Source organism: Oncorhynchus keta, chromosome 18, assembly GCF_023373465.1.
Source record: "Oncorhynchus keta strain PuntledgeMale-10-30-2019 chromosome 18, Oket_V2, whole genome shotgun sequence".
NCBI lineage: Eukaryota > Metazoa > Chordata > Actinopteri > Salmoniformes > Salmonidae > Oncorhynchus > Oncorhynchus keta.
The window spans coordinates 46,849,402-46,921,490 of NC_068438.1; the positions used below are offsets into that span (position 1 = coordinate 46,849,402).

Below are 72,089 nucleotides of genomic sequence, written 5' to 3' on the forward strand. Positions count from 1 at the left end.
ACAGCAAGGATGGAGTGAAAAAGTGCGGTTCTCAAAGACACAGAGAGCAGGCAATGGCATAAACATAATCTCTAGGCCGTGCCGAGTTCAACGAGATATCCCGCTTGACCGTAGCTCGCCGGTCTGAGCGCAGCGACCATTAGAAAAGTAGGCCCAAAATGAAGCCTGCCCCACAACGTCATTTGCTTTTGGGTGACAGTGAGAGAACCGTTAGGGTGAGAAGCACAATTCGACCTCAGGTACGTTCCTAAGGTCCTTCCGATCCGTGCAAGCCTAACGTTGACCGTGTGGCATTAACCCTTAATAGTTAAAAGAAGGTGTTTACTTCAAATAGTTTGCATTGACTTCTCTCCCCATAGGAATACATTGCCTGCACCCCTAAATTCAACCTGAAGTCTATATGGGTTATGAATGCCGTATGAACCTGTCTTTGATAACAGTCCATCAGGCCAGTATGAGGTCTACCTGTGTTGATTCTAAGCTTCCTGGACCAACCGGAAGTGGTTAAAATCACCCTAAAAGTGTTTTTCCATTACCTGCCTGCAGTTTGATAGACATAGTGCATTCAACCCTGTGTAAATCAGTCAATTCTTAACGTAAGGACTTAAAACACAGGATTCTGTAAAAGCATAGCCCAGTGAGGATATGTGTTGACTTATAGCTTCCTGTGCCAACCGGAAGTGCCTTAATTGGTGTCTCAGGGGCTGTTTCGAGGGGTTAAAAAAGTCAGATCTGTCCAAAACTTCATATGTGTGATTAGGCAACCCCCATGAACTGTAAATCAGTCATTTTTCCCATAAAATTTCAAAGGAAAACTAAATCACACAGACACACAACTTGGAAGGAGGGACGTATTGGGGGTTGTAGAGACAGACAGTGCCTCCAATAGTTAGCTTTGTTCGAGCTAAAAAGAACCGTCAGACCTAGAGTTCCGAAACTTTAGAAACCTGTTCTAGACCTCGGGTCGATAGTGCGTGGTGAGTTAGGTGGCTCTAGAAGGTTCTCGGACCGAGAAATAGCCTCGTACATTTGCAATGATTTCAATTCATTTTGACCATTACGAAAATGGCGACATTTAGAAAAGTCTCAGAGACACAAGACTAGGTGCATTGGAACCGGCTCGCCCATAGAGACGGACCCCAACGTTTTGGTCCGATAGCTCATTCAAGGACCCCATAGCAAGGCATGGAAAAAAGTGGATTTTCAGCACCAATTAGGGTTTTACTCCCGGGCACCGAAGGACCTATCGAGCCGAAACTCGGGATTCGGGTCGCCTCACATAGGCCTTCACATAATGTCTGACCTGGACCCGCAGCTAGAACGTAACTATGTGTTTTACGTTTTTATTATGTTTTAAACTAAAGGCGCTGTGAATTATGGGCCTGCTCTGACATATATGATAGTTGGCTTCTAAATGAGTTGGAAAAAGTGGGTTTGGTGTCAATTGGTATCAGTTTGGTGTCAAAATGACATCTAATTGACTGATGGACACTGACTTGCTAGTTGACTTTTGTACATTAGCAATATGTTTAAACGGAGAGGGACCATCACCAAAAGTGACATTCTGAAATCAACCCTAACGAGCCATGGAGATGAACCAGAATCACTGCCCAGCTATCCCGAGTTCATCGGGCCAGTCAATTTCACATTCCTGCAGGATTTTTATAGCATGACAAATTCGTGATGGTACCTGCCCATTGAACCATATTGCAAATGCACAGTGACTTTGCAAAAGTGAGAAAACATAAACAAATGGACATGATGAAATCAACACAACGAGTGATGGAAAGGTACAACTCTCACTGCTCGGCCATCCTGTGTTCATCAGACCAGTCAATTTTGCATTTTTGAGCAAGGTCAAATTTCATATGGTAAATGCACATTGAAACATATTGCAAATGCACGTGCACTTACAATATGATTCTATAGTGAAACAACATCACCTAACGGAGATGATGAAATCAACACAACGAGTGATGGAAATGTACAACTATCACTGCTCGGCCATCCTGTGTTCATCAGACCAGTCAATTTTGCATTTTTGAGCAAGGTCAAATTTCATATGGTAAATGCACATTGAAACATATTCCAAATGCACGTGCACTTGCAATATGATTATATAGTGAAAAAACATCACAAAATGGACATGATGAAGTCAACACAACGAGTGATGGAAAGGAACAACTATCACTGCCCGGCCATCCCGAGTTCATCAGGCCAGTCAATTTTGCATTTCTGCAGGATTTTTTGAGCATGTCAAATTTCTTACGTCATTTGGCCCACAAAAATCCTTATGCACAATTTAAAAAATATATAAAAAAATATGATAATAAAATTGGACAAAAGTATATTCATACAGTTCTTACACATGTGTAATTGACAAAAAATTGAAAGAATTTCAAAAACGGTCCAGAAAGCACTTTTAAGGGTGTGTGAAGTTTTTTACAAAATTTTGACATTTTTGACTTTTGACTTTGACTTCCTATGAAATCATATTGGAATTGGACAAAACATATTCCTTATGCGCATGTAAAAAAAAAAAAAAAAAATTATGATAATAAAATTGGACAAAAGTATATTCATACAGTTCTTACACATGTGTAATTGACAAAAATCGAAAGAATTTCGAAAAACGGTCCAGAAAGCACTTTTTATGGGTGTGTGAAGTTTTTTTACAAAATTTTGACATTTTTGACTTTTGACTTTGACTTCCTATGAAATCATATTGGAATTGGACAAAACATATTCCTTATGCGCATATAAAAAAATTAAAAAAAATTATGATAATAAAATTGGACAAAAGTATATTCATACAGTTCTTACACATGTGTAATTGACAAAAAAAAATCGAAAGAATTTCGAAAAACGGTCCAGAAAGCACTTTTTAAGGGGTGATAAGTTTTTGAAAAAATTTCATTTTTTCAAAATTTTACTTTTGGACATTAATTTGGGTTACATATCCAATATGAACAACCCCGGTGGAGCGCATTTGCCCCCTGTTGAATTTTTAAAGTGTTACAACTGGCAATTACCATATGGCATTTGCAATACACTTTGGATGAATCAACGCCGAATTGGGTGGTATTGGCCAATGTGTATATGGTTTGTCCGATGCCAATGACATGCCATTCATTTTTGTCCAATACAGGGGGGTATTCCCTTACATAGCCCATCCCTAGACAGCTAATAGCATTAATATTAATTCCATCTCTCCCCCACAGCCCAGCATTCCTGCTTGGCTTCAGCCCTCTCCAGGCTATTCCCCCACAGCCCAATATTCCTGCTTGACTTCAGCCCTCTCCAGGCTATTCCCCCACAGCCCAATATTCCTGCTTGACTTCAGCCCTCTCCAGGTTATTCCCCCACAGCCCAGCATTCCTGCTTGACTTCAGCCCTCTCCAGGCTATTCCCCCATTAGAGAAAATGCAGTTGTGCTAAATGATGGTGCAGTGAAACACATCAATCGCTGGGATGATGACTTCACAGTGCAATTTAATTTTGTTAATCATTTTCACAGTGTAGCTGTCAAACAATGCTCATACCGCTTTCCTGCAGACGAAAGACCAAAGCGCCCCCTAGTGGTCTCATGAGTTAAATGTTATTAATATTTTTAGTAATTTCATAATGAATAAAATCAAATAAAATGTTTCTATGTCAAATGATTTTGTTATATTTCAGTCTTCTGTGATGTATATAAAGTGTAATATTGGGATGCAAACTCAAAATGGAATACATTTCAACTCTATATCTGACGTGGTACAGGTGTCTTCTTTTCTTTAAGCCTATAACCATGTGTGTGAGGTGTAGACTTTGGTTTCAAAGTAGATATGTTTAATACTACCACTTTGTGTGACCCTGATTTAGCCCACTGCAGTAAAAGGTTAAAGAACCACCGTGTGACCCTGATTTAGCCCACTACAGTAAAAGGTTGAAGAACCACCGTGTGACCCTGATTTAGCCCACTGCAGTAAAAGGTTAAAGAACCACCGTGTGACCCTGATTTAGCCCACTGCAGTAAAAGGTTAAAGAACCACCGTGTGACCCTGATTTAGCCCACTACAGTAAAAGGTTAAAGAACCACCGTGTGACCCTGATTTAGCCCACTACAGTAAAAGGTTAAAGAACCACCGTGTCACCCTGATTTAGCCCACTGCAGTAAAAGGTTAAAGAACCACCGTGTGACCCTGATTTAGCCCACTGCAGTAAAAGGTTGAAGAACCACCATGTGACCCTGATTTAGCCCACTGCACTAAAAGGTTAAAGAACCACTCGGTGTGACTCTGATTTAGCCCACTGCAGTAAAAGGTTAAAGAACCACCGTGTGACCCTGATTTAGCCCACTACAGTAAAAGGTTAAAGAACCACCGTGTGACCCTGATTTAGCCCACTACAGTAAAAGGTTAAAGAACCGCCGTGTGACCCTGATTTAGCCCACTGCAGTACAACGTTAACAAACAACGAGCAAACAGACAAAGAAAGCAAACAAGGTTTAGAACATTAAGAAACAGACATTCTGTAGGGTTCATTGTTATAGTTCATCTTTTACTTCAAATCAATTCTAGGTGCATGACAAAATGTCACCTCTCCCTGGTTTTATACTTCACTACCTAGCCCAACTAAATGCATCATAATGTTCTCTGATTGCATACTGACCCCCTTGACACATTCACTCAGCCCTGCCAACAACTGTCAACACAACAGCCGGTTATAGAACTGTACCAATATCCTCCCACACAGCCGTGACAAATCAATCTTCATTCACAACAACACCGTGTCTAATCATAATTTAGCTTAAAATTATCAGCCCTCCATCACCAGCAAGGTGGAAGGATGAACTCCTGTGTTATGTTGACAAAACCCCATGATGAGTTCAGTTACTGTGTCTCTTCTGGCTATGGTGATATAATCAAAGTCAGAGGGAGAGATGGAGAGTGAGACAGAACCCAGCATGGATCCTCTCTCTCATGTTAGAACTATGGGTCCTGAGGTGGAATTCATGTCCTATCCCAAGGGCTTTAAAACCTCTCCTCAGGGAACCCTGGCAATTCCATCTCCTCAGGGACCCCTGGCCGTTCCATCTCCTCAGGGACACTTGGCCGTTCCATCTCCTCAGGGACCCCTGGAAAATTCCATCTCCTCAGGGACCCCTGGCCGTTCCATCTCCTCAGGGACACCTGGCCGTTCCATCTCCTCGGGGACACCTGTCCGTTCCATCTCCTCAGGGACCCCTGGCCCTTCCATCTCCTCAGGGACACCTGGCCGTTCCATCTCCTCGGGGACACCTGTCCGTTCCATCTCCTCAGGGACCCCTGGCCCTTCCATCTCCTCGGGGACACCTGGCCGTTCCATCTCCTCGGGGACACCTAGCCGTTCCATGTATTTGAACTCTTCCTGAGATAGCACACCTGATTCAGCTTGTCAACTAATCATCAAGCCTGTGATTGGTGAATCAGGTGAACTAATTCAAAAGTCTGAAACATCTGAGGGTCCCCAGAGACAGTTCTGAAAACCATTGGACTTTCCTACACTGTCTGCTGTATGTCACCAGTCTCCTTTGCCCTGATGGTGATCTCAGCGGACCATCCACCATCTTCCTGTTCAACCCCTCCTCAGGGTCAGGAAAAAAATGACTTACTTTGACTGTGAAATTTGGCTGTCACAGGAGGCTGCTGAGGGGAGGATGGCTCATGGCAATGGCTGGAATGGAGTAAATGGAATGGTATGAAATGCATGTGTTCGGTACAATTCCATTGATTCCGTTCCAGCCATTACTATGAGTCCGGCCTCCCCAGTGACGGTGCCACCGGCCGCCTGTGGTGGTTGTCTTTCCTAGCTATCTTAAAGTTAGCTTTCTTTCAACAAAATCTCTATTCACTTCCTCATCCTCATTGTGCAGTACAGGGGGCTCTGAAAAAAACATAAACAAACGCTCCATAAACACCCCGTCCTTTTAGAAACGGAAACGCTCTCAGTATATTGATGATATTGACCTTAAGATGTTATACATATGAAATTGTGTGATTTATAACTTAATTGGCAAAATTACAGTGGGTAATTTAAAGTAGAGTCATTTTAAAGTAGAGTCATTTTAAAGTAGAGTCATACTGCAGCACAGCTTGCGAGATGTGTAATGTTATGGCATGTTTGAGTGCATGATGTCATAGTATTTTACTGTGAGCCATTGTTGCATTTAATGCTAGTTTTGACCACCAGAGGGCATCTTTGAGGGCATTCTTTATGAAGCTTGTTGGTGCTTGCTTACTTTTCCAAATAATCCTAGAGGCCAATGCAGGTCAGACGTTTTGATTGCTATATCCTATCCAAAATAGCACATTCTAAGGTTTTTAGTTAACATACTTTCAGACAGAAAACATTTTACAGATGGTCTCTCTGTCAAAATATGTTTTCCTAGAATAACCATAACTCCATGTCTACTAACGACAATAAACAAATAGCCATCTGGGGAAAAATATCCTTTCCATTGTAGTCTGTTATATTCCATCATATATTCATATTGTAAAAGGCTGGGGAATATAAGCATGTGATGTCTGCTAATGAACAAGTTATTTTCATACATGGTGTAGCCAAAGCCTCAGCTATTAAAGCACATGGTGCTTTGAGGATGAAATGCTCAGAAAATATGTGTCTTTTATGATATCTATCTTCATGTAGGCCTACTGCTAGAGTGTAAAATACAGATATTTAGGAAAAGTCAGGGACAGGTGGGTTCAATGTTTTTATTGAAATTAAATTATTGAAATGACATGGAGCTGGAAGTCTAAACTATTGAATTCACAAATGCATTTGATGGTTTTTAACATTAGCTGTACTAGAGACTATAAGGGATTTATAGTAATCTGTCTGTAAATTATTATTGTATTTGTTGTGCTGTTTGTACTGTTAGAAATTGAGCTTAATTCAATTGATTAATATTATGGTGTTTCTATTCCACTAAAAACTCAAATGCATTTTACAGTATCCTATTTAGGCCTCAGGATTTCCATTAGGGAAATATGGCGCTGTACAACGTGACCGGTCGGTAGTAGACCGAGGTGCATCACCTGAGTGGGTTGATTCACTGATTTGGTCATCTTGTCTGGGTTGGCGCCCCCCTTGGGTTGTGCCATGGAGGAGATCTTTGTGGGCTATACTCAGCCTTGTCTCAGGATGGTAAGTTGGTGGTTGAAGATATCCCTCTAGTGGTGTGGGGGCTGTGCTTTGGCAAAGTGGGTGGGGTTATATCCTTCCTGTTTGGCCCTGTCAGGGGGTGTCCTCGGTTGGGGCCACAGTGTCTCCTGACCCCTCCTGTCTCAGCCTCCAGTATTTATGCTGCAGTAGTTTATGTGGCGGGGGGCTAGGGTCAGTTTGTTATATCTGGAGTACTTTTCCTGTCCTATTCGGTGTCCTGTGTGAATCTGTGTGCGTTCTCTAATTCTCTCCTTCTCTCTTTCTTTCTCTCTCTCGGAGGACCTGAGCCCTAGGACCATGCCCCAGGACTACCTGACATGATGACCCCTTGCCGTTCCCAGTCCACCTGGCCGTGCTGCTGCTCCAGTTTCAACTGTTCTACCTTATTATTAGTCGGCTATGCTGGTCATTTATGAACATTTGAACATCTTGGCCTTGTTCTGTTATAATCTCCACCCGGCACAGCCAGAAGAGGACTGGCCACCCCACATAGCCTGGTTCCTCTCTAGGTTTCTTCCTAGGTTTTGGCCTTTCTAGGGAGTTTTTCCTAGCCACCGTGCTTCTACACCTGCATTGCTTGCTGTTTGGGGTTTTAGGCTGGGTTTCTGTACATCACTTTGAGATATCAGCTGATGTACGAAGGGCTATATACATACATTTGTTTTGATTTGATTTGATTTGACCTAGGATACTAAGCGACTGCAAGTGAACAGCAAAATAATCAAAACAGTTCCACAGCCTAATTGTAGTCTAACCATTATCCAAACGGAGATTCAGTGAAAATAAAAATCTCATTGACTTACAAAGACCAGTCCCAATGCAAAGACCAGTCCCAATGCAAAGACCAGTCCCAATGCAAAGACCAGTCCCAATGCAAAGACCAGTCCCAATGCTTGTCTCAAATCCTATTATAACAGTTGGATGACTTTGGGTGTTTCAGTAAACAACACTTGGATACCTTCAATTTTAGTAGCCTACATTATTCCAATATTTTTGTCATTCAGTGATATACAGTACAAGTCAACATTTTGGACACACCTACTCATTTGAGGGTTTGAACTATGAAATAACACATAGGGATTCATGTATTAACCCAAAAATTGTTAAACAAGTAAAAAATATGTTTTACATTTGAGATTCTTCAAAGTAGCCACCCTTTGCCTTGATGACAGATTTGCACACTCTTGCCATTCTCTCATCCAGCTTCACCTGTAATGCTTTTCCAACTGTCTTGAAGGAGTTCCCACATATGCTGAGTACATGTTGGCTGCTTTTCTTTCACTCTGCGGTCCACCTCATCCCAAACCATCTCAATTAGGTTGAAGTCGGGTGATTGTGGAGGCCAGTTCATCTGATGCAGAACTCCATCACTCTCCTGCTTCGTCAAATAGCCCTTAAACAGCCTGGAGGTGTGTTGGGTCATTGTCCTTTTGAAAAACACTGTAATGTCGCACTAAGGAAAAAACAGATGGGATGGAGTATTGCTGCAGATCGCTGTGGTACCCATGCTGGTTAGTGTGCCTTGAATTCTAAATAAATCACAGACAGTAGCTGGCCTGGTGTTATCTACAGTTTTGAGCTGCACTGTCCCACTCAGTGGTGGATAACACCCACTCTTCCTTTATGTAATGGACTGCAAGGCACAAGTATCCTATTTTTTGAAAATGGTCAGTCCACATGTCAAGTGGAATTGCTCCATTGAATTCAACCAAGTTCTCTCTCAATTCCGGGACCATCTGCCAGCTGATGTTTCGTTGTTGTTGCCTGATGGAGGACTCTAGTGCAAGAGGAAAGAGACTCTGGGACTGAAACATTCACACCTCCATTAATTTACAAATGGATAGTCTAATAGCTGGGCTCGGTGTGAAAAATCACCCAATTTGTGCCACAGTTTACATAGATCAACGTTATAACTCCCTCCTGTGATAATGTGGCACAATGACAGAATGACGCAATTTACCACCATCTGTTACCGTCTACCAACAACTTGCGGCATAAGCTCGAAACGTTTAATTCATGAACCTGTATGTTCTATTTTATACGACTCAAGCTGTTTCCCTATTCAGCTGTTCCCGTCTCAACACACTATCACAGCTCATTGTGAAATACAGTAGAAACAAACTATATATTTGACAGGCACACAAACAATAAATGTATTCATTATGCATTTCAAATAAAATCAATCAAATCAAATGTAATTTGTCGCCGAATACAACAGGCGCAGACTTTACAGTGAAATTCTTACTTGTGAGCCCTTTTCCAACAATGCAGAGTTTAAAAGTAAGAAGAAATGGGCTAAATAAAGAAAGAGCAGTCAATGACACCGCCAGGTATAGAGGACCCGGATGGCAGGTAGCTCAACCCCAGTGATGTACTGGGCTGAACGCACCTTACAGTCTGCCAAGCATTTGCCATAGCAAGCGATGATGTAGCCAGTCAAGATACTCTCGATGGTGCAGCTCTATAACCTTTTGAGGATCTGAGGACCCAGTCCAATTTCTTTCAGCCTCCAAGAGGCATTGTCCTTCCCTCTTCACGACTGGGTTGGTGTGTTTGGACCATGATAGATCCTTAGTGATGTGGACACAGAGGAACTTGAAGCTCTCTCATTTTGTGTGTATTACATGGTTTTCTATTTTCAGAACCTAGATTACACAAATTCCAATTTGGCTAATGTTAGCTAGGTGAGCTAGGTGGCTAAAGTTAGCTAGGCTAAAGGTTAAGGTTAGGCTTAGGAGTTAAGGTTAGTGTTAGGTTCGGTGTTAGAGGTTAAGGTTATAGCTAAGGTTAGGTAAGGAACCTGTGACTAAAGACCTCCCTCTCAAACTGGATCCTGGACTTCCTGATGGGCCATGCCCAGGTGGTGAGGGTAGGAAACAACACATCTGCCACGCTGATCCTCAACACTGGAGCTCCCCAGGGGTGCGTGCTCAGTCCCCTCCATTGCTCCCTGTGCACCCACGACTGCATGGCCAGGCACGACTCCAACACCATCATTAAATTTGCTGATGACACAATAGTGGTAGGCCTGATCACCAACAACGACGAGACAGCCTATAGGGAGGAGGTCAGAGACCTGGCCGGGTGGTGCCAGAATAACAACCTATCCCTCAACGTAACTAAGATCAAGGAGATGATTATGGACCACAGGAAAAGGAGCACCGTGCACGTCCCCATTCTCATCGACGGGGCTGTAGTGGAGCAGGTTGAGAGCTTCAAATTCCTTGGTGTCCACATCAACAACAAACTAGATTGGTCTAAACACACCAAGACAGTTGTGAAGAGGGCACAACAAAGCCTATTCCCCCTCAGGAAACGAAACAGATTTGGCATGGGTCCTGACATCCTCAAAAGGTTCTACAGCTGCAACATCGAGAGCATCCTGACCGGTTGCATCACTGCCTGGTACAGCAATTGCTCGGCCTCCGACCGCAAGGCACTTCAGAGAGTAGTGAGTACGGCCCAGTACATCACTGGGGCAAAGCTGCCTGCCATCCAGGACCTCTACACCAGGCCCTGAAAATTGTCAAAGATCCCAGCCACCCCAGTCAACGACCGTTCTCTCTACTACCGCATGGCAAGCGGTACCAGAGTGCCAAGTATAGGACAAAAAGGCTGCTCAACAGTTTTTAACCCCAAGCCATAGGACTCCTGAACAGGTAACCAAATGGTTACCTGGACTATTTGCATTGTGTGCGTCTTTTACGCTGCTGTTACTCTCTGTTTATCATATATGCATAGTCACTTTAACATACCTACATGTACATACTACCTCAATAAGCCGGACGAACAGGTGTCTGTATAGAGCCTCGCTACTCTTTTTTCAAATGTATTTTTAAGGTTGTTTTATTTATTTACTTACCTACACACACATGCTTTTTTTTCTCCGTAACTATTGGTTAGAGCCTGTAAGGTCACTGTAAGTTTCACCTGTTGTATTTGGTGCTTGTGACAAATAAACTTTGATTTGATTTAACATAATATCTAACATACTAATAAGTAAGTTGATAGGATTAAAGCAAAGTAGTTCAAACATAATAAGCTAAGTAGTTCAAATGCAAAAGTTGTCCATGACGTGATTCGAACAACACAATGTTTGGGCTGCTAGACGGTTACTTCATGTGACCACCCCGACCAACCTCACCCCTATTGTTTGTCTTCAGTAACCTACTGTCTTTATCTGTGATTAAAATGCACTGTCTGCATAATTGTGTACTGCACATGACAAAAGCCTTCTCAGACAAGTTTTTTCCAGACAAAGGCCATCTTTCTCCCTGTAAAAATCAATACACTGGCCTGTGTGTGTGTGTGTGTGTGTGTGTGTGTGTGTGTGTGTGTGTGTGTGTGTGTGCGTGCGTGCGTGCGTGCGTGCGTGCGTGCGTGCGTGCGTGTGTGTGTGTGTGTGTGTGTGTGTGTGTCAGTACACTGGCTGTCTATGTTGTCTATGGTTGTCTATGATTCATTCTGTGAAAATCCCGGAGTTTATCAAGTGTTTTCCAAATCACATTGCTTTCATTAACCATCCATAAAATGGGAACAATTTCAGAACAAGTTTTCTTAAGGGATTGTTGTTGATGTGCAGAAACAGAGGAAAATGTCTGGCAAAGAACTTGCGCAACACACGCACACACACACACACACACACACACACACACACACACACACACACACACACACACACACACACACACACACACACACACACACACACACACACACACACACACACACACACACACACACACACACACACACACACACACACCTACCACTGAATGGAGTAGTTTATTCCCAGCCGCTGCCCGCCGGGTCCTAGTGTTTTAGTAGTCATAGTCAGCAGGGGAAAGAACCAGGTGGACAAATTCTGTTTTGTGAAACCTTTACCTCTCCGAGGATGGAGAGAAAGTAGTCCATGCTATGCCCAGGAGGACATGGTCTAGGCTGGGCTGGGCATTTCTGGAAGTCCCCTTCGGGAGATGACCCATTTCTGTGAAAATGGAGGTCGAAGGAGACATTCCATAAAGATGACGGGCGTGGAGTAATTAATCATCATCTCTGCTGGTTGTCTGGAGCGGTTTGCTGTGATTTACAGGAAAATAGGAACACCTTGATTCTCTGGCCTGTTAATATGAATCTCAACAGGTGTTTCATTTGGTAATGCGTTCCACATTGACAAATTATTTGGCACATTATTTGACCGTTTTTCTTTTTGGCTTCTAATCAAAAATCACTATGGTTTTCACGCACACAAACACGCACGCACACACAAACACTCTCTCTCTCTCCTTCTGGCCCTCCTGCTATCTCCCTTCTGCCCTCTCTCCTTCTCTCTCTCTCCTCTCTTCTTCTCTCCCTCCTGCTTTCTTTCTCCTCTCTTCAACTTTTCTCTCTCGCCTCTCTCCTTCTCTCTGTCCTTCTCTCCCTCCTGCTTTCTCTCCTTATCTCACTCCAGCTCTCTCTCTCTCCTCTTCCTTCTCCTCTCTCACTCTCCTCTCCCTCTCTACTTCTCACCCTCCTGCTTTCTCTCCTTATCTCCCTCCAGCTCTCTCTCTCTCCTCTTCCTTCTCCTCTCTCACTCTCCTCTCCCTCTCTACTTCTCACCCTCCTGCTCTCTTTCCTTCTCTCCCTCCTGCTCTCTCTCCTTTTCACCCTCCAGCTCTCTCTCTCCTCTCCCTGACCCCATAACTACTGATCCCACAGGAAATGCTTCAGTCAAGCAGCTATGACTTCTCAGAAGCAATATCTCTCTCTCCATCTATCTCTCTCTTTCCCTCTATTCATCTCACTATCTCTTTCCCTCTCTCAATCTTTCAGGATGGTGTGACAAATCATAGTTACACACACACTCACACGCACGCACACACACACACACACACACACACACACACACACACACACACACACACACACACACACACACACACACACACACACACACACACACACACACACACACACACACACACACACACACACACACACACACACACACACACACACACTATCCAGACAGTCATTATCTGGGACAGAATGGGCAGCAGACGGTCAAATGTGGGTTCATTTTATTGTGAGAAAACATAACAAAATGATGCATGTCTTCAATTCTCTGTATTTCACATGAAAAACAACAGGCCATGATATTTACAAGGATTTGTAAGGAGAATACTGAAACAAAAATGAAATAGATTAGATTATCAGTCATCAAAGCCATCAAAACACTTTCTCAGAAAAACGCTAATCCCATGATAATGAACACTGAGCTATATTTCCCCAACAACATAACAAATCTGCAAATGGTGGTGAGGGGTGTCAGCTGAGCTGGGGAGGCTCTCTAAGGAAACATAGGGAGACCCATTGCCCCTCCCCTCCTCATGTTTGTCCTTCCATGTCACAAGGCAGGTGGATTAAGACCCAGAGAGAGAGAGAGAGAGAGAGAGAGAGAGAGAGAGAGAGAGAGAGAGAGAGAGAGAGAGAGAGAGAGAGAGAGAGAGAGAGGTGTTGGGTGGGTGGGTGGGGAGACACGTGAAGAGGCTCAGTACACCACACATGATGACTGGGCCTACAGTGCCTGTATGGGATGACAACTAAACTGAAGAACACAAGTACTCTTTACTGGTCCTCAATAATAGCATGAGTAAAAGTAAAGATACCTTACTAGAAAATGACTCAATTAAAAGTGACAGTAAAATAGTAAAGTACTCCTTGAGAAAAAGTCTAAAAGTATTTGGTTTTAAATATACTTAAGTATAAAACGTAAATTTATTGCAAAAATATACTTAGGTATCAAAAGTTAAATTATAAATCATTTTAGGAAATTTAAATGATTTATACATTTACTTTTGATACTTAAGTATATTTTAGCAATACATTTACGTTTTATACTTAAGTATATTTAAAACCAAATGCTTTTAGTCTTTTTCACTATTTTATTAAGCAAAGAAAACAACACAATTTTCTTGTCATTTTATTTATTTTATGGATAGCCAGGGGACCAATCCAATACTCAGACGTCATTTACAAACGATGCATTTGTGTTTAAGTGAATACGCCAGATCAGAAGCAGTAGGGATGACCAGGGATGTTCTCTTGATAAGTGTGTGAATTGGACCATTTTCCTGTCTTGCTAGTCATTCAAAATGTAATGAGTACTTTTGGGTGTCAGGGAAAATGTATGCAGTAAAAAGCACATTATTTTCCTTAGGAATGTAGTGAAGTAAAAGTAAAAGTTCTGAAAAAAACTACTTAGATAGTACTTTAGAGCATTTTTACTGAAGTACTTTACACAACTAAATGACAAGTGAGTATTCGTGGAAACCGGACACTGGCCACTCGGGCCAACATGTTACCTTCAAGTAGGTTTCAGTTTTTCGGACAGGGACTGCAGATTTTTTTATTTTTTTAAATTTTATATTTTACTTTTATTTAACTAGGCAAGTCAGTTAAGAACAAATTCTTATTTTCAATGACGGCCTAGGAAGAGTGGGTTAACTGCCTGTTCAGGGGCAGAACGACAGATTTTGTACCTTTTCAGCTCGGGGATTTGAACTTGCAACCTTTCGGTTACTAGTCCAACGCTCTAACCACTAGACTACCCTGCCGCCCCGATGGGCACAGGCATCTGCTTCTGATTCCAAAGGTTGCAACTTTGAATCCCATGATAGATAGTTGTTTTAGAAATGTTCGTTTTAAGCCTAAACCTTAGGAGTCAACGACCTTAAGATGTAGATTTTTTTGAATGTTATATGTTCTATTATTTTAGCAGATGCTTTTATCCAGAGCAACTTACAGTTAAGTAATAAACAGTAATGAAGTAATGAACACATACATTTTAATACTGGTCCCCCATAGTAATCAAACACACAACCCGGGTGTTGCAAGCATCACGCCACCAGGAAGTTAATGACAAAACTTAACCTTAAACACTTTGAAATGTGATGAGAATCAGCTGCGGTATCAGATGGATGTGTCAGAAATCAAATGTAGAAACACTTGGCTTCATCAAATGTCTTGTATCTGGTATCAGTTGCTTAGCCTCATGTTCTGCCTCATTGGTTGCCTTGGTGATTAGAAAATCCAGACAAACCTGTTTTTGACTGGTATCTGGTATTGTTGTTGGGACACAGTGCCATAGAGAGGAAAACCCCTCAGTTTGCAAGCATAAACAAAAACACTGTCTGTCACTGAATAAACAACCAAACAGACAAAAATCTAAGCAGCACCTAAACAACGGCTATTGAGTTGCTAGGGGAAACAGGAATGAACATTGAAAGATCGTAACTTTTCTTCTGTTTTCTACAAGTTATGCTGCAGCCATTTGATGAAGTTTTCCGTCATCGTGCGTCCAATCAGGAAGTCGGTTGGCCACACAGTGAACATGAGGGCGCCGTGGAAACCACTGGCGTAGTGTTCATGTGTCACCTCCACACCGGCACGGCGCAGGCGCGCGACATACATCACCCCGTCGTCCCGCAGCACGTCGTACTCACACGTCAGAACGTAGGCCTTGGGTAGCGAGCGTAAAGCAGCGTCTGGAACCAGAAGGGGCGAGGCCCGGGGGTCAGCGATGGAGCGCGATGGCCCGTCCGACCCTGCCCCTCCAGCCGACAACGGCACAACCGGAGCGCTGTAGTTATACTTGCCCCGGTAGGACTCTGGCAGAAAGGCACTCCAGTTGACGAATTTGAGCAGAGCAGCAGACTCTGGGCTGTTGTGAGTGTTGGTCATCATGGCCCTGAAGAAGGTCTTGTCGCTGGTGAAGTACTCGCTCCAGAAGCGCACCATTAGGGTACGGGGCAGGATAGGCATGTTCTGGTTCTGCTGGTAGGACGGGGTATTGAGGTCCAGAGCCTGCAGCACAGGGTAGAGCAGGGCCTGGACCTTCAGCTGCAGCTGCTGTTCTGGATCCTGCTGCAGCTGTAGAGACACACACACACACACACACACACACACACACACACACACACACACACACACACACACACACACACACACACACACACACACACACACACACACACACACACACACACACACACACACACACACACACAGGACCTTAAGACCTACTGTTCTGTACTGTACTGCAGTCTTGGACTGCTCGTCCTAATCTCAGCTAATTAAAACAACAGTGGATAGATAATACTGTCGCTAATATACACACACACTAACAGCTAAACTGCTGGGACACACACACACACACACACACACACACACACACACACACACACACACACACACACACACACACACACACACACACACACACACACACACACACACACACACACACACACACACACACACACACTAAGAGCTAACCTGCTGGGACACACACACACTAAGAGCTAACCTGCTGGGACACACACACACACACACACACACACACACACACACACACACACACACACACACACACACACACACACACACACACACACACACACACACACACACACACACACACTAAGAGCTAACCTGCTGGGACACGGCAGCAGCCAGGTTTCCCCCGGCGCTGTCCCCGGACACAGCGATACGTCCTGGGTCTACAGTGTACTGGGCCAGAACCACCCTCTGGAGGAAGTGCTTCACCACCCGGTACACATCCTCATATGGGACAGGGAAGTGGTGCTCTGGGGCCAGGCGGTACCTGGGTGGACACAAGAGAGGGGTCAGAGGTCAACTCAGCTAGAATTCAGGTCCTCTCACCTGCGAACTAGTGTCTGTACCAGCTGAGGTAGCTACAGTTAAATGATAACAATATGCAAATCTATAAATGTTATGTACACTATAGAAGTCAATATGTACCTAAGCCAACTGGGGGTGGAAGAATAAGGACATAGTGACTAATCTCTATACAATCTCAACAGTAAGAACATATTGACTAATCTCTATACAAACTCAACAATAAGGACATAGTGACTAATCTCTATACAAACTCAACAATAAGGACATAGTGACTAATCTCTATACAAACTCAACAATAAGGACATATTGACTAATCTCTATACAAACTCAACAATAAGGACATATTGACTAATCTCTATACAAACTCAACAATAAGGACATAGTGACTAATCTCTATACAAACTCAACAATAAGGACATATTGACTAATCTCTATACAAACTCAACAATAAGGACATAGTGACTAATCTCTATACAAACTCAACAATAAGGACATATTGACTAATCTCTATACAAACTCAACAATAAGGACATAGTGACTAATCTCTATACAAACTCAACAATAAGGACATATTGACTAATCTCTATACAAACTCAACAATAAGGACATAGTGACTAATCTCTATACAAACTCAACAATAAGGACATATTGACTAATCTCTATACAAACTCAACAATAAGGACATATTGACTAATCTCATTTCAACAATGAGGACATAGTGACTAATCTCTATACAAACTCAACAATAAGGTGACTAATCTCTATACAAACTCAACAATAAGGACATATTGAAAGGTCTATACAAACTCAACAATAGGACATATTGATGATCTCTATACAAACTGGAACAATAAGACATATTGACTAGTGCTGCTATACAAACTCAACAATAAGGACATATTGACTAATCTCTATAAAAACTCAACAATAAGGACATATTGACTAATCTCTATACAAACTCAACAATAAGGACATATTGACTAATCTCTATACAAACTCAACAAAGCATGTGACTAAGACAAAGTCAACAAAAGGACCTGAGTAATCTCTATACAAACTCCAATAAGGACATATTGACTAATCTCTATACAAACTCAACAATAAGGACATATTGACTAATCTCTATACAAAGCAACTGGACATAGTGACTAATCTCTATACAAACTCAACTAAGGACATAGTGACTAAGTACAAACTCAACAAAAGGACATAGGTGACTAATCTCTATACAAACTCAACAAAAGGACATAGTGACTAATCTCTATACAAACTCAACAATAAGGACATATTGACAGTAATATACAAACTCAACAATAAGGACATATTGACTAATCTCTATACAAACTCAACAATAAGGACATATTGACTAATCTCTATACAAACTCAACAATAAGGACATATTGACTAATCTAATACAAACTCCAATAAGGACATATTGACTAATCTCTATACAAACTCAACAATAAGGACATATTGACTAATCTCTATACAAACTCAACAATAAGACATATTGACTAAATACAAACTCAACTAAGGACATATTGACTAATCTCTATACAAACTCAACAATAAGGACATATTGACAGTAATACAAAGCCTAAGGACATATTGACTAATCTCTATACAAACTCAACAATAAGTGAGACAGTAATATACAAACTCAACAATAAGGACATATTGAAATCCTATACAAACTCAACAATAAGGACATATTGACTAATCTCTATACAAACTCAACAATAAGGACATATTGTAATCTCTATACAAACTCCAATAAGACATATTGTAATACAAACTCAACAATAAGGACATATTGACTAATACAAAAAAGCTATACAAACTCAACAATAAGGACATATTGACTAATCTCTATACAAACTCAACAATAAGGACATAGTGACTAATCTCTATACAAACTCAACAATAAGGACATATTGACTAATCTCTATACAAACTCAACAATAAGGACATAGTGACTAATCTCTATACAAACTCAACAATAAGGACATATTGACTAATCCTATACAAACTCAACAATAAGGACATATTGACTAATCTCTATACAAACTCAACAATAAGGACATAGTGCCTATACAAACTCAACAGTAAGGACATAAAAACAAACTGGTAAGACAGTATTGACTAATCTCTATACAAACTCAACAAAAGGACATAGTGACTAACTATACAAACTCAACAATAAGGACATAGTGACTAATCTCTATACAAACTCAAAAGACATATTGACTAACTAGTACAAACTCCTGGTGAGGACATAGTGAATAAAATCCTATACAAACTCAACAATAAGGCATAGTGACTAAGACAGTACAAAAACAATAAGGACATATTGACTAATCTCTATACAAACTCAAAAATAAGACATAGTAAATACAAACTCAACAATAAGGACATATTGACTAATCTCTATACAAACCAACAATAAGTGAGACAGTACAAACTCAACCTGGTGAGACATTGTAATAAGCCTGGTAAGGACATATTGTAATCTCTATACAAACTCCAATAAGACATATTGACTAATCTCTATACAAGCCTCAGTAATAAAGCATGGTGAGAATCTAATACAAACCAACAATAAGACATAGTAATCTATACAAACTCAACAATAAGGACATAGTGACTAATCTCTATACAAACTCCATAGTGACTAATCTCTATACAAACTCAACAATAAGGACATATTGAGACTATACAAACTCAACAATAAGGACATAGTGAGACTATACAAACTCAAAAAGACATATTGACTAAATACAAACTCAACAATAAGGACATAGTGACTAATACAAAGCCTGGTGAGACATACAAACTCTATACAAACTCAACAATAAGACATAGTGAGAAGTAATACAAACTCAACAATAAGGACATATTGACTAATCTCTATACAAACTCAACAATAAGGACATATTGACTAATCTCTATACAAACTCAACAATAAGGACATATTGACTAATCTCTATACAAACTCAACAATAAGGACATATTGACTAATCTCTATACAAACTCAACAATAAGGACATATTGACTAATCTCTATACAAACTCAACAATAAGGACATATATGAAAACAGTTTGGAGCCGAACACATTTTAGCATTGGAACATCGACACATTGTTGTCAGGAATTTGGCTTGCAGTTTGCACACATACAGTACCCCTACACACATGCAGCCATACTCTCACAGAGGGAATCACAGATGTAATGTGGTGTACAAAGTGCTCCTTCTCTCTCATTTAGAGAAACGAGAGAGCGAGAGAGTGAGAGAGAGGTGCTTGAAAAAGATAAAAGGGGATAGGAAAAGGTTATGAAAGAGAAATAGGGGGTAGATGAGAGCGAGATGGAGAAATAAAGATGTGACAGTGCTGCTACTGTGGGTGAAGACGTTGATTTGACAGAAAAAGCCTGGTGAGACAGTAATAAAAGCCTGAGTAACAAAAGCCTGGTGAGACAGTAACAAAAGCCCGGTGAGACAGTAATAAAAGCCTGGTGAGACAGTAATAAAAGCCTGGTGAGACAGTAATAAAAGCCTGGTGAGACCGTAATAAAAGCCTGAGTAATAAAAGCCTGGTGAGACAGTAATAAAAGCCCGGCGAGACAGTAATAAAAGCCTGGTGAGACAGTAATAAAAGCCAGAGTAATAAAAGCCTGGTGAGACAGTAATAAAAGCCTGGTGAGACAGTAATAAAAGCCTGGTGAGACAGTAATAAAAGCCTGGTGAGACAGTAATAAAAGCCTGGTAAGACAGTAATAAAAGCCTGGTGAGACAGTAATAAAAGCCTGGTGAGACAGTAATAAAAGCCAGAGTAATAAAAGCCCGGCGAGACAGTAATAAAAGCCTGGTGAGACAGTAATAAAAGCCCGGCGAGACAGTAATAAAAGCCTGGTGAGACAGTAATAAAAGCCTGGTGAGACAGTAATAAAAGCCTGGTGAGACAGTAATAAAAGCCTGGTGAGACCAGTAATAAAAGCCTGAGTAATAAAAGCCTGGTGAGACAGTAATAAAAGCCCGGCGAGACAGTAATAAAAGCCTGGTGAGACAGTAATAAAAGCCTGGTGAGACAGTAATAAAAGCCAGAGTAATAAAAGCCTGGTGAGACAGTAATAAAAGCCTGGTGAGACAGTAATAAAAGCCTGGTGAGACAGTAATAAAAGCCTGGTGAGACAGTAATAAAAGCCTGGTAAGACAGTAATAAAAGCCTGGTGAGACAGTAATAAAAGCCTGGTGAGACAGTAATAAAAGCCAGAGTAATAAAAGCCTGGTGAGACAGTAATAAAAGCCTGGTGAGACAGTAATAAAAGCCTGGTGAGACAGTAATAAAAGCCTGGTGAGACAGTAATAAAAGCCTGGTGAGACAGTAATAAAAGCCTGGTGAGACAGTAATAAAAGCCTGAGTAATAAAAGCCTGGTGAGACAGTAATAAAAGCCCGGCGAGACAGTAATAAAAGCCTGGTGAGACAGTAATAAAAGCCCGGTGAGACAGTAATAAAAGCCTGGTGAGACAGTAATAAAAGCCTGGTGAGACAGTAATAAAAGCCCAGTGAGACAGTAATAAAAGCCTGGTGAGACAGTAATAAAAGCCTGGTGAGACAGTAATAAAAGCCTGAGTAATAAAAGCCTGGTGAGACAGTAATAAAAGCCTGGTGAGACAGTAATAAAAGCCTGGTGAGACAGTAATAAAAGCCTGGTGAGACAGTAATAAAAGCCTGGTAAGACAGTAATAAAAGCCTGGTGAGACAGTAATAAAAGCCTGGTGAGACAGTAATAAAAGCCAGAGTAATAAATTTTGTGTGTAGAAAAATTATCAAAGTGTCACGCCCTTACCAGTGATCCCTTAGTTCTTTTCTGGGTAGACAGTAATAAAAGCCTGGTGAGACAGTAATAAAAGCCTGGTGAGACAGTAATAAAAGCCTGGTGAGACAGTAATAAAAGCCTGGTGAGACAGTAATAAAAGCCTGAGTAATAAAATCCTGGTGAGACAGTAATAAAAGCCCGGCGAGACAGTAATAAAAGCCTGGTGAGACAGTAATAAAAGCCTGGTGAGACAGTAATAAAAGCCTGGTGAGACAGTAATAAAAGCCAGAGTAATAAAATCCTGGTGAGACAGTAATAAAAGCCCAGTGAGACAGTAATAAAAGCCTGGTGAGACAGTAATAAAAGCCTGGTGAGACAGTAATAAAAGCCTGAGTAATAAAAGCCTGGTGAGACAGTAATAAAAGCCTGAGTAATAAAAGCCTGGTGAGACAGTAATAAAAGCCTGGTGAGACAGTAATAAAAGCCTGGTGAGACAGTATTAAAAGCCTGGTGAGACAGTATTAAAAGCCTGGTGAGACAGTAATAAAAGCCTGGTGAGACAGTAATAAAAGCCTGGTGAGACAGTAATAAAAGCCTGAGTAATACAAGCCGAGTGAGATAGTATTAAAAGCCTGAGTAATAAAAGCCTGGTGAGACAGTAATAAAAGCCTGAGTAATAAAAGCCTGGTGAGACAGTAATAAAAGCCTGGTGAGACAGTAATAAAAGCCTGGTGAGACAGTAATAAAAGCCTGGTGAGACAGTAATAAAAGCCTGAGTAATAAAAGCCGAGTGAGACAGTATTAAAAGCCTGGTGAGACAGTAATAAAAGCCTGGTGAGACAGTAATAAAAGCCCGGCGAGACAGTAATAAAAGCCTGGTGAGACAGTAATAAAAGCCTGGTGAGACAGTAATAAAAGCCTGGTGAGACAGTAATAAAAGCCTGAGTAATAAAAGCCGAGTGAGACAGTATTAAAAGCCTGAGTAATAAAAGCCTGGTGAGACAGTAATAAAAGCCTGAGTAATAAAAGCCTGGTGAGACAGTAACAAAAGCCTGGTGAGACAGTAATAAAAGCCTGGTGAGACAGTAATAAAAGCCTGGTGAGACAGTAATAAAAGCCTGGTGAGACAGTAATAAAAGCCTGGTGAGACAGTAATAAAAGCCTGGTGAGACAGTAATAAAAGCCTGGTGAGACAGTAATAAAAGCCTGGTGAGAGAGTAATAAAAGCCTGGTGAGACAGTAATAAAATATGTATATATTTTTGCATGAGTGCATTTACAGGGCCTTCACCCCTTTACGTTTTCCACATTTGTTGTGTTACAGCCTGAATTTAAAATTAATTAATTTGATATGTTGTATGTATGTTGTATCAATGATCTACACAAAATCCCCCCCAAAATCTCAAAATGGAATTTTGTGTGTAGAAAAATTATCAAAGTGTCACGCCCTTACCATGGAGATCCCTTAGTTCTCTATGGTGTAGTGGGTCAGGGCGTGACTAAGGGGTGATCTAGTATAGATATTTCTATGTGGGTGCTGATATGGTTCCCAATTAGAGGCTGCTGTTTAACGTTGCCTCTGATTGGGGATCATATTTAGGTAGGTTGCTTCCCCACCTGCACTTGTGGGATATTATTTTGTGTTTTGTGCATGTGCACCATGTCGTCACGTTTCATTGTGTTAGTTTATATGATTTATTTTTTCGCTAAGTTTCACTTCATAATAAATATGTGGAACTCAACATCCGCTGCGCCTTGGTCCGTCTCTCCTCACGTACGTGACACAAAGGCTGCAGTAAAGTACAAAATAGAAAGTAATTAAATAATTTAAAGCTGAAATGTCTTCGAATTAATAAGTATTTAACCTATTTGTTATAGCAATCCTAAATAAGTTGCATGGACTCATTCTGTGTTCAGTAATACTGGTTAACATGATGTTTTATTGACTGTACAGAAAATCGTAAGGTCCCTCAATCAAGTAGTGAATTTCAAGCACAGAATCAACCACAACGACTAGGGAAGCTTTTCAATGCTTCACAAAAAAGGGTACTGATTGTGTAAATGAAATAAAAAGCAGATGCTGAATATCCCTTTGAGGATGGTGAAGTTATTAATTATGCTTTGGATGGTGTGTCAATACACCCAGACACTACAAAGATACAGGCATCCTTCCTAACTCAGTTGCCGGAGAGGAAGGAAACCGCTCAGGCCAATGGTGATTTTAAAACAGTTACAGAGTTTAATGGTTGTGATAGGAGAAAACTGAGGATGGCGCAACAACATTGTAGTTACTCCACAATACAAACCTAATTGACAGAGTGAAAATAAGGAAACCTGTACAGAATACAAAATATTCCAAAACATGCATTCAAGGTACTTAAGCAATACTGCCAAAAGTGTGTCAAATAAATAAACTTTTGTCCTGAATACAAATCAGATCAAATTTAATTTCATCAAATCAAATTGTATTGGTCACATACACATATTTAGCAGATGTTATTGCGGATGTAGAGAAATGCTTGTGGGGTAGTGAAATGCTTGTACAAAACGTAATGTTTTGGGCCAAATCCAACACATCACTGTGTACTACTCTTCAGTGGTTAGAGCATTGGGCCAGTAATCGAAATTTGCTGGATCTAATCCCCGGGCTGACAAGGTACAAATCTGACGTTTTGCCCATGAGCAAGGCAGTTAACCCACTGTTTCCCTGGACAAGGCTGTTAACCCACTGTTCCCCTGGACAAGGCTGTTAACCCACTGTTCCCCTGGACAAGGCAGTTAACCCACTGTTTCCCTGGACAAGGCAGTTAACCCACTGTTTCCCTGGACAAGGCTGTTAACCCACTGTTCCCCTGGACAAGGCTGTTAACCCACTGTTCCCCTGGACAAGGCAGTTAACCCACTGTTTCCCTGGACAAGGCAGTTAACCCACTGTTTCCCTGGACAAGGCTGTTAACCCACTGTTCCCCTGGACAAGGCTGTTAACCCACTGTTCCCCTGGACAAGGCAGTTAACCCACTGTTTCCCTGGACAAGGCAGTTAACCCACTGTTCCCCTGGACAAGGCTGTTAACCCACTGTTTCCCTGGACAAGGCAGTTAACCCACTGTTCCCCTGGACAAGGCAGTTAACCCACTGTTCTCCTGGACAAGGCAGTTAACCCACTGTTTCCCTGGACAAGGCAGTTAACCCACTGTTCCCCTGGACAAGGCAGTTAACCCACTGTTCCCCTGGACAAGGCAGTTAACCCACTGTTCCCCTGGACAAGGCAGTTAACCCACTGTTCCCCTGGACAAGGCAGTTAACCCACTGTTCCCCTGGACAAGGCAGTTAACCCACTGTTTCCCGGGCGCCGAAGACGTGGATGTCGATTATGGCAGCCCCCCACACCTCTCTGATTCAGAGGGGTTGGGTTAAATGCAGAAGACACATTTCAGTTGAATACATTCAGTTGTATTGTTTGGGATACAGAGAAACGTCATACAGCTATAAGCACAGGCATAATCCTAGAGGAAAACCTGGTTCATTCTGCTTTCCAAAGGACAACTGGGAGACAAATTCACCTTCCAGCAGGACAATAACCTAAAACACAAGGCCAAATATACACTGGAGTTGCTTACCAAGATGACATTGAATGTTATTGAGACTTGAAAATGGCTGTCTAGCAATGATCAACAATCAACTTGACAGAGCCTGAAGAATGCTTCTAGAAAGTATGGACTCGGGATGGGAATACTTGTGTAAAATTAGATATTTCTCTATTTCATATTCAATGATTTTGCAAATATGTATAAAAACATGTTTTCACTTTTTGTCATTATGAGGTATTGTGTGTAGATGGGCGAGAAATGAAATGCATTTTGAATTCAGGCTCTAACACAACAACATGCGTAATACATTATGGAGTACGAATGCTTTCTGGAGACACTGTATTCCAAATAAAAAGAGAACTGCCTATTTCACACTTTTACAAAATGTAAACAACCAGACGTTCATCTTTTGCCTATCTGTCCTTTCACAGCAACCTGTTAGACAAGATATACAGTATATAACATACGGAACACTGATACCAGACGTATGTCAGATATACAGTACATCAAATATATACTCACTCTACAGACACGACCACAGAGTTAAGATCAATGACCATCTGCCTAGCTAGGAGGTCGTACGGTCCCATTCCTACACAGAGAGGAGAGAGAAGAGAGAGCCGTCAGAGACAATATTATCTAATAGCATCTTACATCGTCAACATAGCTACAAAGTACTCAATAGTATCTTGAGCAGTATCTTGCACATCTCATGCTCAATAGGCTTGTAGTCATGACAAGTCACACAGACACACACACAGCAGATTGCAGGCACAACATGACACTTGTCGCATGTCAAATAATTGCTTTTGGTTACCAGGGGGATACCACGGTCTCTGTGTTGAACAGCTTGAGCAGAGTGTATGTTCCTCAGGAGAGGTGGAGGGTGAACAGCGTGTATATGAATTAAACAGTAAACTGTAGTATAGTGTAGAATGCTATAGTAAATAATATCTGCAAAAAAAAACATTGTTGTAAATACTACAGTAATGTCCGCAAAAATATTTTATTTGAACTATAGTAAATAATACTAGTGTTTAAAGACGCACTATGCAGAAATCACTTTGGCATTTCCTGGTTGCTAAAATAAATGTGAATCGTTTGCCTAATTTCCGTTTATGTGACAAAACAAGCAAGTAAAGTGTAGAGAATCATTGTACCATCTATTCCACTGTGAAATAGTGTTAGAACTTATATACTGTGTGCATGATGATGATCATGATCCCACCTGGTTTGCGCTTAGTGGGACTATCATTTGTTTTTCAACAGGACAATGACCCAACACACCTTCAGGCTGTGTAAGGGCTATTTGACCAAGAAGGAGAGTGATGGAGTGCTGCATCAGATGACCTGGCCTCCACAATCACCCGACCTCAACTTAATTCAGATGGTTTGGGATGAGTTGGACCGCAGAATGAAAGAAAAGCAGCCAACAAGTGCTCAGCGTGTGTGGGAACTCCTTCAAGACTGTTGAAAAGGCATTCCAGGTGAGGCTGGTTGAGAGAATGCCAAGAGTGTACTAATAGCTATCATCAAGGCAAAGGTTGGCTATTTGAAGAATCTGTTTGTTTAACACTTTTTTTGATTACTATATTATTACATATGTGTTATTTCATAGTTTGATGTCTTCACTATTAATCTACAATGTAGAAAATAGTAAAAACGGGTGATGCAGTGATGCAACCGATCAGGATGCTCCCGATTGTGCAGCTGTAAAACTCTTTGAGGATCATGGAACCCATGCCAAATATTTTCAGTCTCCTGAGGGGGAAAAGGTGTTGTCATGCCCTCTTCATGACTGTCTTGGTGTGTTTGGACCATGATAGTTTGTTGGTGATGTGGACACCAAGGAACTTAAATCTCTCGACCCGCTCCACTACAGCCCTGTCGATGTTCGGCCCTCCTTTTCCTGTAGTCCACGATCACCTAGTTTGCCTTGCTCACTTTGAGTGAGAGGTTGTTGTCCTGGCCCCACACTGCCATGTCTCTGACCTCCTCCCTATAGGCTGTCTCATCGCTGTCTGTGATCAGGCCTACCACTGTTGTGTCGTCAGCAAACGTAATGATGGTGTTGGAGTCGTGCTTGGCCACGCAGTCGTGGGTGAACAGGGAATACAGGAGGGGACTAAGCACGCACCCCTTAGGGGCCCCCGTGTTGAGGATCAGCTTAGCAGATGTGTTGTTGCCTTCCCTCACCACCTGGGGGTGTCCCGTGAGCTTTGAGGACACTATGGTGTTGAACACTGTGCTGTAGTCAATGAACAGCATTCTCACATACAGTATGTGTTCCATTTGTCCAGGTGGGAAAGGACAGTGTGGAGTGCGATTGAGATTGCGTCATCTGTGGATCTGTTGGGGGCAGTATGCGAATTGGATTGAGTCTCCGGTTTCCGGGATGACGGTGTTGATGTGAGCCATGACCCGCCTTTCAATGCACTCCATGGCTACCGGCGTGGTGCTAATAGAGCACATAAGACAGATTTACCACTTCTTAGACTTGCTTTCCTTAAGAGTGACAGATCTAATAACTAATAACATTTCTATCTGAATTTAGTCAGGTCGCCCAAAAAGTGACATATTGCAGCTTTAATTTGCATGTACCCTATAGCCCCAGTGTGTGCAAATGAAGTAAGGAGGTAAGGCAATAAATAGGCCATAGTGGCGAAGTAATTACAATTTAGCAATTTACACTGGAGTGATAGATGTGCAGATGAGGATGTGTAAGTATAAATACTGGTTTGCAAAAAAGCAGAAAAAATACCAATATGGGGATGAGATAGATGGTTGGGATATTTACAGATGGGCTATGTACAGCTGCAGCGATTGGTAAGCTGCTCTGACAGCTGAAGCTTAAAGTTAGTGAGGGAGATATAAGTCTCCAACTTCAGTGACTTTTTCATTTCATTTCGGACTGGAAGGAAAGGCGGCCAAAGTAGGTGATGGCTTTGGGGATGACCAGTGAAATATACCTGCTGGAGCACGTGCTACGGGTGGGTGTTGCTATGGTGACCAGTGAGCTGAGATAAGGCAGAGCTTTACCTAGCAAAGACTTATAGATGACCTGGAGCCAGTGGGTTTGTGGACGAATATGTAGCGAGGACCAGCCAACAAGAGCATACAGGTCGCACTGGTGGGTAGTATTTGGGGCTTTGGTGACAAAACAGATGGCACTGTGATAGACTGAATCCAATTTGCTGAGTAGAGTGTTGGAGGCTATTTTGTAAATTACATTGCCGAGGTCAAGGATCGGTAGGATAGTCAGCTTTATGAGGGTATATTTGGCAGCATGAGTGAAGGAGGCTTAATGTGAGTCTGGAAGGAGAGTTTACAGTCTAACCAGACACCTAGGTGTTTGTAGTTGTCCACATATTCTAAGTCAGAACCGTCCAGAGTAGTGATGCTAGGCGGGCAGGTGAGCGGGTGAGGGCAGTGATTGGTTGAACAGCATGCATTTTATTTTACTAGCATTTAAGAGCAGTTGGAAGCCACAGAAGGAGAGTAGTATGGCATTGAAGCTCATCTGGAGGTTAGTCAACACAGTGTTCAAAGAAGGGCCAGTTGTATACAGAATGGTGTCTGCGTAGAGGTGGATCAAATAATTACACACAGCAATGAGTGGATGGATGAATATGGGTGAATGGATCAGTGGATGGATGGATAAATATACTGTATATGCCTTGACTAATTGCTTGCTTGGTAGATGGATTAATTACCAAGCACCTAACTGCTACTCACTGGCGCTGCCCAAGCACCATCCTCCTCCATGCAGGTATATGACTGCTCTCCTCAGCTCAGTGTCGCCGCCCTGCAGTTTGGGCTGGTACACCACCACCTCCACCCCATCAAACAGCTCCTCTGTGACGTGCACACGTTGGTCTGACACGGGCACCACCCGCTCAGCGAAAGTGATGAACATCATCACCCCCATGTAGTCCTTCAACCCCAGCAGCTCACTGAAGTCTGCCTGTAGAGAGAGATGAAGAGGCATGTTGGAGCAGAGAGGTAGAGAGAGATAAAGAGGCATGTTGGAGCAGAGAGGTAGAGAGAGATGAAGAGGCATGTTGGAGCAGAGAGGTAGAGAGGGATGAAGAGGCATGTTGGAGCAGAGAGGTAGAGAGAGATGAAGAGGCATGTTGGAGCAGAGAGGTAGAGAGAGATGTAGGGACAGAGAGAAAGGAACACAGTTATGAGGGATGTTGTGAGGGTGGACAAAAACAGAGGGAGAGCGAGAAAGAGAGATATGGGTCGATAAAAATAAAGAAAAATGAGTCTGTTTGAAATCTGAGGGAATCAGATGATCATTACGTAACGATACAATCTAAACAGGAGAGGAACAAGCAGGGGATTAAAGGGTCATGTGAGCTTCAGAGAGAATCTACAGTAGAGGGTCCCAACTGTCTACCACAGAGAATCTACAGTAGATGATCCCAGCTGTCCACCAGAGAGAATCTACAGTAGAGGGTCCCAACTGTCTACCAGAGAGAATCTACAGTAGATGGTCCCAGCTGTCCACCAGAGAGAATCTACACTAGAGGGTTCTAGCTGTCCACCAGAGAGAATCTACAGTAGAGAGTTCCAGCTGTCCACCAGAGAGAATCTACACTAGAGGGTTCCAGCTGTCCACCAGAGAGAATCTACACTAGAGGGTTCCAGCTGTCCACCAGAGAGAATCTACACTAGAGGGTTCCAGCTGTCCACCAGAGAGAATCTACACTAGAGGGTTCCAGCTGTCCACCAGAGAGAATCTACACTAGAGGGTTCCAGCTGTCCACCAGAGAGAATCTACACTAGAGGGTTCCAGCTGTCCACCAGAGAGAATCTACAGTAGAGGGTCCCAGATGTCCACCAGAGAGACTCTACAGTAGAGGGTTCTAGCTGTCCACCAGCGAGAATCTACAGTAGATGGTTCCAGCTGTCGACCAGAGGGAATCGACAGTAGAGGGCCTCAGCTGTCCACCAGAGAGAATCTACAGTAGAGGGTTCTAGGTGTCCACCAGAGAGAATCTACAGTAGAGGGTTCTAGATGTCCACCAGAGAGAATCTACAGTAGAGGAACCCAGTTGTCCACCAGAGATAATCTACAGTAGAGGGTTCCAGCTGTCCACCAGAGATAATCTACAGTAGAGGGTTCCAGCTGTCCACCAGAGATACTCTACAGTAGAGGGTTCCACTTGTCCACCAGAGAGAATCTACAGTAGAGGAACCCAGTTGTCCACCAGAGATAATCTACAGTAGAGGGTTCCAGCTGTCCACCAGAGATAATCTACAGTAGAGGGTTCCAGCTGTCCACCAGAGATACTCTACAGTAGAGGGTTCCACTTGTCCACTAGAGAGAATCTACAGTAGAGGGCCACAGTTGTCCACCAGAGATACTCTACAGTAGAGGGTTCCACTTGTCCACTAGAGAGAATCTACAGTAGAGGGCCACAGTTGTCCACCAGAGATAATCTACAGTAGAGGGCCCCAGCTGTCCACCAGAGATAATCTACAGTAGATGGCCCCAGCTGTCCACCAGAGGGCCTCAGCTGTCTACCAGAGGGTCCCAGCTGTCCACCAGAGGGAATCTACAGTAGAGGGCCCCAGCTGTCCACCAGAGGGCCTCCGCTGTCTACCAGAGGGCCCCAGCTGTCCAACAGGGGGCCTCAGCTGTCTACCAGAGGGCCCCAGCTATCCACCAGAGCGCCCCATCTGTCCACCAGAGCGTTCCAGTTGTCCAACAGAGGCCCCAGCTGTCCAACAAAATCCCCAGCTGTCCTCCAGAGGCCCAGTCATCACATGCTGTGGTGGGCCAGTTGCATAAAATGTCTTTAAACTACTGTATTCTCTTAGGTAAGGGATAATTATTACTTAAGGTTAAACCTTACGAGAAACAGTTAAGCTGTGTTATTCAACTGGGCTCAGGGCTGGGCAAGGAGTTGACTGGGGCCAATCAGCTGACTACTGAGATCTCCTCATCCACTCCCTGTGCTCTCCAGAAGTAGAATTATATCGCCCCTAAATCCACTGATCTTAAAGTGTTGTGTTACCTCCTTATGTATAAGGGTTTGGGGAGGGTAAGCTGCTAGCTCCGTGTCCAGCATAACGTTGTAACTTTCTAGCCAGAAGACGTCTCAGAGCTGACCTATTCTGCTGTAAGCTTGCAACTAGAATTATTAATCATTATTATAATTATTTAATGCTCAATATCCCCATTGAACTGGGTCCAGATAAAAATGTTGTCCAGTCTAGAAAAATCAACAAAAATATTATCTCCAAATTATTATACAGTATAAATGGATTATAAAGCAGACAATATTTCACTCTGTCCTGGTTGAGTGAGAGAATGGACCTAAATACATGTTTTATCATGTGTACAATGGGGTAAACTTCCTCAGGTATTCAGTCAGCGATTTGTATTAAATCTTCATTACCCACGGTCATTCCTGTCTCGCAAAAGGTCAAGCTTTTCTGAAACCTTTTGGCCGGTGAATATGGCACCCATATAAATATCAACAGAGAACGTTGATTGGGTTGATTTGGGAAGAAACGTTGACAATTTGTGCTTTTTGAGGTCGGGCCCGTTTCAGTTCCATTATTAAATTAAATTATTATTATGTTGAATGCTGTAACAGCACAGAATAAACCAATTAATACAAGTCCCATGATGGTAGTGTCACGTTCTGACCTTAGTTCTTTTGTTATGTCTTTGTTTTAGTATGGTCAGACAGGGCGTGAGTTGGGTGGGTTGTCTACGTTCCTTTTTCTATGTGGTGTTTTCGTGTTTGGCCTGGTATGGTTCTCAATCAGAGGCAGGTGTCGTTAGTTGTCTCTGATTGAGAATCATACTTAGGTAGCCTTTTCCCACCTGTGTAGTGTGGGTGATTATTTTCTGTTCAGTGGTTTTTTCTGCAACATACAGGACTGTTCATTTGTGATTTTATTTGTTTTTGTTCAGTGTTCATTACATTATTAAATGCTGCGCATTGGTCCTCACCTTTTTATTTATTTTACTAGGCAAGTCAGTTAAGAACAAATTATTATTTTCAATGACGGCCTAGTGGGTTAACTGCCTGTTCAGGGGCAGAACGACAGATTTGTACCTTGTCAGCTCGGGGATTTGAACTTGCAACCTTCCGGTTACTAGTCCACCGCTCTGACCACCTGCCGCACCTTCTTCCACCACAGACGAGCGTTACAGGTAGTGAATGACCATTACTGCTGATCACTTATCATTAACCATCATTACTTTACCTTAATTAAATATTTCAGTTAAATTAAATTAGTTTTATTTGATGACTTTATTATTTCATTCCAAGTCATCATCTGATCTCTATAAAGCTGCTGCCTTTGACGTCTGACAAAACCACTATTTTCGTTGTTCTTCAATGTAAATAAGGCATTTATGACTGCTGAATATCACCGATCAGTCACTTAGATCATGTATTGTCAGGTAAAGATACTTCGCGAAGCAATTCCTCTCTTTCCCTCTTGATCATGAGTTCTTATCTCCCTCGCTGGTCTACCCCATACAGACCGGACAAGTAGGCGCGTAATGGATTATGGTCATTGTAGTTAATTACCACATTTTCTGAGCTAAACTATGTAGAACATTGGCCTGTTGGAAACTACAACTCCCAACTACATTGCACAGTTCGGCCTTGATCCGATTTATCTCTAGAGAAACAGCGTACAGAGATCAAAGAAAAAAACAGAATGAAATGGAATTCAAATAACTTAACCGACATGGTCAATTAGTTGTTTAAAAAAACGAAAAATAACAGAAATGTTGGTTAATCGCTCAGCACTTGGAAAGGTAGCGCAAGAACTAACTTTTTTTTAAAAAGTCATTTGAAATCATCAACCCAAACCACGTGGCACAGACCCTTTCTCCTGTTAAAATCTCAGTGTTGAGGTAAAAAGTATTATGAGTGTCATATCTGAGTGTTGAGTCTAGTGGGGTTCACACCAGTGTCATATCTGAGTGTTGAGTCTAGTCATATCTGAGTGTTGAGTCTAGTGGGGTTCACACCAGTGTCATATCTGAGTGTTGAGTCTAGTTGGATTAACACCAGTGTCATATCTGAGTGTTGAGTCTAGTTGGATTAACACCAATTGGATAGTAATTTACACCAACTGTGGTGAATAAATGAAGTGTTATTTGAATCACAGTGGAATCACCACTGACTGGTGTTGTTGTTACTCGACTATGTTGAATTAATTTCCCGTTAACTCAAGAGTGAAAAAGACATCGGAGAGGCCTCACTATCGTATTTCTCAGCATCTTTTGTTGCAGGTTGCTTTTTACAACAGTTGGTTTTAATATAAAGGTTTCTGCATTCACATTGATTCATTGATATTATACTACACAATGATAAATAGTATACATTTTTCTAAACTGATCTTATCTGTAAGTGGTTGGACTTTTTCCACACGTTAATGAAATGATTGTTCCAGTTTAGAAGGGTAAGAAGTTTATTTATTAACATTCCCTACCTTGGCAGTCACTCTAACTGCAGTTGGGGTTGATGAAAAGTTGAAATTGTTGGCTATGCTATCTCTGGCTGGATTCCAATAAGAATTATATAACACTTTGCAAGCCAGCATATTGTGACTTGCAGATTTCAGTGTTGGGGAATTAACACCTGTGGTGTTACAGTAATTTGTTTTTCGGGGGTATTGTTTAACACCGTAGCGTGTAAAGCCTTATTAGCATATGTATTTAAAAGGGTGCCAGTACCACCATTTTCCGAGGTGCCAGTACCACCATTTTCCAGAACCACCCATGGCTGTGTTTGATAGTGACAGAGACATAATTGTTCCATTCAATGGCTTTCAGTCCTGTAGCCTTCACTAAGTGACTGCCTGCCTAAGTGAACGTTTTATCATAAAAATGTTTTTATTTTTTTAAATACATAGCTTTTTTTGTTGACAACCCCGTACTTCAACATCCTAGTTTTAGCCTAACACAGTGGTATGAGGAAGTGGAATTGCATCAACTCTAAAGGGTTCATTTAAGTTGGAATTTACGGCGTTAGGGACCCAACACTCTTGGGGGTTAGTTTATCAACACACTATCAACACTATTTCAACACGATTTGAGATGGTCACGTCAGAAAGTGTTAAATGTATCACTGTATATCGTGTCTACGTAACTAAAACATCTCTGGTGTCATGCTGGTGGATAAACAGTCGTCTAATTTGGTGGTCTTCCGTTCATAAATACAGCATCGATTTTCTTAATAGGGTCTATAATTAGAACAGATCAGCAGGATTACAATACCTGGATTACCGTTTGACATAATCTGCTGTAACTGTCATTCAGCATGTCTGCATGTACACATCAACCTCAACGGAATCAATATTAAAATAACACAATATTTGGAATGCACAGCATCTTTACATTGCCTATAACTAAATATGTTTTTAGGTACGGTAAAACAAAGATATAGACATTTATTTTAATGTAATATATAATAGTAAGCTATGCATACAAAACAAGAGAATGTCCTCCTTACCATCTTTATGGTAGGATAATAAAATCAAACTGTATTTGTCACATGCGCAAAAATACAACAAGCGTAGACCTTACCGTGAAATGCTGAATACAACAAGCGTAGACCTTACCGTGAAATGCTTTACTTACAAGAGTTAAGAAAATATTTACCAAACTAAAGTAAAATAATAACAATAACATAACAATAACAAGGCTATATAGAGGGGATACCGGTACCAAGTCAGTGTGCGGGGGTACAGGTTAGAGGTCATTTGTACATGTAGGTAGGGCCTTAGTGACTATTCATAGATAATAATCAGTGAGTAGCAGCAGTGTAGAAAACAAATGGAGTGGGGATGAATAGGGAGAGGACCAGAGAATGTTACCTTGACTCTCTTTATGTAGGGAGAGGACCAGAGAATGTTACCTTGACTCTCTTTATGTAGGGAGAGGAAAAGAGAATGTTACCTTGACTCTCTTTATGTAGGGAGAGGAGGAACAGAGAATGTTACCTTGACTCTCTTTATGTAGGGAGAGGAACAGAGAATGTTACCTTGACTCTCTTTATGTAGGGAGAGGAGGACCAGAGAATGTTACCTTGACTCTCTTTATGTAGGGAGAGGAACAGAGAATGTTACCTTGACTCTCTTTATGTAGGGAGAGGAAGAGAGAATGTTACCTTGACTCTCTTTATGTAGGGAGAGGAGGACCAGAGAATGTTACCTTGACTCTCTTTATGTAGGGAGAGGAGGACCAGAGAATGTTACCTTGACTCTCTTTATGTAGGGAGAGGAGGAACAGAGAATGTTACCTTGACTCTCTTTATGTAGGGAGAGGAAGAGAGAATGTTACCTTGACTCTCTTTATGTAGGGAGAGGAAGAGAGAATGTTACCTTGACTCTCTTTATGTAGGGAGAGGAGGACCAGAGAATGTTACCTTGACTCTCTTTATGTAGGGAGAGGAGGAACAGAGAATGTTACCTTGACTCTCTTTATGTAGGGAGAAGAGGAACAGAGAATGTTACCTTGACTCTCTTTATGTAGGGAGAAGAGGAACAGAGAATGTTACCTTGACTCTCTTTATGTAGGGAGAGGAACAGAGAATGTTACCTTGACTCTCTTTATGTAGGGAGAGGAACAGAGAATGTTACCTTGACTCTCTTTATGTAGGGAGAGGAGGAACAGAGAATGTTACATTGACTCTCTTTATGTAGGGAGAGGAGGAACAGAGAATGTTACCTTGACTCTCTTTATGTAGGGAGAAGAGGAACAGAGAATGTTACCTTGACTCTCTTTATGTAGGGAGAGTAGGAACAGAGAATGTTACCTTGACTCTCTTTATGTAGGGAGAGGAACAGAGAATGTTACCTTGACTCTCTTTATGTAGGGAGAGGAAGAGAGAATGTTACCTTGACTCTCTTTATGTAGGGAGAGGAAGAGAGAATGTTACCTTGACTCTCTTTATGTAGGGAGAGGAGGACCAGAGAATGTTACCTTGACTCTCTTTATGTAGGGAGAGGAGGACCAGAGAATGTTACCTTGACTCTCTTTATGTAGGAAGAGGAGGAACAGAGAATGTTACCTTGACTCTCTTTATGTAGGGAGAGGAAGAGAGAATGTTACCTTGACTCTCTTTATGTAGGGAGAGGAAGAGAGAATGTTACCTTGACTCTCTTTATGTAGGGAGAGGAACAGAGAATGTTACCTTGACTCTCTTTATGTAGGGAGAGGAGGAACAGAGAATGTTACCTTGACTCTCTTTATGTAGGGAGAGGAGGACCAGAGAATGTTACCTTGACTCTCTTTATGTAGGGAGAGGAGGAACAGAGAATGTTACCTTGACTCTCTTTATGTAGGGAGAAGAGGAACAGAGAATGTTACCTTGACTCTCTTTATGTAGGGAGAGGAACAGAGAATGTTACCTTGACTCTCTTTATGTAGGGAGAGGAACAGAGAATGTTACCTTGACTCTCTTTATGTAGGGAGAGGAGGAACAGAGAATGTTACATTGACTCTCTTTATGTAGGGAGAGGAGGAACAGAGAATGTTACCTTGACTCTCTTTATGTAGGGAGAGGAGGAACAGAGAATGTTACCTTGACTCTCTTTATGTAGGGAGAGGAGGAACAGAGAATGTTACCTTGACTCTCTTTATGTAGGGAGAGTAGAAACAGAGAATGTTACCTTGACTCTCTTTATGTAGGGAGAGGAACAGAGAATGTTACCTTGACTCTCTTTATGCAGGGAGAGGAGGAACAGAGAATGTTACCTTGACTCTCTTTATGTAGGGAGAGGAGGACCAGAGAATGTTACCTTGACTCTCTTTATGTAGGGAGAGGAACAGAGAATGTTACCTTGACTCTCTTTATGTAGGGAGAGGAGGACCAGAGAATGTTACCTTGACTCTCTTTATGTAGGGAGAGGAGGAACAGAGAATGTTACCTTGACTCTCTTTATGTAGGGAGAAGAGGAACAGAGAATGTTACCTTGACTCTCTTTATGTAGGGAGAGGAACAGAGAATGTTACCTTGACTCTCTTTATGTAGGGAGAGGAACAGAGAATGTTACCTTGACTCTCTTTATGTAGGGAGAGGAGGAACAGAGAATGTTACATTGACTCTCTTGATGTAGGGAGAGGAGGAACAGAGAATGTTACCTTGACTCTCTTTATGTAGGGAGAGGAGGAACAGAGAATGTTACATTGACTCTCTTTATGTAGGGAGAGGAGGAACAGAGAATGTTACCTTGACTCTCTTTATGTAGGGAGAGGAGGAACAGAGAATGTTACCTTGACTCTCTTTATGTAGGGAGAGTAGGAACAGAGAATGTTACCTTGACTCTCTTTATGTAGGGAGAGGAACAGAGAATGTTACCTTGACTCTCTTTATGTAGGGAGAGGAACAGAGAATGTTACCTTGACTCTCTTTATGTAGGGAGAGGAAGAGAGAATGTTACCTTGACTCTCTTTATGTAGGGAGAGGAGGACCAGAGAATGTTACCTTGACTCTCTTTATGTAGGGAGAGGAGGACCAGAGAATGTTACCTTGACTCTCTTTATGTAGGGAGAGGAGGAACAGAGAATGTTACCTTGACTCTCTTTATGTAGGGAGAGGAAGAGAGAATGTTACCTTGACTCTCTTTATGTAGGGAGAGGAAGAGAGAATGTTACCTTGACTCTCTTTATGTAGGGAGAGGAACAGAGAATGTTACCTTGACTCTCTTTATGTAGGGAGAGGAGGAACAGAGAATGTTACATTGACTCTCTTGATGTAGGGAGAGGAGGAACAGAGAATGTTACCTTGACTCTCTTTATGTAGGGAGAGGAGGAACAGAGAATGTTACATTGACTCTCTTTATGTAGGGAGAGGAGGACCAGAGAATGTTACCTTGACTCTCTTTATGTAGGGAGAGGAGGAACAGAGAATGTTACCTTGACTCTCTTTATGTAGGGAGAAGAGGAACAGAGAATGTTACCTTGACTCTCTTTATGTAGGGAGAGGAACAGAGAATGTTACCTTGACTCTCTTTATGTAGGGAGAGGAACAGAGAATGTTACCTTGACTCTCTTTATGTAGGGAGAGGAGGAACAGAGAATGTTACATTGACTCTCTTTATGTAGGGAGAGGAGGAACAGAGAATGTTACCTTGACTCTCTTTATGTAGGGAGAGGAGGAACAGAGAATGTTACCTTGACTCTCTTTATGTAGGGAGAAGAGGAACAGAGAATGTTACATTGACTCTCTTGATGTAGGGAGAGGAGGAACAGAGAATGTTACCTTGACTCTCTTTATGTAGGGAGAGGAGGAACAGAGAATGTTACATTGACTCTCTTTATGTAGGGAGAGGAGGAACAGAGAATGTTACCTTGACTCTCTTTATGTAGGGAGAGGAGGAACAGAGAATGTTACCTTGACTCTCTTTATGTAGGGAGAGTAGGAACAGAGAATGTTACCTTGACTCTCTTTATGTAGGGAGAGGAACAGAGAATGTTACCTTGACTCTCTTTATGTAGGGAGAGGAACAGAGAATGTTACCTTGACTCTCTTTATGTAGGGAGAGGAAGAGAGAATGTTACCTTGACTCTCTTTATGTAGGGAGAGGAGGACCAGAGAATGTTACCTTGACTCTCTTTATGTAGGGAGAGGAGGACCAGAGAATGTTACCTTGACTCTCTTTATGTAGGGAGAGGAGGAACAGAGAATGTTACCTTGACTCTCTTTATGTAGGGAGAGGAAGAGAGAATGTTACCTTGACTCTCTTTATGTAGGGAGAGGAAGAGAGAATGTTACCTTGACTCTCTTTATGTAGGGAGAGGAACAGAGAATGTTACCTTGACTCTCTTTATGTAGGGAGAGGAGGAACAGAGAATGTTACATTGACTCTCTTGATGTAGGGAGAGGAGGAACAGAGAATGTTACCTTGACTCTGTTTATGTAGGGAGAGGAGGAACAGAGAATGTTACATTGACTCTCTTTATGTAGGGAGAGGAGGACCAGAGAATGTTACCTTGACTCTCTTTATGTAGGGAGAGGAGGAACAGAGAATGTTACCTTGACTCTCTTTATGTAGGGAGAGGAGGACCAGAGAATGTTACCTTGACTCTCTTTATGTAGGGAGAGGAGGAACAGAGAATGTTACCTTGACTCTCTTTATGTAGGGAGAAGAGGAACAGAGAATGTTACCTTGACTCTCTTTATGTAGGGAGAGGAACAGAGAATGTTACCTTGACTCTCTTTATGTAGGGAGAGGAACAGAGAATGTTACCTTGACTCTCTTTATGTAGGGAGAGGAGGAACAGAGAATGTTACATTGACTCTCTTTATGTAGGGAGAGGAGGAACAGAGAATGTTACCTTGACTCTCTTTATGTAGGGAGAGGAGGAACAGAGAATGTTACCTTGACTCTCTTTATGTAGGGAGAGTAGGAACAGAGAATGTTACCTTGACTCTCTTTATGTAGGGAGAGGAACAGAGAATGTTACCTTGACTCTCTTTATGTAGGGAGAGGAACAGAGAATGTTACCTTGACTCTCTTTATGTAGGGAGAGGAAGAGAGAATGTTACCTTGACTCTCTTTATGTAGGGAGAGGAGGACCAGAGAATGTTACCTTGACTCTCTTTATGTAGGGAGAGGAGGAACAGAGAATGTTACCTTGACTCTCTTTATGTAGGGAGAGGAGGAACAGAGAATGTTACCTTGACTCTCTTTATGTAGGAGAGGAAGAGAGAATGTTACCTTGACTCTCTTTATGTAGGGGAGAGGAAGAGAGAATGTTACATTGACTCTCTTTATGTAGGGAGAGGAACAGAGAATGTTACCTTGACTCTCTTTATGTAGGGAGAGGAGGAACAGAGAATGTTACCTTGACTCTCTTTATGTAGGGAGAGGAGGACCAGAGAATGTTACCTTGACTCTCTTTATGTAGGGAGAGGAGGAACAGAGAATGTTACCTTGACTCTCTTTATGTAGGGAGAAGAGGAACAGAGAATGTTACCTTGACTCTCTTTATGTAGGGAGAGGAACAGAGAATGTTACCTTGACTCTCTTTATGTAGGGAGAGGAACAGAGAATGTTACCTTGACTCTCTTTATGTAGGGAGAGGAGGAACAGAGAATGTTACATTGACTCTCTTTATGTAGGGAGAGGAGGAACAGAGAATGTTACCTTGACTCTCTTTATGTAGGGAGAGGAGGAACAGAGAATGTTACCTTGACTCTCTTTATGTAGGGAGAGGAGGAACAGAGAATGTTACCTTGACTCTCTTTATGTAGGGAGAGTAGAAACAGAGAATGTTACCTTGACTCTCTTTATGTAGGGAGAGGAACAGAGAATGTTACCTTGACTCTCTTTATGCAGGGAGAGGAGGAACAGAGAATGTTACCTTGACTCTCTTTATGTAGGGAGAGGAGGACCAGAGAATGTTACCTTGACTCTCTTTATGTAGGGAGAGGAACAGAGAATGTTACCTTGACTCTCTTTATGTAGGGAGAGGAGGACCAGAGAATGTTACCTTGACTCTCTTTATGTAGGGAGAGGAGGAACAGAGAATGTTACCTTGACTCTCTTTATGTAGGGAGAAGAGGAACAGAGAATGTTACCTTGACTCTCTTTATGTAGGGAGAGGAACAGAGAATGTTACCTTGACTCTCTTTATGTAGGGAGAGGAACAGAGAATGTTACCTTGACTCTCTTTATGTAGGGAGAGGAGGAACAGAGAATGTTACATTGACTCTCTTGATGTAGGGAGAGGAGGAACAGAGAATGTTACCTTGACTCTCTTTATGTAGGGAGAGGAGGAACAGAGAATGTTACATTGACTCTCTTTATGTAGGGAGAGGAGGAACAGAGAATGTTACCTTGACTCTCTTTATGTAGGGAGAGGAGGAACAGAGAATGTTACCTTGACTCTCTTTATGTAGGGAGAGTAGGAACAGAGAATGTTACCTTGACTCTCTTTATGTAGGGAGAGGAACAGAGAATGTTACCTTGACTCTCTTTATGTAGGGAGAGGAACAGAGAATGTTACCTTGACTCTCTTTATGTAGGGAGAGGAAGAGAGAATGTTACCTTGACTCTCTTTATGTAGGGAGAGGAGGACCAGAGAATGTTACCTTGACTCTCTTTATGTAGGGAGAGGAGGACCAGAGAATGTTACCTTGACTCTCTTTATGTAGGGAGAGGAGGAACAGAGAATGTTACCTTGACTCTCTTTATGTAGGGAGAGGAAGAGAGAATGTTACCTTGACTCTCTTTATGTAGGGAGAGGAAGAGAGAATGTTACCTTGACTCTCTTTATGTAGGGAGAGGAACAGAGAATGTTACCTTGACTCTCTTTATGTAGGGAGAGGAGGAACAGAGAATGTTACATTGACTCTCTTGATGTAGGGAGAGGAGGAACAGAGAATGTTACCTTGACTCTCTTTATGTAGGGAGAGGAGGAACAGAGAATGTTACATTGACTCTCTTTATGTAGGGAGAGGAGGACCAGAGAATGTTACCTTGACTCTCTTTATGTAGGGAGAGGAGGAACAGAGAATGTTACCTTGACTCTCTTTATGTAGGGAGAAGAGGAACAGAGAATGTTACCTTGACTCTCTTTATGTAGGGAGAGGAACAGAGAATGTTACCTTGACTCTCTTTATGTAGGGAGAGGAACAGAGAATGTTACCTTGACTCTCTTTATGTAGGGAGAGGAGGAACAGAGAATGTTACATTGACTCTCTTTATGTAGGGAGAGGAGGAACAGAGAATGTTACCTTGACTCTCTTTATGTAGGGAGAGGAGGAACAGAGAATGTTACCTTGACTCTCTTTATGTAGGGAGAAGAGGAACAGAGAATGTTACATTGACTCTCTTGATGTAGGGAGAGGAGGAACAGAGAATGTTACCTTGACTCTCTTTATGTAGGGAGAGGAGGAACAGAGAATGTTACATTGACTCTCTTTATGTAGGGAGAGGAGGAACAGAGAATGTTACCTTGACTCTCTTTATGTAGGGAGAGGAGGAACAGAGAATGTTACCTTGACTCTCTTTATGTAGGGAGAGTAGGAACAGAGAATGTTACCTTGACTCTCTTTATGTAGGGAGAGGAACAGAGAATGTTACCTTGACTCTCTTTATGTAGGGAGAGGAACAGAGAATGTTACCTTGACTCTCTTTATGTAGGGAGAGGAAGAGAGAATGTTACCTTGACTCTCTTTATGTAGGGAGAGGAGGACCAGAGAATGTTACCTTGACTCTCTTTATGTAGGGAGAGGAGGACCAGAGAATGTTACCTTGACTCTCTTTATGTAGGGAGAGGAGGAACAGAGAATGTTACCTTGACTCTCTTTATGTAGGGAGAGGAAGAGAGAATGTTACCTTGACTCTCTTTATGTAGGGAGAGGAAGAGAGAATGTTACCTTGACTCTCTTTATGTAGGGAGAGGAACAGAGAATGTTACCTTGACTCTCTTTATGTAGGGAGAGGAGGAACAGAGAATGTTACATTGACTCTCTTGATGTAGGGAGAGGAGGAACAGAGAATGTTACCTTGACTCTCTTTATGTAGGGAGAGGAGGAACAGAGAATGTTACATTGACTCTCTTTATGTAGGAGAGGACGACCAGAGAATGTTACCTTGACTCTCTTTATGTAGGGAGAGGAGGAACAGAGAATGTTACCTTGACTCTCTTTATGTAGGGAGAAGAGGAACAGAGAATGTTACCTTGACTCTCTTTATGTAGGGAGAGGAACAGAGAATGTTACCTTGACTCTCTTTATGTAGGGAGAGGAACAGAGAATGTTACCTTGACTCTCTTTATGTAGGGAGAGGAGGAACAGAGAATGTTACATTGACTCTCTTTATGTAGGGAGAGGAGGAACAGAGAATGTTACCTTGACTCTCTTTATGTAGGGAGAGGAGGAACAGAGAATGTTACCTTGACTCTCTTTATGTAGGGAGAGGAGGAACAGAGAATGTTACCTTGACTCTCTTTATGTAGGGAGAGTAGGAACAGAGAATGTTACCTTGACTCTCTTTATGTAGGGAGAGGAACAGAGAATGTTACCTTGACTCTCTTTATGCAGGGAGAGGAGGAACAGAGAATGTTACCTTGACTCTCTTTATGTAGGGAGAGGAGGACCAGAGAATGTTACCTTGACTCTCTTTATGTAGGGAGAGGAACAGAGAATGTTACCTTGACTCTCTTTATGTAGGGAGAGGAACAGAGAATGTTACCTTGACTCTCTTTATGTAGGGAGAGGAGGAACAGAGAATGTTACCTTGACTCTCTTTATGTAGGGAGAGGAGGACCAGAGAATGTTACCTTGACTCTCTTTATGTAGGGAGAGGAGGAACAGAGAATGTTACCTTGACTCTCTTTATGTAGGGAGAGGAGGAACAGAGAATGTTACCTTGACTCCTTCATACCCAGGATTGTACCATCCCGTCTCCCGCCCTACCCGCCTCCTCCCCATCCGTCCCCCACTCCCTTCCTCCCTTCCAGGATTGTACCATCCCGTCTGCCGCCCTACCCGCCTCCTCCCCACCCGTCCCCCACTCCCTTCCTCCCTTCCAGGATTGTACCATCCCGTCTCCCGCCCTACCTGCCTCCTCCCCATCCGTCCCCCACTCCCTTCCTCCCTTCCAGGATTGTACCACCCCGTCTCCCTCCCCACCTGCCTCCACTCTGGACCTTGGGGGGATGGTAGAGGGGACATTGCCGGCGGCTCCCCACTAATATGGTCACCATCACAAGTGGCAAGGGAGGCAGTACAATATTGGTTGCTTATGATGTTATTATAGTTCAAGTTTCACCTTCATAAATAATTGTCTAAGAGGTTTGGAGGGTGGGTTCTTCATATTTTAAGCAGCCAAGTTAACTATAATGTATAGCCAAGTTTAGAAGATAAATCCTTTAGAATATAATGTAAATATCTATACGATTCCCATTGACAACGTTAATAGAAATCCTATAGGAGAAAAAAACGATTGACATCTGATAGGAACCTATAGGATTACGAAACAAAAATCCAATTTGATTACAAATAGAATCCAGATTTTGGAACCAGTCCCATTGGACTCTATGAGATTCTATCCTTTATGGTTGTGTCTTATAGGATCCTTTATGATTCCAATACCAATAGAGAAATGGCCAGGGGTTGACTGGGGCCAATCAGCTGACTACTGAGATCTCCTCATCCACTCCCTGTGCTCTCCAGAAGTAGAATTATATCGCCCCTAAATCCACTGATCTTAAAGTGTTGTGTTACCTCCTTATGTATAAGGGTTTGGGGAGGGTAAGCTGCTAGCTCCGTGTCCAGCATAACGTTGTAACTTTCTAGCCAGAAGACATCTCAGAGCTGACCTATTCTGCTCTGAGCTTGTATAGGAGGTGAAAGGGTCTTGCGTGTCTATCCATCTAACCAGGTCCCAGTAAACCTGGGTAGATGATTTAAATTGACGTTGGCCTGTTCTCAGTTTTTACACTACTTTTCCTCATAAATCCATTCAATAAATGTTCCCTGTTGGCAGTGGCGGTTCTAGCTTGTATGGCTCCCTGGGCAAACCCCCACCTTCAGCGCCCCCTCCACCAAAAACAAAAACACCATTCTGCACTAACTGTCATTTTTAATCAGACATTTGGAACAACAGAAATAAATGATCATATCATTTTAAACTATATAAACATAAATATCAAAAAGAAGTAAAAAAGACAAATAGAAACTAATTCGTGTTGATTTGGTATTCCAGCATCAATACATTACCCATCCCCCAATACTGTCAACCAAGAGTCAAGACTAAACCAATTCACCTTGGTGGTGGGCAGACTGGTTTTATATTATTCTTAATGATTTAGCACAAACCAGAAAAAAATGCAACAATATATCTGTGAAACTATATATTCACAGTATTATGAATGAATTGTGGTTCATTTGGTAGCATTTTGTAGTGTGACTGATTTGACTAATTGCATTTGTACTGTATAAAGTTAGAGGTGCGCTATTTGATAGATTCCCCCACTCCCCCTACCTCGGGATTCCAGTGGGGAGACCCAAGGTCAACCTACCCCCGCGCCCATCCCCATCTCATACTTCTGAGTTCCGGGAGACCTTCCCAGGCAGTAGCCTGCCTAGCTCACAAACTGGAATCAGGACGCCCACTCCGACAAGGTTAATTGACCCACAATCCCACACGGTGACATGATATCATTGACCTGACGTGCAAATAAGTGATAGAGAACCGATCACATAAATATCACCATTCCGATTTTTTTTTTGTGCGGGCGCCCCATGCTGTCCCCGGCAAGATGCCGCCCTGGGTGCCCCATGCTGTCCCCGGCAAGATGCCGCCCTGGGTGCCCCATGCTGTCCCCGGCAAGATGCCGCCCTGGGTGCCCCATGCTGTCCCCGGCAAGATGCCGCCGTGGGTGGCTGCCCATGTCGCCTATACCTAAATCCGTCACTGCCTGTTGGTACTGTATTTATATGCGTGCCATGCACCGGACAAATATGCGCCAGAAAAGGCATGGTCCTTGCTCTTGGACAGAGCCAAGGCATGACCGTGGATAATTAAGTTGTCAAAAGTTAATAACAATAGGTGACTGAATACCAGGTGAAGTTCACCCCTTGACCCCCATGATCAAAATACATTTGTTTCACTTCTCTCACTTAACTCGGACTGAGTGAAATATTGTCTGCTTTATAAGCAGTTACAATGGGGACATTGAGCAATTATAATGAACAATAATAATGAATAATTCTACTTAGAAGGAATTTAGCCTGGTTTAACACATTTTTTTATATTTTATCATCTGAAATAATAAATACGATGTTGAATTATATCATATCTAAATCGATAAACACCTCTGGTGTCATGAATGCTGGGGTTTAAACAGTCTGGTGTTCTTCCGTTCATAAATACACCATCGCTTTTCTTAATAGGGTCTATAATTAGAACAGGTGAGCAAGACTACAATACCTGGATTACCGTTTGACATAATCTGCTGTAACTGTCATTCAGCATGTCTGCATGTACACATCAATCTCAGCGGAATCCATTTCTAGGCTATAGCCTACTAGGCTATTTACCAAGTATATTTACCGTGCCAAAGGACTGGCCAATAACCACGTCATTCTAGTCAAAAAATAACATCTTAAAACCATACATGTAATTATGCCAATAAATATATATTTAGGCATGACTCCCACGCACACCCGAGATGCGCAGTTTAATAGTAACTTCACAACAATATTTAAAACACATCAACAGGATAAGTCTGCATCAAATATTTTCTGAATCAAAAACTAATATTCTAGCCCATTGTAAAATCCATTCTTGCATTATTCTTACCAGGTGGCTGAGACTTCTGAAGAAGCAGTCGGTCAACATGAGTTTCCATCTCTCCTCTATCTTGTCTGGAATGGGCTGGTAAACATAATAAGAGGTGAACGCTCCTAAAGACAGGAGTAAAAATATGCCTTTCAGCTGCATTTTACGAGGAGTCCGCAACTATTGATGGCAAAACTATACTATGTCAGTTGTGTTTATGATCAAGTCACTTAAGTCTGAGCAAAGCGTAATCTTGTATTAATTCTGGAACTGAGACAGCCAGATATGAAAGCACGTGCAAGAGTTATCTGATCATTAAAAGCGAGCATGATCATAGCTTTTCACCGTGACTATCACTGCCTGCGCGCAGCAGGCGGTTGTGTCGTATGATTCCCTGTCCTTCACACCCATGGAAATAGAACAATGTGTTAACGCGCGCCGGTAGGTTGAAACGATAGAACTGAAGGGTTATAGCACCCCCCTCCCTCACTCCACTTGGTCCCCAGCCGGGTGAGAAACATGAGCCAGAAAACTTGCTGCGACGGCGCAACTTTCACCACTGCGGCGCCCTCTATATTTGTTCGCAGGTTGCAGGTTATTATATCGGCGTAGATTGCAAAGTGTTAAGGATTCCGACTGGTGGACAATAATTTCACAATTATTCATATTCTTCAACCCGAAGCACAAGATGTGGTGTCAGCACTCTCCACCCAGGCGAGATGGACGCAGCCAACAATTTATGTACGCTAGGTGAGTTGCACGGGACGCTGTTTTGAAGCCGCCGCGCCTCCATCTTGGCCCTCCCCCACATCATAAAACATATTTTGGAAGCTATGGAAATGCATTTATTAATGTCTACATTTGTTTTTTTCCATGTTTATTCTATTACTGACAACTTAATATAATTTTAAAGTATGCATTATGTGAGCTAAACAAAGAAAAAAAGATGTGTATATAATTATAAATATTTTCCTTAAACGCCCACACAAGTAGAAATCCTATTTTTTGAGCTGAAAGACGAGGGCCAGAACCAGGACGTTTTACAACAATGTATTGCAATACATTTCAGTCTAAACCGTTCAACATTCTGTCTATGTATACGGTGAATTTGCAATTTAGATAATGCATTAATATATGACTGGACGTTTTAGATAATGCATTAATATATGACTGAACGTTTTAGATAATGCATGAATATATTACTGAACACTTTAGATAATGCATTAATATATGACTGAACGTTTTAGATAATGCATTAATATATCACTGAACACTTTAGATAATGCATTAATATATTACTGAACATTTTAGATAATGCATTAATATATCACTGAACACTTTAGATAATGCATTAATATATTACTGAACACTTTAGATAATGCATTAATATATCACTGAACACTTTACATAATGCATTAATATATCACTGAACACTTTAGATAATGCATTAATATATCACTGAACACTTTAGATAATGCATTAATATATCACTGAACACTTTAGATAATGCATTAATATATCACTGAACACTTTAGATAATGCATTAATATATCACTGAACACTTTAGATAATGCATTAATATATCACTGAACACTTTAGATAATGCATTAATATATGACTGAACGTTTTAGATAATGCATTAATATATGACTGAACGTTTTAGATAATGCATGAATATATTACTGAACACTTTAGATAATGCATTAATATATGACTGAACGTTTTAGATAATGCATGAATATATTACTGAACACTTTAGATAATGCATTAATATATGACTGAACGTTTTAGATAATGCATTAATATATCACTGAACACTTTAGATAATGCATGAATATATTACTGAACACTTTAGATAATGCATTAATATATCACTGAACACTTTACATAATGCATTAATATATCACTGAACACTTTAGATAATGCATTAATATATCACTGAACACTTTAGATAATGCATTAATATATCACTGAACACTTTAGATAATGCATTAATATATCTCTGAACACTTTAGATAATGCATTAATATATCACTGAACAATTTAGATAATGCATTAATATATCTCTGTGTAATCTATGTAATCTATGCAGTGATGTATATAACAGAGAGAACAAAAAATATAGCCATTTGATAATGTCCGTGTGCATGTCCAAATATGAATTATGTCTGGAATCCGACACGGTTTCACTGGAATTATCAAATGGCAAGAGTCAGACAAACATCAACCCTCAACAAGACAACAGCTAGTACAGACAGGGTTCAGCTGAGGTATTCTTTTTCTGAAATAAAAATGTGTCCTAACTGAAATGGTGCTGAAATAACTTTCATTAGCTGGCTACGGTTAACTTAGCATGCTAAATAGTTACACTGACAGCTGTCAGTCAGTGATCAATTTGTTATTATTTTTCTGATGCCCTTGGAAATCACCACATCATTCCCACCCCCAATTCCTGAATATATATTAGCAGTCTGCTTCAGTCTTCGGCGGTGGAACCTAAAATGAGAATTTCCTATCTAGGACAGGAATAACTTTAAATAGGTGCTGCAACTTCCTCTGAGGTGGGTCTTTAATGACCCAGAAAGAGAGATCCAAACCTCTCTGCCAATAACAGGTATTTTTCAGTTTGCCCCTCCCAACTCGGACCACTACCAGACTGTGCTAGAAAAAATCATTACTTGAGAAATAGTCATTTTTGTTTATTCTTTACCATTTGAATTGAAACAACCTAATTGTTACCCAGAAATAATTTGATATTGAGAAAAGAAAACAGCTGTATTGGACTTTAAAGTATACCACAATAAAAAAAGTTGCTTCCCCGATGGCGCAATGCCACCAGAGACTCTGGCTCTGTCACAACCGGCCGCGACCGGAAGGTCCGTGGGGCAACACACAATTGGCCTAGCGTCGTCTGGGTTAGGGAGGGTTTGGCTTGTCTCATCACGCACCAGTGACTCCTCTGGCGGGCCGGGCGCAGTGCACGCTAACCAAGGTCGCCAGGTGCACAGTGTTTCCTCTGGCACATTGGTGCGGCTGACTTCCGGGTTGGATGCGCACGGTGTTAAGAAGCAGTGCGGCTTGGTTGGGTTGTGTTTCGGAGGACGCATGACTTTCGACCTTCGTCTCTCCTGAGCCCGTACGGGAGTTGTAGCGATGAGACAAGATAGTAACTACTAACAATTGGATACCACGAAATTGGGGAGAAAAAGGGGATAAAATTTTAATTTAAATTTAAAATAAAAATTTAAAAATTTAAAAAAGTGAAATACATGTAATTTTATACTAACATTTAACAGGATTCAATTCATCCTACAGAGGACTGCTTCTTCTGGGTAGTGCCAATATGGCCGACTGGTGGTTTCAAAGACTCTCATCGGCCAATGCATAGCATCAGCAATTCAGGGTTTATATACATCATTGGGAGCAGCACATCAGCATTTCTTTGCTGCAGCACTCAGGGAAGAGTGGTCTGCCGGGGTGACATCTTATATATAAGAACCTCGGGATAACCCCTAACACCAGTGTGTCGATGGAGCACGGCATGAGAAAGTGTTGTCACTGAACTGTCTCTGAACTGAGACTGGCAGTAGGACGAGGCATACCAATGACTGGGTTACATTTGTGGAGTTGCTCAGTCGTCACATAAGTTGTAAACACATTTGATCTACATTCGGAAAGTTCAGACCCGTTTCAACATGTTGTTATGTTACAGACTTATTCTAAAATGGATGCCATTCAATGTTTTCCTCGTCAATCTACACACAATAACCCAATATGACAAAGATTTAAGACATTTTAGCAAATGTTTTAAAATAAAAAACAAATGTCTTATTTATATTAGTATTCAGACCCTTTTCCATGAGACTCGAAATTGAGCTCATGTGCATCCTGTTTCCATTGATCATCCTTAAGAATGTTTCTACAAATTGATTGGAGTCCAACTGTGGTATATTCAACTGATTGGCCATGATTTGGAAAGTCACACACCTGTCTATATAAAGTCCCACAGTTGATAGAGCATGTCAGTGCCAAATCCAAGCCATGAGGTTGAATGAATTACCCATGGAGACCCCCAAGACAAGATTGTGTCGAGGCACAGATCTGGGGAAGGGTACCAAAACATTTCTGCAGCATTGAAGGTCCCCAAGAACACAGTGGCTTCCGTCATTCTTAAATAGAAGAAGTTTGGAACCACCAAGACTCTTCCTAGAGCTGGCTGCCTGGCCAAACTGAACAATCAGGGGAGAAAAGCTTTGGGGCGATTCCCTGATCCACCTCTACGCAGACGACACCATTCTATATACTTTCGGCCCGTCATTGGACACATTGGACACTGTGCTATCTAACCTCCAAACGAGCTTCAATGCCATACAACACTCCTTCTGTGGCCTCCAACTGCTCTTAAACGCTAGTAAAACCAAATGCATGCTTTTCAACCGATCGCTGCCTGCACCCGCATGCCCGACTAGCATCACCACACTGGATGGTTCTGACCTTGAATATGTGGACACCTATAAGTACCTAGGTGTCTGGCTTGACTGCAAACTCTCCTTCCAGACCCATATCAAACATCTCCAATCGAAAATCAAATCAAGAGTCGGCTTTCTATTCCGCAACAAAGCCTCCTTCACTCACGCTGCCAAGCTTACCCTAGTAAAACTGACTATCCTACCGATCCTCGACTTCGGCGATGTCATCTACAAAATTGCTTCCAACACTCTACTCAGCAAACTGGATGCAGTTTATCACAGTGCCATCCGTTTTGTCACTAAAGCACCTTACACTACCCACCACTGCGACTTGTATGCTCTAGTCGGCTGGCCCTCGCTACATATTCGTCGCCAGACCCACTGGCTCCAGGTCATCTACAAGGCCATGCTAGGTAAAGCTCCGCCTTATCTCAGTTCACTGGTCACGATGGCAACACCCATCCGTAGCACGCGCTCCAGCAGGTGTATCTCACTGATCATCCCTAAAGCCAACACCTCATTTGGCCGCCTTTCGTTCCAGTACTCTGCTGCCTGTGACTGGAACGAATTGCAAAAATCGCTGAAGTTGGAGACTTTTATCTTCCTCACCAACTTCAAACATCAGCTATCCGAGCAGCTAACCGATCGCTGCAGCTGTACATAATCTATTGGTAAATAGCCCACCCATTTTCACCTACCTCATCCCCACAGTTTTTATTTATTTACTATTCTGCTCTTTTGCACACCAATATCTCTACCTGTACATGATCATCTGATCATTTATCACTCCAGTGTTAATCTGCAATATTGTAATTATTCGCCTATCTCCTCATGCCTTTTGCACACATTGTATATAGACTCCCCTTTTTTCTACTGTGTTATTGACTTGTTAATTGTTTACTGTGTAACTCTGTGTTGTCTGTTCACACTGCTATGCTTTATCTTGGCCAGGTCGCAGTTGCAAATGAGAACTTGTTCTCAACTAGCCTACCTGGTTAAATAAAGGTGAAATAAAATAAAATAAAAAATAAATAACGAAGAAGCTCCGGAGTTCCTCTGTGGAGGTGAGAGAACCTTCCAGAAGGACAATCATCTCTGCAGCACTCCACTAATCAGGCCTTTATGGTAGAGTGGCCAAACAGAAGCCACTCCTCAGTTACTGGATTGGTGTCCTCCCCCGTGGGACGGTTGAGCTAATGTGCGCTAATGTGATTAGCATGAGGTTGTAAGTAACAAGAACATTTCGCAGGACATAGACATATAATATGGGCAGAAAGCTTAAATTCTTGTTAATCTAACTGCACTGTCCAATTTACAGTAGCTATTACAATGAAAGAATACCATGCTATTGTTTGTGGAGAGTGCATATTTATGAACTTGAACATGTATTAATGAACCAATTAGGCACATTTGGTCAGACTTGATGCAACATTTTGAACAGAAATGCAATGGTTCATTGGATAAGTCTAAAACTTTGCACATACACTGCTGGCCAAAATCTGAATTGCGCCTATTCATGTTTTTTCTTTGCATTAATCTATTACCAGATCTAATGTGTTATATTCTCCTACATTAGTTTCACATTTACACAAACTTCAATGTGTTTCCTTTCAAATGGAATCAAAAATATGCATATCCTTGCTTCAGGTCCTGAGCTACAGGCACTTAGATTTGGGTAAATCATTTTTGGCGTAAAAAAAAAAAAATGGGTCTGATCCTTAAGAGGTTTTAAAGGCTCATGACAGCCAGCTTGGAGTTTGCCAAAAAGCACCTAAAGGACTCTCAGACCATGGTAAACAAGATTCCCTGGTCTGATAAAACCAGTATTGAACTCTTTGGCCTGAATGCCAAGCGTCACGTCTGGAGGAAACCTTGCACCATCCCTACGGTGAAGCATGGTCGTGGCAGCATCATGCTGTGGGGATGTTTTTCAGCGACAGGGACTGAAAGACTTGTCAGGATCGAGGGAAAGATGAAAGGAGCCGAGTACGGAGAGATCCTTCATGAAAACCTGCTCCAGAGAACTCAGGACCACAGACTGGGGTGAAGGTTCACCTTCCAACTGGACAATGACCCTAAACACACAGCCAAGACAATGCAGGAGTGGCTTCCGGACAAGTCTCTGAATAACCTTGAGTGGCCCTGCCAGAGCCCGGACTTGAACCTGATCAATCATCTCTGGAGAGACCTGAAAATAGCTGTACAGCGAAGCTTCCCATCCAACCTGACAGACCTTGAGAGGATCTGCAGAGAAGAATGGGAGAAACTCCCCAAATACAGGTGTGTCAAGCTTATAGCGTTATAGCCAAGAAGACTTGAGGCTGTAATCGCTGCCAAAGGTGCTTCAATAAAGTCCTGAGTCAAGGTTCTGGATGATTACACTACCTGTCAAACGTTTTGGACATATCTACTTATTCCAGTGTTTTACATTTGACTCTTGTCTACATTGTAGAATAATAGTGAATACATTAAAACTATGAAACACATTTGGAATCATGTAGTAACCAAAAAAGTGTTAAACAAATCAAAATATATTTGAGATTCTTCAAAGTAGTCACCCTTTGCCTTGTTGACAGCTGTGTAGACTCAGTTTAAAGTGGAACTGGCAGCATTTTAGCCATATGAAATCTGATCTTATTCAAATATGTGCATATTTTATTTTTAAAATGAAAGGTAAGTCAGTTAAGAAAATATTCATATTTACAATGACAGCCTACCCCTGCCAAAGCCAGACGACGCTGGGCAAATTGCACGCCGCCCAATCACAGCCAGATGTGATGCAGTCTTGATTCGAACCAAGGATTGCAGTAACGCATATTGCACTGAGATGCAGTGCCTTAGACCGCTGCGACACTCGGGAGCCATATTCGTTTTCAGTTTGTAGTTGGCCGTCAATTTGATTGACAACTAAGAGATGTGTTAACTGTGGATTGTTGTTCAAGTTTAGCATAGCTAGCTAGCAAAGTGATTCACATTTATTTCCAGCTAACCAAATGACACCTGTAACTTTAGCAGTAGCCACTGAAAAACGGTATAGGGGAAAGAAGTTGGCCACTTACACACTCGTCCAATGACATGACGTCGTCACAGTAGCTAGTCAGTTAGCTAGCTGACGTTAGACTCCATGTTTTTTGCTTACTAAATAAATAGCTACATAAATAGATAAGCTAGCCTATTAACCACAATATGATTGACTTGTGATCATTGCTCTTGCTAGTTTGATTGTATTGACATTCCCAGCCTTAGTTACAGTTGTCTGTTTTTATCCAATATATTTGAGTAATTGAAACTGAAACAGTGCATCCCAAATGGAGGCAGCAAACTATGTACCAGGCCAGCTGGGATTTACAACCTGATAGCAATATTTGTTAAACTACCAAGAAATGTATTGGTTAAATAGCTATATTAAATCATGCATTGAACTGCATCCATCTATTCTGACAACAATGGCTCTATGTCATAGAATGTTGAGTCATATAGAACCTATTTTTAAAACCTTTTATACAGTTGGTTTTGTAGCATAAACTGGGAATGTTGTGTTTTTCACTGATATTATGATTGTCTGTTTGTTTTTCATGTCTGCAAAGTAGTTAAAATGCTGTCAGTTCCACTGTAAAGCATATAACCTGCAGTTCTATGCTGGAGCTAGTCAATTTCTGCGTTGCATTAGCTACATTTACAAGGTTGTGGCCTTCTTCCCACACCATCCACCAACGAGGAGTTGAGGGACGAACAGTCATTCAGCTACAGTAAAAGCAGACATTTAGCTACGGTACAGTAGCTGGATACGTTGAGCTAACTCTGGTGAAACTACTGAAGAGGCTAGTCAACCCAACAGACCAAAAACAACAATACAAAATAGTAGCTAGCAAGATCGAACTCACAGGGGTTATTTTCAATGAGTGCATTTCGATAGTGCCTAGTTTGCATCAACTTCCTTCACTATAACCACAGCAAAGGTTTTGCCTGCAAACTTTGGTTTCAAATTACAACGTTCTGGCATGTCTACCTTGTGATTCAACGTGGTCTCAGGGCAATTAGTATTATTCTGTACGTAAACTAAAATGGTTCAGTTGTCCCAGACGCGACATTGAACATGCCACCTTTGGATTGCTAGACTGTCGCGGATTACACCCACCCATCCTCCCCGATCAACCATTAGTAGGTGAAATATGTCTTGGTGGTGCTCAGAAATACATAAAGTATATTTCGTATGGCTCTGAGGCCAGGCTGCTTGATTTTTTTTTACTTCTGTCTGAAGAGGACCCACCTCAATCTTTTTTATTTTCTTGTTGAAGTTGCCAAAAGAGTCTGTCATTGAAACCAGACCCTAAGTCACTGTTGCCTAGTCACTGTTGCCTAGTCACTGTTGCCTAGGGTCAGGTTATCGAGACTATGTAGCCTACATAAGCAAAAGGGCAGATGGGGAGAGAGAGAGAGTGACTTGGCCTGCTGCCTGTGGCTTCAGGAAAATTGTCCAGGCTAAATGGGGAAGATTTACTAGTAGAAACCTATCCTGGTTGAGCATTTCTCTGATCTCTCACTCTCTCTCTCCCTTCACACACACACAACAAATATAACCCTACAATGTACGTGTTATTTTGATAGATTGATATATGATTATCTGTATAATGATTGATGTTTATTCTTAAATGTTTTGTGTGAATGTTTTTGTTAAAACGAGAACCTTTTAATTTAAACAAACAACAAAGTGTTTTTCCTGCCCCTGTTTCGCTATAAGTCTTATGGATGGAGAGATATGACCTCTCAAATGAATGCTTATGGATGGAGAGATATGACCTCTCAAATGAATGCTTATGGATGGAGAGATATGACCTCTCAAATGAATGCTTATGGATGGAGAGATATGACCTCTCAAATGAATGCTTATGGATGGAGAGATACGACCTCTCAAATGAATGCTTATGGATGGAGAGATATGACCTCTCAAATTAATCCTTAGGGCTGGAGAGATATGACCTCTCAAATGAATGCTTATGGATGGAGAGATATGACCTCTCAAATGAATGCTTATGGATGGAGAGATATGACCTCTCAAATGAATGCTTATGGATGGAGAGATATGACCTCTCAAATGAATGCTTATGGATGGAGAGATATGACCTCTCAAATGAATCCTTAGGGCTGGAGAGATATGACCTCTCAAATGAATGCTTATGGATGGAGAGATATGACCTCTCAAATGAATGCTTATGGATGGAGAGATATGACCTCTCAAATGAATGCTTATGGATGGAGAGATATGACCTCTCAAATGAATGCTTATGGATGGAGAGATATGACCTCTCAAATGAATGCTTATGGATGGAGAGATATGACCTCTCAAATGAATGCTTATGGATGGAGAGATATGACCTCTCAAATGAATGCTTATGGATGGAGAGATATGACCTCTCAAATGAATGCTTATGGATGGAGAGATATGACCTCTCAGATGAATGCTTATGGATGGAGAGATATGACCTCTCAGATGAATGCTTATGGATGGAGAGATATGACCTCTGAAATGAATGCTTATGGATGGAGAGATATGACCTCTCAAATGAATGCTTATGGATGGAGAGATATGACCTCTGAAATGAATGCTTATGGATGGAGAGATATGACCTCTCAGATGAATGCTTATGGATGGAGAGATATGACCTCTCAAATGAATGCTTATGGATGGAGAGATATGACCTCTCAAATGAATGCTTATGGATGGAGAGATATGACCTCTGAAATGAATGCTTATGGATGGAGAGATATGACCTCTCAGATGAATGCTTATGGATGGAGAGATATGACCTCTCAAATGAATGCTTATGGATGGAGAGATATGACCTCTCAAATGAATGCTTATGGATGGAGAGATATGACCTCTCAAATGAATGCTTATGGATGGAGAGATATGACCTCTCAAATGAATGCTTATGGATGGAAATATTGCCCATCCATGATATCAAAATTAGAGTTGTAACCATGTTTTGAGGCTATACGGTGTTCGTTTACATGTATGCTGTTTACAAACATTTGGAGTAAAACAAGCTTATATTTTGGGTTCTGATGATGTCCAACAGTTGAACGAAGCTCACGAGGCATTTTTAAGTTATATTCTGTAATAATCAATGTGTGCGTATCATTAATGTATTAGTCCAAAGAAATGAATGTCCTGCACAGTCATCCTATTTCCCATTTAAAATACACTACATGACCAAAAGTTTTTGGACACCTGCTCAAACATCTCATTCCAAAATCATTAAATCATTAAAATGGAGTTGGTCCCTCCTTCGTTGCTCCACTCTTCTGGGAATGCTTTCCAGTAGATGTTGGAACGTTGCTGCGGTGCCTTGCTTCCATTCAGTCACAAGTGAGGTCAGGCGAATAGGCCTGGCTCGCAGTCGGCCTTCCAATTCATCCCAAAGTTGTTGATGGGGTTGAGTTTAGGGATTCATACGGGCCGTTCTTCCACACCGATCAAACCATTTCTGTATGGACCTCGCTTTCTGCACCAAGGCATTGTCAGACTTTAACAGGAAAGGGCCTTCCTCAAACTGTTGACACAAAGTCGGAAGCACAGAATCATCTTGAATGTCAATGTATCCTGTAGCATTAAGATTTCCCTTCATTGAAACTAAGGGGCCCGAACCATGAAAAACAGCCCCAGACCATTATCCTCCTCCACCAAACTTTACCGTTGGTACTATGCATTGGTGCAGGTAGCATTGTCCTGGCATCCTCTAAACCCAGATTCATCCGTTGGGCTGCCAGATGGTGAAACGTGATTCATCAGTCCAGAGAATACCTTTCCACTGCTCCAGAGTCCAATGGGGGCGAGTTTTACACCATTCCAACCAACGCTTGGCATTGTGCAAGGTGAGCTTAGGCTTCTGTGCAATGGAAACCCATTTCCTGAAGCTCATGACGAACAGTGCTTCAGTACTCCACGGTCCCGTTCTGTGAGCTTGTGTGGCCTTCAAATTTGCAGCTGAGCAGCTGTTGCTCCTAGACGTTTCCACTTCACAAAAACAGCACTTACAGTGAACCGGTGCAGCTCTATCAGGGCAGAAACTTGACAAACGGACTTGTTGGAAAGGTGGCATCTTATGACGGTGCCAAGTTGAAAGTCACTGAGCTCTTCAGTAGGGCCATTCTACTGCCAGTGTTTGTCTATGGAGATTGCATGGTGGTGTGCTCAATTTTATACATCTGGCAGCAGCGGGTGTGGCTGAAATAGCCAAATCCACTCATTTGAAGGGGTGTCCACATACAAATGTATACATAGTGTATTTTAACTTATAAACTTTCAAAACTTAAAGGGACAATCTCAGATTAAATCTTCATGGACATTAATTTATCCCAGACATAGCGTATTATTTATGAGACCAAAATATCATCCTTCATGGGTTTTTTTCACACTTTCTACAGTTTGTCACAGACAACTTCTGATGTTTGAAGGACTACTTGTCCTTATGCATGCCATTCAACTTGAACTGTGACCTTTGCCCCAGCCCTATGGTCCCGCTCCCTCAGTCCATGTGTACATAACAGTGGAATTGCATTACTGTTAGGCCTGATAAGTCCTTGCAGTCAAGCAGTAAGCTACTTAGTGATCCACTAGAGAACACACACATATTTTCATGGATAACTGAATTTACTATGTAACAAATTGTGCACATCAGTTATTCTTAACGATTTTACATGTTTTGCATCCGTCTTTTACAATATTTTGGTTCCCATTTGGATCGTGTGTGTGTGTTTTAATGTTTGAGTCTGACTGTCTCTTGGCGTGGGTATGCTTCTGTCTGTGTGTGTGTTTTAATGTTTGAGTCTGACTGTCTCTTGGCGTGGGTATGCTTCTGTCTGTGTGTGTGTTTTAATGTTTGAGTCTGACTGTCTCTTGGCGTGGGTATGCTTCTGTCTCTGTGTGTGTTTTAATGTTTGAGTCTGACTGTCTCTTGGCGTGGGTATGCTTCTGTCTCTGTGTGTGTTTTAATGTTTGAGTCTGACTGTCTCTTGGCGTGGGTATGCTTCTGTCTCTGTGTGTGTTTTAATGTTTGAGTCTGACTGTCTCTTGGCGTGGGTATGCTTCTGTCTGTGTGTGTGTTTTAATGTTTGAGTCTGACTGTCTCTTGGCGTGGGTATGCTTCTGTCTGTGTGTGTGTTTTAATGTTTGAGTCTGACTGTCTCTTGGCGTGGGTATGCTTCTGTCTGTGTGTGTGTTTTAATGTTTGAGTCTGACTGTCTCTTGGCGTGGGTATGCTTCTGTCTGTGTGTGTGTTTTAATGTTTGAGTCTGACTGTCTCTTGGCGTGGGTATGCTTCTGTCTCTGTGTGTGTTTTAATGTTTGAGTCTGACTGTCTCTTGGCGTGGGTATGCTTCTGTCTGTGTGTGTGTTTTAATGTTTGAGTCTGACTGTCTCTTGGCGTGGGTATGCTTCTGTCTTTGTGTGTGTTTTAATGTTTGAGTCTGACTGTCTCTTGGCGTGGGTATGCTTCTGTCTCTGTGTGTGTTTTAATGTTTGAGTCTGACTGTCTCTTGGCGTGGGTATGCTTCTGTCTGTGTGTGTGTTTTAATGTTTGAGTCTGACTGTCTCTTGGCGTGGGTATGCTTCTGTCTGTGTGTGTGTTTTAATGTTTGAGTCTGACTGTCTCTTGGCGTGGGTATGCTTCTGTCTGTGTGTGTGTTTTAATGTTTGAGTCTGACTGTCTCTTGGCGTGGCTATGCTTCTGTCTGTGTGTGTGTTTTAATGTTTGAGTCTGACTGTCTCTTGGCGTGGGTATGCTTCTGTCTCTGTGTGTGTTTTAATGTTTGAGTCTGACTGTCTCTTGGCGTGGGTATGCTTCTGTCTGTGTGTGTGTTTTAATGTTTGAGTCTGACTGTCTCTTGGCGTGGCTATGCTTCTGTCTGTGTGTGTGTTTTAATGTTTGAGTCTGACTGTCTCTTGGCGTGGCTATGCTTCTGTCTGTGTGTGTGTTTTAATGTTTGAGTCTGACTGTCTCTTGGCGTGGCTATGCTTCTGTCTGTGTGTGTGTTTTAATGTTTGAGTCTGACTGTCTCTTGGCGTGGGTATGCTTCTGTCTGTGTGTGTCAAATCGTACTATAATTGGACATGTGTGAAGGTTGGCGCCCGGAGAGTGTTCTTCCCTACTCGCTGTTCTCCATCTTACCCAGAGTAGGAGTCAGTAATTGGACGGTGCGGGGGAGAAGGGACGTGCCTGCTGCCATCAGAGATCAAGCCTTGCTCAACCACTAGGAGAGGAGGAGGGTGGGGCTGGGAGAGTAGGAGGGGGCTGTGTCCATTACGGAATTTGGCATGGTTACAGTTATAATTGGCATTTTTGGTTGAAAAATGTATTGAGCTTGTATTGCTTTATAAATGCACCTTTAAAAAAGGACTTACACCATACAGTACATAATAAATACAACACATTTGGTGAAACCGCTGTCTCAGAGACGAATGATTCTGTCTGCTCGGAACTCCACTTACATGCGGTCTGTCTCTGCTTCTTCACAGAAACCTCTTTAGCCCTGTCTAAGCCGGTGGAGGGTTCTACCAAGCTATATGGAATTGTTTTCAGAAGGTCAGACCAAGGATCATTTTGGTATTAGAATTTGACAGTTAAGACCCCTTGAAGTATCAAAAAAATTATATTTTTTAATTGTTTGATGATCTTTGATTTTTATTTGTCCTTACTGCTATTAGCCCATAGAAACGCATTGAATAGCAGATAGTCCTTACCGCTATTAGCCCATAGAAACACATTGAATAACAGATAGTCCTTACTGCTATTAGCCCATAGAAACACATTGAATAACAGATAGTCCTTACCGCTATTAGCCCATAGAAACGCATTGAATAACAGATAGTCCTTACTGCTATTAGCCCATACAAACGCATTGAATAACATATAGTCCTTACCGCTATTAGCCCATAGAAACACATTGAATAACAGATAGTCCTTACCGCTATTAGCCCATAGAAACACATTGAATAACAGATAGTCCTGACTGCTATTAGCCCATAGAAACACATTGAATAACAGATAGTCCTGACTGCTATTAGCCCATAGAAACACATTGAATAACAGATAGTCCTTACTGCTATTAGCCCATACAAACGCATTGAATAACAGATAGTCCTGACTGCTATTAGCCCATAGAAACACATTGAATAACAGATAGTCCTTACTGCTATTAGCCCATAGAAACACATTGAATAACAGATAGTCCTTACTGCTATTAGCCAATAGAAACACATTGAATAACAGATAGTCCTTACTGCTATTAGCCAATAGAAACACATTGAATAACAGATAGTCCTTACTGCTATTAGCCCATAGAAACACATTGAATAACAGATAGTCCTTACTGCTCTTAGCCCATAGAAACACATTGAATAACAGATAGTCCTTACCGCTATTAGCCCATAGAAACACATTGAATAACAGATAGTCCTTACCGCTATTAGCCCATAGAAACACATTGAATAACAGATAGTCCTTACTGCTATTAGCCCATAGAAACACATTGAATAACAGATAGTCCTTACCGCTATTAGCCCATAGAAACGCATTGAATAACAGATAGTCCTTACTGCTATTAGCCCATACAAACGCATTGAATAACAGATAGTCCTTACCGCTATTAGCCAATAGAAACACATTGAATAACAGATAGTCCTTACTGCTATTAGCCCATAGAAACACATTGAATAACAGATAGTCCTTACTGCTACTAGCCCATACAAACGCATTGAATAACATATAGTCCTTACCGCTATTAGCCCATAGAAACACATTGAATAACAGATAGTCCTTACCGCTATTAGCCCATAGAAACACATTGAATAACAGATAGTCCTGACTGCTATTAGCCCATAGAAACACATTGAATAACAGATAGTCCTGACTGCTATTAGCCCATAGAAACACATTGAATAACAGATAGTCCTTACTGCTATTAGCCCATACAAACGCATTGAATAACAGATAGTCCTGACTGCTATTAGCCCATAGAAACACATTGAATAACAGATAGTCCTTACTGCTATTAGCCCATAGAAACACATTGAATAACAGATAGTCCTTACTGCTATTAGCCAATAGAAACACATTGAATAACAGATAGTCCTTACTGCTATTAGCCAATAGAAACACATTGAATAACAGATAGTCCTTACTGCTATTAGCCCATAGAAACACATTGAATAACAGATAGTCCTTACTGCTCTTAGCCCATAGAAACACATTGAATAACAGATAGTCCTTACCGCTATTAGCCCATAGAAACACATTGAATAACAGATAGTCCTTACCGCTATTAGCCCATAGAAACACATTGAATAACAGATAGTCCTTACTGCTCTTAGCCCATAGAAACACATTGAATAACAGATAGTCCTTACCGCTATTAGCCAATAGAAACACATTGAATAACAGATAGTCCTTACTGCTATTAGCCAATAGAAACACATTGAATAACAGATAGTCCTTACTGCTATTAGCCCATAGAAACACATTGAATAACAGATAGTCCTTACTGCTATTAACCCATAGAAACACATTGAATAACAGATAGTCCTTACTGCTATTAGCCCATAGAAACACATTGAATAACAGATAGTCCTTACTGCTATTAGCCCATAGAAACACATTGAATAACAGATAGTCCTTACTGCTATTAGCCCATAGAAACACATTGAATAACAGATAGTCCTTACCGCTATTAGCCCATAGAAACACATTGAATAACAGATAGTCCTTACTGCTATTAGCCCATAGAAACACATTGAATAACAGATAGTCCTTACCGCTATTAGCCCATAGAAACACATTGAATAACAGATAGTCCTTACCGCTATTAGCCCATAGAAACACATTGAATAACAGATAGTCCTTACCGCTATTAGCCCATACAAACGCATTGAATAACAGATAGTCCTTACCGCTATTAGCCCATAGAAACACATTGAATAACAGATAGTCCTTACCGCTATTAGCCCATAGAAACACATTGAATAACAGATAGTCCTTACTGCTATTAGCCCATAGAAACACATTGAATAACAGATAGTCCTTACCGCTATTAGCCCATAGAAACACATTGAATAACAGATAGTCCTTACTGCTATTAGCCCATAGAAACACATTGAATAACAGATAGTCCTTACCGCTATTAGCCCATAGAAACACATTGAATAACAGATAGTCCTTACTGCTATTAGCCCATAGAAACACATTGAATAACAGATAGTCCTTACTGCTATTAGCCAATAGAAACACATTGAATAACAGATAGTCCTTACTGCTATTAGCCCATAGAAACACATTGAATAACAGATAGTCCTTACTGCTATTAGCCCATAGAAACACATTGAATAACAGATAGTCCTTACTGCTCTTAGCCCATAGAAACACATTGAATAACAGATAGTCCTTACCGCTATTAGCCCATAGAAACACATTGAATAACAGATAGTCCTTACCGCTATTAGCCCATAGAAACACATTGAATAACAGATAGTCCTTACTGCTATTAGCCCATAGAAACACATTGAATAACAGATAGTCCTTACTGCTATTAGCCAATAGAAACACATTGAATAACAGATAGTCCTTACTGCTATTAGCCAATAGAAACACATTGAATAACAGATAGTCCTTACTGCTATTAGCCCATAGAAACACATTGAATAACAGATAGTCCTTACTGCTCTTAGCCCATAGAAACACATTGAATAACAGATAGTCCTTACCGCTATTAGCCCATAGAAACACATTGAATAACAGATAGTCCTTACTGCTCTTAGCCCATAGAAACACATTGAATAACAGATAGTCCTTACCGCTATTAGCCAATAGAAACACATTGAATAACAGATAGTCCTTACTGCTATTAGCCAATAGAAACACATTGAATAACAGATATTCCTTACTGCTATTAGCCCATAGAAACACATTGAATAACAGATAGTCCTTACTGCTATTAACCCATAGAAACACATTGAATAACAGATAGTCCTTACTGCTATTAGCCCATAGAAACACATTGAATAACAGATAGTCCTTACTGCTATTAGCCAATAGAAACACATTGAATAACAGATAGTCCTTACTGCTATTAGCCAATAGAAACACATTGAATAACAGATAGTCCTTACTGCTATTAGCCAATAGAAACACATTGAATAACAGATAGTCCTTACTGCTATTAGCCCATAGAAACACATTGAATAACAGATAGTCCTTACCGCTATTAGCCCATAGAAACACATTGAATAACAGATAGTCCTTACCGCTATTAGCCCATAGAAACACATTGAATAACAGATAGTCCTTACTGCTATTAGCCCATACAAACGCTTTGAATAACAGATAGTCCTTACCGCTATTAGCCCATAGAAACACATTGAATAACGGATAGTCCTTACCGCTATTAGCCCATAGAAACACATTGAATAACAGATAGTCCTTACTGCTATTAGCCCATAGAAACACATTGAATAACAGATAGTCCTTACCGCTATTAGCCCATAGAAACACATTGAATAACGGATAGTCCTTACCGCTATTAGCCCATAGAAACACATTGAATAACAGATAGTCCTTACCGCTATTAGCCCATAGAAACACATTGAATAACAGATAGTCCTTACCGCTATTAGCCCATAGAAACACATTGAATAACAGATAGTCCTTACTGCTATTAGCCCATAGAAACACATTGAATAACAGATAGTCCTTACCGCTATTAGCCCATACAAACGCATTGAATAACAGATTCATTCACTACATGGAACAACAGGTTGTCCCCATAACAGAAATCTAAAGGATTTTTATTCTAAAGTGTCTGTCCTATATCTGATAGATGTAAGAAAGATCACGAAACATTTCTTTAATGTATTTAACCCCTTATTTTTGTCACTAAACAGTCTCCATATATAACGTCAGACGAGTCTTATGAGGCCTGTGGAGGAAGAAAACTGACATTTCCACAGAGGAGTCATGTAAGTGTTTAGCTCAAACCCTTCGGATGCTACAGTACAGACAGAAGTTGACAGATCGGCATCAGACGAATCCCAAGACGCATTTGGGGGGTCGTAGAGCAAAACGGAGAACACCGCCGTGTTCGTGAGAGTCTCATAAGGGAGGTCTTAAATAGTTTGTAGACTGGTCAGATGATTTTGTGAGAAGACCAATTTTCGGGATGTCTCATGGTCTGACAAACACCGCCCTAGCTCTGTCACCTTTCACTGCAGATGTGGAAGAACAACATAGGCGGATTCAGTGGACAGAGAGCTTAAATGGAACGATTTCTATGGGGATATTTGTATTATGCTAAATAGATGTTGACCATAGGGTGTTATATTTTTATGTACCTTCTCCACTCTCTCTTCCTCCTGCGCCTTGTCAGCAGGGGACCTGTCAGTGTGTAAATCTGCCGGGCTAGTAACTCTATTTAGGCTGTGACACGAGGCTCGACACCCTGTGTTTATTTTTGGGTGTGTGTGTGTACGTAACACAATGACTCAGGCAAAAAAAACGAAATGTCTGAATGTTTGGCAAGATGAGAAAAGAATCCTTGAGACTTTCTGAGTGCCACAGACAAAGAGAGAGAGAGAGAGAGAGAGAGAAAGAGAGAGAGAGAAAGAGAGAGCGCGAGAGAGAGCGAGAGAGAGCGTGCGAGAGAGTGTGCGAGAGCGAGAGAGCGTGAGAGAGTGAGCGTGTGAGAGCGAGAGAGCGAGCAAGAGAGAGCGAGCGAGAGAGAGTCTCCTGCTGAGTGAGTCAGTGCGTTTGACTCCCACAGACAGAGAGTCTCCTGCTGAGCGAGTGTGTATCTGACTCACATCCAGACAAGCAGAGTCAGTATAATTAGCAGGTTATCTATCGGCCTCAGTCAGCACTCATCCGCTGAGCTTCAAATGCTTTTGGAAAGACCTACAACTAGAGCTAACCCTGCTGGGCAGCAGTGCAGGATACAGGAAGCTCTGACAGACATTGATATTTCACAAGGCAACTAAAGGTCTCTTCTCTTCCCTAAACGTCTTTCCATGACATAGACTGACCAGGTAAATCCAGGTGAAAGCTCTGATCCCTTATTGATGTCAATCATTGTAGATGCAGAGGAGGTTTAAAAAGCTTTGAGACAATTGAAACATGGATTGTGTATGTGTGCCATTCAGAGGGTGAATGGAAAAAAAAAATGTAAATTCCTTTGAACAGGGTATGGTAATAGGTGCCAGGTTACTACCTGCATACAAGCAAAAACTAAATCAGGAAGTACCGGTGACTCGCTCAATATGGAAGTTGTCAGATGACACAGATGCTACAGGACTATTTTGCTAGCACAGACTGGAATATATTCCGGGATTCATTCAATGTCTTTGAGGAGTATACCACAGTGACCGTACGTACATATCCCAACCAGAAGCCATGGATTACAGGCAACATCCGCACCGAGCTGAAGACTACAGCTGCAGCTTTCAAGGAGCAGGAGACTAATCCGGATGCTTTTAAGAAAAGCCGCTATGATCTCAGATGAACCATCAAACAGGTAAACTTCAATAGAGGACCAAGATTGAATCCAACTACACCGACTCTGACGCTCGTCGGATGTGGCAGAGCTTGAAAATCATTACGGACTACAAAGGGAAACCCAGCCGTGAACTGCCCAACCAGACGACTGCTGCTACTCGCTGTTTATTATTTATGCATAGTCACTTTACAAATGACCTCGACTAACCTGTACCCCTGCACATTGACTCTGTACCGGTACCCGGATTCATTCAATGTCTTTGAGGAGTATACCACAGTGACCGTACGTACATATCCCAACCAGAAGCCATGGATTACAGGCAACATCGGTACCGGTACCCCCTGTAAATATCCTTGTTACAGTTCTGTAATTTTCTTGTGTTACTTTCAGATTAATTTTTTTATTTTGTTTATTTACTAAATATTTTCTTAACTCTATTTCTTGAAGTGCATTCTTGGTTAAGGGCTTGTAAGTAAGCATTTCATGGTAAGGTCTACTACACCTGTTATCTTCGGCGCATGTGATAAATACAATTAGATTTGATGTGAAGAACTGCAACACTGCTGGGTTTTTCGCACTCAACAGTTCCCCTGTGTGTATCGAGAATGGGCCACCACCCAAAGGACATCCAGCCAACTTGACAAATCTGTGGGAAGCATTGGAGTCAACATGGGCCAGCAACCTTGTGGAACACTTTCGACACCTTGTCAATGCCCCGAAGAATTGGGGTCAATGCCCCGAAGAATTGGGGCTGTTCTGAAGGCAAAGTGGTGGGGGTATGCAACTCAATATTAGGAAGGTGGTTCCTAATGTTTAGTGTACTCAGTGTATAGAATCACGATAGCGTGGAACTCCCTGCCATTTCACATCACTTAAGCAAGCAGCAAAAGTAGCTTTAATAAAAAACAAATTAAACAGCACAACGCCTTAAATAGATCTCTATCCTGAACACATCTGGTGTTTGGGTTAAAGATAAGTTGTGTCCTTGAAGAGGCTATGATATCTACAGTTGTTTACAGGGTGGCCATAATGGTTCATAATTCAGCTTCTTAAAATACAAAGAATATTGCCCAACAAGCACTGGCATATTGGACACCCCTGCAGTGGCCCATGAGCCCTGGGGGTCCATCATTGTCTATTATGACTGTATTATTTGGCATATATAGGCTAGTTTTACGCAAAACTACTTTCTATTCAAGCGTGGGTGAGAGCGCGAGGATGTCTCATGATTTGACTATAAGATGTTCAATGTTGATTTTCAAATAAATATTTAAAAAAGGAATAGGTTCACCATATTACAACGAAAGTTCAGTTTCACGTAACAGGGTTGACCTTAACATGAGGGAGAGACGTAAATGAATCACTAATCACATTAAATAAATAATTATCTTCAGAAAATAACTTGGCTTTTACAATGATGGAGAAACTGAGTATTTTGGGGGTGAGTGGGTTAAAATCATTCTAGAAGTCACAGAAGTTGCACATATGTACATACATGTAAAATATATTTTTGAATGTATGTACATAAGCAATCCAGGTGAAGCTGGTTGAGAGAATGCCAAGAGTGTGCAAAGATGTCAAGGCAAAGGGTGGCTACCTTGAATAATCTAAAATATATTTTTTATTTCTTTAACACCTTTTTGGTTACTTCATGATTCCATATGTGCTATTTCATAGTTTTGATGTCCTCACTATCATTCTACAATGTAGAAAATAGTAACAATAAAAACCTTTGAATGAGGTGTCCAAACTTTTGACTGGTACTCCTTAATGTGTGTGTGTGTGTGTGTGTGTGTGTGTGTGTGTGTGTGTGTGTGTGTGTGTGTGTGGGTGTAGTCAGGGAACATGCCTGGAGAGATCTACCTACCATAATGAAGGTCCCCCAGCAGAAGTCCCTCGGGACAATGTGGTCACATGTAACCAGAGCCAGCCTGGGGTCTGGAGAAGGAATGTTAATCTGTGGCAATCATATCCATCCAGTACAGCACACTGGACCCCCCAGTACACTCTTTTAGAACAATCTCAGTCTTCTGTTCTGGCATCGCACTTGTCAGTCATCACATAGAATCAGGTTGAATGTTCCTCAAAGGATCTATACAGTGTATATCTATATCTATACAGTGTGCCGTCTGTAGTCATCAAAGGAAACATTGCAAAACATCTCCTGTATTGCTTACTTACTTACTGACTTTATTGTCCCCATGGGGAAATGTTGTTGCAGTGTCATGTACACATTTAAAGTGGTGTTTAAATACAAAACAAATTTGACAATACAACTTTCATAACAGTTACGCACCAATAAAACATGTTTTTTAAGGACTAGCCTACTGGCCTTACTGAGTAGATAGGAACATTAGCCCAAGCTATTTAGGAGGGATATCACACCTGGCACAAATGATTGTCAAGTTGTGTTTTTCCTGCTGAGAGGTGCCCTATACCTGCGCCCAGAGGGGAGTAGTTCAAAGTCAAGGGTACAGGGGAGAGGCTTAGTCTAAAATTATTTTTTGAGCCTTGTGGAGGCCCAGACCTTAATGACCTCATCCAGGCCTGTCTGTTTGACACCAAGTACCTTGCTTGCTGTTGTCATGACGTTGGCCATTTGGGGAGGTTTATGACCCCCATAAATACCTTTCCCCTTTTTCCTCTCTCTACTCTACCGATGTGACTATTGAAAATCCCTTTGTTAACATAGAGAGTCTGGTGACATCAAAAGGTGGGAAACGGAACCATATTTCGGTCATCCAACCAGTTGAAAATATGCGTTGGTACTTAATGAATATTATGTCAGATCAGTTGGCATCTGAGACATTATGATTGATGATAGGACGACATAAACTGTATCTTGGAAAATCTACACATTCTAGTTATCAGATTCACATGGAATTGTTGTGCAATTTAAATGTTTAAATATGAAACTATTTGTGAAAATAATGAAATGTAATTTTAGCTTCTAAAGGAGAGAATTGGTTGTTATAGAGAAACTCAGAGGCCCCGCCCAAGTGAACAGACATTGGTTGTAAACTATGAAACACGCCCTTCTTTCACCACTATATAAACCCGTTGACGAAAATTCAACTTTCTGTTCCAAGGACGAGAGGACGGCGGTCCCCAGGTTAAAAGGACAAGCTCACCAACAGAACTAAGCCAACCTCAACGTGAGCTCTGGTTGAACGAAAATAACCTAAATTAGCATCGAATTTCAACGTGAAGATGACGATCAACACGCCGAAAGGATGAATTTCGACTATACCAGACAGAATATAGCATGAGCTTAAAGTATGGCAACTTGGTATGAACTTTGAACTCTTATTCACTAAAGAAGTGATATCTCCTAGCCGTTGCATTAGCAACAGCAGCTGTAAACTTGGGCTAGGAGAGGACAGACAGAGTATCCATTCTACCATGCATTCTTCAGAGGACAAGAGATCCATGCTGGACAACCCGGCCGTCTATCTACAACCAATCTACCGAAGTGCAGCTCAGAATAAATATTTATTGCATTTTCCTTTTTCAAATGGGCGGTTATTTAGAATGCATAAGATACTGTATTTACGATAGCATAGCTTTCTACGGCAAGATAGAAACACAAAATCTTTTTGTTCCTCAGTCTTCCCGCTCTTTCATTCAAAACCCAACCCCCTTTCTTTGTGTAATCAGCCGTCATATCTGTTCCGTCCGCCGGGGACGTTTTCCTTTATGACATCATTTGTAATCAATGTATGATCCATTCTGTGTAGATGTAATTCTGTGTGATAATTTAGGTATTTAGTAAATAAATAATTAAACCAAAATTTGTATTGCTGATTCAACTTGTTAGCCAGGGTTCGTGAAGATAACCAAGAATTTACAACTTTCAGATGAGATTGAATAAAGTGATGATTAAATATTGACTGCTACTGATGTAAAAGAGTTTATTCAGAAGAAAACAGCTCTCTAAACATTATTTCGTGGTGCCCCGACTTTCTAGTTAATTACATTTACCTGATTAGCTTAATCAGGTAATATTAATTACAGAGAAATAATTATTTTAGAATAGCATGTCACATCACTTAATCCGGCATAGCCAAAGACACGACACTGTGGTGATAATTCTTCTCGGCATATTTCTCTGCTGACAGTGGCATTGCCAAACCAACAAACAATACTACAAGTTTAAATACTCTTAATGGAGATTTGTAAAACAGAGTCAGTATAGTACAGTCTACATTAAAAGATCCCAGCTTGTTGAGAAAGTACAGTCTCTGTTGGCTCTTTTTGTAGATCAGGTTTACACATCACATTTACTCCACTGAAGCTTATTGTACAAGAGGACACCCAGGTATTTGTATTCCTCTACAGTCTCTTTGTGCTGACCTCTGATAGATGTTGCAGAGGTAGGTGTTGTACACTTCCTGAAGTCTATGCACATCTCTTTGGTCTTGTTGGTATTGAGGACCGAGTGTGATTCATCACACCACTCTACAAAGTCATCTAGGACCGGGCCATGATGTTCCTCACACCACTCTACAAAGTCATCTAGGACCGGGCCATGATGTTCCTCATCATCATGCAACAGGTTGATCAAGGCAGTGTCATCAGCAAACTTAACAAGGTGTCTGTCAGAATGGGAACTTGTACAACTATTTGTGTACAAGATGTACAGGAGTGGGGACATAACACATCCCTGAGGAAAGCCTGTGTTGGTATTGCGTATGTCCGACACGTGTGGGGACCTATTTTGACTTTCTGTGAGCGTACTTTCTGTGAGCGTACTTTCTGTGAGCGTACTTTCTGTGAGTGTACTTTCTGTGAGTGTACTTTCTGTGAGTGTACTTTCTGTGAGTGTACTTTCTGTGAGTGGACTTTCTGTGAGCGTACTTTCTGTGAGCGTACTTTCTGTGAGCGTACTTTCTGTGAGTGTACTTTCTGTGAGTGTACTTTCTGTGAGTGTACTTTCTGTGAGTGTACTTTCTGTGAGTGGACTTTCTGTGAGTGGACTTTCTGTGAGTGGACTTTCTGTGAGTGGACTTTCTGTGAGTGGACTTTCTGTGAGTGTACTTTCTGTGAGCGAACAGCCACAAAACCAGCCCCCCATCTAAGGAGAAGTCCCGAAAGAGTCTCTGTGCCAGAATGTAGGGCTGGATTGTGTTGAAGGCAGAAGAAAAGTCAACAAACAGAACCCAGACATGGGATTTGGCTCTAGATGTCTATAGACCATGTTAATACCCCCTCTAGATGTCTATAGACCATGTTAATACCTCCTCTAGATGTCTATAGACCATGTTAATACCCCCTCTAGATGTCTAGACCATGTTAATACCCCCTCTAGATGTCTATAGACCATGTTAATACCCCTCTAGATGTCTATAGACCATGTTAATACCCCCTCTAGATGTCTATAGACCATGTTAATACCCCTCTAGATGTCTATAGACCATGTTAATACCCCTCTAGATGTCTATACACCATGTTAATACCCCTCTAGATGTCTATAGACCATGTTAATACCCCCTCTAGATGTCTATAGACCATGTTAATACCCCT

The 72,089-nt window shown here is 41.5% G+C and overlaps 1 protein-coding gene across 1 annotated transcript; it reads right to left on the minus strand.

The window, feature by feature from the left end:
* Positions 1 to 13,233: 13,233 nt before the first annotated feature.
* On the minus strand, positions 13,234 to 47,025 carry LOC118377134 (arylacetamide deacetylase-like). Its single transcript, XM_052468605.1, has 5 exons — positions 46,582 to 47,025; positions 29,014 to 29,242; positions 25,801 to 25,870; positions 16,663 to 16,834; positions 13,234 to 16,101 (listed from the first exon to the last, which is right to left on the minus strand). The coding sequence occupies exons 1-5, from the start codon at positions 46,720 to 46,722 to the stop codon at positions 15,481 to 15,483; spliced, it is 1,233 nt and encodes a 410-aa protein (XP_052324565.1). The 5' UTR covers positions 46,723 to 47,025; the 3' UTR covers positions 13,234 to 15,480.
* Between the last annotated feature and the right edge of the window lie 25,064 nt (positions 47,026 to 72,089).

Excerpts from the sequence above, each read along its gene's own strand:
- LOC118377134 (XM_052468605.1), bottom strand. The coding sequence starts at position 46,722 with ATGCAGCTGAAAGGCATATTTTTACTCCTGTCTTTAGGAGCGTTCACC. Across the intron at positions 29,243-46,581 it reads TCAGAAGTCTCAGCCACCTG|GCAGACTTCAGTGAGCTGCT; the intron begins GTAAGAATAATG and ends CTCTCTCTACAG. Across the intron at positions 25,871-29,013 it reads ATGGTGCTTGGGCAGCGCCA|GAATGGGACCGTACGACCTC; the intron begins GTGAGTAGCAGT and ends CTCTCTGTGTAG.